Source organism: Cupressus sempervirens, chromosome 1, assembly GCF_028749045.1.
Source record: "Cupressus sempervirens isolate cs-2001-9-10 chromosome 1, ASM2874904v1, whole genome shotgun sequence".
Taxonomy (NCBI): Eukaryota; Viridiplantae; Streptophyta; class Pinopsida; order Cupressales; family Cupressaceae; genus Cupressus; species Cupressus sempervirens.
In genome coordinates, this window is record NC_143118.1 from 144,160,424 (window position 1) to 144,232,512 (window position 72,089).

A 72,089-nucleotide genomic window follows, 5' to 3' on the forward strand; every position below is an offset into this window, starting at 1 on the left:
AGTCATACATACCAGTACAACTCCAAGTCAAGCACACTTAACTATGGAGTTTCCTCCATAGTTAAACTCATTGTACTTACAACACCATTTGAAAAACTTTCATCAATTTATCCACCTCATAGAAGTAACACAAAGTTGTCCCTATATAATACTTGATTAAAAAATCATTTCATAATTACAACACAATTGACTCAATGAAAAGATATTGATGAGTTTGTGATCTCTGCATTGTGGCTAGGTCATTCTCCCCTTCCTAAAATCTAAACAAAAGTATTCAATATGTATGAAAAATTTCAATATGCATGGATTGGGCTTTTTGATCTGGATGTAGAAAACCTAAAAGCAACCAATAAAATATCGAGAAAGTCTATGGTGAAAATGCTTTGCAAAGAATTACTTTCTTGGATTTTAAGAATTGGATGAATTTACTCATTATTTGCAATCATAGGTGTTGAATGAAATCATTTTTTGTGAATTATGATTTCCAAGGAAAAGTACTTTTCCCAAGATTTAATGTAACAACTCATTTGTCTCATTTGTGATGGGACTAGTAACAACATGTTGAAGATGAGAACCACATTGAAGATGAAAAGCAAATTTATGCATAAGAAAAATTGATCAACTAACATGTCAAGTGGTAAAGAAAGGTCTTGGCTAAATAGAAAACAAAAAATAGGTAGTTTGGAAAAAAAAACTAAGGGCTCATTTGGCAAGCAAAATAGAGGCAGAATTGGGTTTAATAAATTCCAAAAAATATTTAATGTTGTGTTTGGGTGTATCGAATGGGTTTTAGGAATAGGGTTTCATATTGAATTTTTGCCCCTAAAATGGGCTTATTGTATTCCACCAAAACAGGTGGAATAGGAATAGTTATTCCTATTCCAATCTTTAATTTTTCACATTTTATATTTCCATTGAGTCTGCCAATTTTTGGCACTTAACATTGCATTTAATTTTTCACATTTTATATTTCTGCATTTTGTATGGTTTTGGAGCACGAGGGTTCTCGTCCACAACATTCTCACTACTACTTCCATTTTTGCTACTTTCGTTGTCATTGTCTTCGAACAACTGATGTTTCTTCCCTTGTTGCAAAGAGCTCTACCATTATGTTGCAGAGATTTGTGGAGGTGTTTATTGTCACAAGTATTGTTCATTGTGCCTTTGAGTTTGAATTAATGGATTCTTGCATTGTTGTGTGATTCTTTATCTACCTTTCCTTGCATAATGTTTGACATCAGTGATATTAGACAACTAAACATATATTTCCAATACTTAGGGTTTTGCTTTCTTTATCACCAAAAATGTACTCAAGGCTTTATCTGCTTTAAGATTTCTTCTCAATACTACATTTGTGGTTCTTTTTCATGGTTGGAGAATCCAAATGGATGACCCATAACCTTTGAAACTTGAATTTGAAAGTCTCGTATTACAAACTTAAAAGGTACTAGATTGATAGACATAGACCAAAAATTTTCCATGAGATTTAGAATTAAAGCCCTGTGGATGTTGAAATTTTGGTGGAGGCTAGGTACAACTCCTAGTTGGGTTTTGACCAAATCATAGTTGGTGAGAAAAAATTCGTACAAATAGAACTGTATTTACTAAATTGGCTCAAATAGCTTGTGTAAGAGGGTGTAGATTCAATCCATGTTCTTTGAAATGAATCTACCTCCCATGCACCAAGTATTTGAGCTACTTCAAATGTTTGAGAACAAAAGAACAAACATTATTAGAAAAGAGATTGAAGTATTCAAAACAGTCTCATAGTGCAAATGCTAACATTATATTTTAGTGAGGAAACTTGTGTCTTAAAGAAAAATCTAAAGCATTCCATACACTAGATTATGAAAAAGAACTTAAGGAATTTAATTTTAAAATATCATCCTTTACATAACAAGTAAAATGAGGAGCCATGTTATTTTGAGAAAGCCAAGACATTTTATAAGTTACCATTTTGAAATGGTTGCAGCAACCCTCTTCTCCTCCTGCATTTGAGAAGAATATTTTTTATTTTGTAATAAGCCTTATTATCCTCTCTTGAAGCTAAATGCAACACCATCACTTTTTTGTCTTGATCATCATTTCCTTCATTTGCAACCACTGGATACCGTCTTACTTCTAAGCACATAATCTCATAAGAAAAAATGACCAAAAAGAATTGCCTTACTGCTAGTCGTGAGTTTTTCCCCTTAGCAGCTACTAAAGGCTCAAGAAAATATAATGATGTTGGAAGAATTAAAAAATTCTTAGTATATCATAGAGGTTGGTAAATGCTAAGGTTGGCAAAAAGAATTGCTTCATCAAGAGTTTTCTTCTTTACACATTTTTTCTGGCTAAGCATGATTGAAGTCTAGATATTGTTCTCTATTTTCAAAAGTTTAGCATGCATTATTTCTGAGTGGATGTGGGTTCTTAAAATATATAAGATATTTTATTATTTCCTTTGCATTCTTTTGTATGCTTTTTTATACCATCCTTGTAGAATAATTAATCTCTAACTTGTGGGTGTTCTTTTAGCTTGAACATGGATTTTCAAAATGGCCCAATAGTTCTTCAATGTAGTTAATTTTTCTACACACCTTTAAAAAAAAAAATGGCCACTGTGCTAGGAGGATCAATCCTTTCAAACATTGTATGGCAACAAATTTTGAAGTTGAAAATCAAAAACAAATTATTACTAAAAGTTTGTCTTGAAATTCTACATCAATAATCCATTTATGAGACCTTAAAATGTGTCATTTCAATTAGAAGAGTATTAAAAACTTCTAAAAAATTATTTGATTTTTTTAGTTTTTAGTTGGTTAGTTATTGGTTGAGAACCTGATAGAGCCTAAGTGTGATGATTGAGTTGCTAATTGCTTGATTGTTTGGAAATAAAAACATATCCAAGACTTTGAGCATGCTGACCTAGTACCAATTAGAGGTTGGTAATTTTTTCTAAAAATTTGTTGGAATGTTCAAATGGGAAGAGTACTTCTAAGCAGGCGGCGGGAGGGTGAATTAGAAGTAACTAGTTTTTATCTTTTTAAACCCTCATTAACACATAACTAAAAGTAAAGTATACACATGTAAACATATAAGAAAACATGAAATGAAAGCATGCATCAACACATGACACAAGAAATTTGGTAACCTAGAAACCCTCCATATAAGAAGGTAAAATTGGGGTGGGGATGACACCCACAAAAATTACTGTAGCAATATGTTCAACCACTTCTGATGGTCTGACATGTTAAAGGCCTGCCCTATTAGAGGCTTTACACTATTTCAATAGTGACTTGGTTAGAGGATTTATAAACACTTTACAAGAAGTGTCACCCTATTAAAGGACTTACAATAGGTTGTTAAACCCACCTAATTCAATAAGATTTTCATCACCTTCTCCAAAGGTTTTCCCACCTAGTTGTTAAGCTAACCTATCGATATAGGATTTTCATCATCTAATACAATGGTAAGAAAGTATTAGAACATTTGACCTGATAGAGTGCAATCTTTAGTTGTTGGGTTTAGGTACTAGATTTGCTCTTCCTGTTCTGATCCTTGCTTGATCTAATCTTTGTATGTTTCCCCTGTTCTATTTTGATCAACTAGATATGTAATTGCTTCTCCTTTTACTAAGTCCTTGACACCCCTATTGATTGTTGTGTTCTACAACAATCTCTTGGAAACTTGATAACTTTAACAACCTCAACATTATGGTGTCCAAGTCTCCTTATAAAGATATTGTGGACTTAGGGTTAGGTATGGATCTACGATCCATATTGAATCTCAAATTCTCGCTCATACCTTGCATTTTTCTCATTGGTTGCATGCCTTCTCCATTTTTCTAATTGGCTACCTGTAGATCATATAAGGAATGTGAAAGATTTATCCTTATCCTTTTTCTCATTCGAAATCTCTCTATGTCAGCTCCAAAAATGGTTTACATCTGAGTTTGTGAGGCTACAAACTCATATACTAATTCGATGTTACTTGGCACATATTATATTACTAGTGCTCGACACATGAATATTCCTGAATCACTTGGCACATGCTACATTTCTAGATTTCTTGGCACTTATTATACTATATGTTGCTTGACATCTATTACTTTCTTGACACGTAAAGTCACTCATCACCCATTAAGATTTTGACTCAGTAACTACTATAACTCACTTGGTATACATAGTGTACTCAGCATATATGGTGAAATTGGTTAAGTGTGTTGACACTTGAATGTCAAGACCATTCTAAGACCAACAATCTCCCCCTTGACATGAGTGTCAAAAACACTTAACTATGCATTAATGAACTGATCTGATTGAGTACATTCTTTATTCTTGCTCAAAATACATGTAAAATTTCAAAATTTGTTCAAAATTTTGTGAGCAAAAATATACCTTATGACTCCCCCTGAGTTGATTATGCCTAGTCCATTCTTGAAACTAAAATTTTGTGCTGATGTGCTTGATTCTCTTTGTCCTTTTTCCTATTCGTATTCCCTGTGCTTGTGTACTATATCTAATCTATTTTCCACATGTTTGTCAAAATTTTGCATCTCCCCCTCACTCTGTCTTATTTCTTGTCTCCCCCTTTTTGGCTATCTACAGACTTTCCACTTTATTCTCAAAATGAATGAAAGAATGTAATCAAAATTATCAACATTTGGTATTCTCCATATATCTTCATATATCTCCATATCTCCCCCTTTTTTACACTAATGTCAAAGGGTTCTAAGGAGCAATACCATACTTAGCCAAAAATGTACTATTTACCTCCAGGAGTATCTTCAGAGTTGCATCCCAATTTTCCAATGCAATGTCCAGTGACTTGTGTTGGATGGCAATCTTTGTAGCAAGGTGTACAAGTCCATCTACGGTAGAATGATTTGGATCCTTCTTTAGGAATATTTCTTCTTATTCTTGTTCCTTGTGGAAGACCTCTAAGTGTGGGGTTATGGAGGACTATATTTGCATCAATTTTGCCTTTATGTTTGACTCCTCTACCATTAATACATCTAATACCCTTTGTGTGTGAAGTGTCTGTGCAAAATGCTTCTCACTCTGAGCTAGATTTGTTGGAAGTTGCATGCTAGAAATCTTGAGATTTCTTTCCAAGCTCATTATTCTTTGGCTAGTCTCTTGTGTGAAGTTGGAAAAATCACACAATTTTTTGTACAATGAGAAAGTGTTCCCAAGTACAATTTTCACTCTTTCTAGTTTCTTAGCCAATTCAACTTGTGCTAATGCTATATCATTTGATATTTTCTCATTTACTTTGCCCTAGAATTTTCTTTCTGACCATTCCATTAGTTTTACATTTGTATCATGGTCTACATTAGTCACCTAGTCAACTATATCTAATAGTTCTTCTATTATAGGCCTTGTTTCATCTAGTGACTACAAGTTGAAGGCATCCATGAAGATGTCCTTTATCTTGTTCAATACTTGCCTATACTTGTATTCTCTTCTCAATACTTCTTGTCTCTTTCTCCTATCCAGTGCACCTTGTATTTCATTTATCTTTTCCATGGTGAGGGTGTTGGATTCATAGGTGGGAATGATTATCTCTTCATCAAGTTTAGGATCTCCATAATGAAGTATCTTGGCTACATTTCTAGACATCGAGCCTAGTGTTTGAACTTGTATTGATATCATATTAGTGCTCAGCTTCTGAAGAGTTTGAGTGGGAGTACCATTTTTTGGTAATTCAATCAATGTCTGTATTGCAACTTGCTCCTCATTTCTTATTTCTTCCTTCTTTTCCTCTAATTTCCCTTTATCACTAACAATTGCTAGGGGTGAACCTATTGACTATTCTTGTTTTCCTATATCTTCCCTTATTGTTGCACTCGACATCTGAATTCACTTGTTGCACTTGGTGGAGGTGGTTGTGGAAGCATCAAAACCTTAGTTCTAGTACCTGTGTATATGAAAGGTATATCCTTTGGCTTCACCTTGTCCTTTTGTGGGGTTGCTACTACTCTTTGTAGTTCATTTGCACTCACCAATATAGGGCTTGTACACAACTATGCCTATAGAGTAGATTGGTGAAGGATCTTTGAGAGATCCTATGCAGTAAGTGGATTGATGTTTTGACATGTAGTGTCAATAAAATCCTTTATTTTTATGGTCCCTGTAGGTTTGATGGTGGAATAAGGAGGTCTAGGAGGTGGCATTTGTGTGTCTTGCACACTTTTTTCTTCCTATTCATCTAATGCCTTTTCCTCTCCTTTAGCTATATTCTCTTACTCTTCCTCCTTATTTACTTCCTCTTCTACTCTTCCTTCCTCACCTTTCTTCTCCTCTACTTTCTCTGTTGTCTCTTTTTCTTCTTTTCTCTTGGCACTAGCTTTTGCCTTATATTCCTCATCAAATACATCATCAAATTTCTTGTCTATTGACTTCCACAATTTTGTGGATTTATTTACAACATCCTCTATCTTATTTTGGAGGATGCAAAATGATCTATTTTTAGGAGAAAATTTTCTATTATGCCTTTTATTTGCCTTAGCTATTTGACCTTTAGTCAAGTCTGGTAGCAGTCTAGCTAGAGTTGATTCTCTTATCTCATTTTTCATTTGTAAACAAAAATGCCACTTATCTTCAACTATCTTGTATAGCTCCTTGGGCATTGTACTATCTAACTTGTATTCGGCCATCATTGCAACACTGATTCCTCTATTTTATTTTAAGTTATAGTCTTTAAACCATTCAAGTTTGTTTTTCTAATATTTGCACATAAATTGTCAATGGCGAACTTGGAGGGATGACTTACCATTCTAAACTAGTTTTTGTCATTTGACTCTATTCTTTCTTCTTCTCAATCTCGTTGGGCAACATATTTCCTTCTCTTCCTTGGTTCTTCACCAGTCTACTTTGTGGCTTTCTTCTTCTCTTTGGCTTCATCTTTTGCCTTTTGAGTTGTAGCTCTGGTGGTAGCCCTTGTAGTAGGCTTCTTTGTTTTGACTGCAATGGGCTTTGTCCCCTTCTTTTTCTTGGGCTAAGATGCAGGCTGAGTTTTGGCTTTCCTTTTGGTGGCTTTGGCTTTAGTGGGTTCTTCCTTGGGTTCTTCTTCCTTGACACCTTTTTCTTTGTCCTCTCCTAGGCCCTGTGTCAATTCCAATGGCCCTTGCCTTGCTTCATCTTCTTCTTGTTCACTCTCATCTTCTTATTCATATGCTTCTTTTTCTGTTGCAGTGCCTATTGCTTCTATATTAGCTCCACATCTTTTCTTGAGCTTTCTTATCATTTTATCCCTCTTCTTCACTATAGAGGCTATCTTCAAATCTATTTCCACCCTAGATTTGACAATATCATAAGTCCTAAAGGGTTTTGTAGCCTTGTCTATCTCTTCTGTAAGTAAAGCAGTGATTGTAGCTAAAGCTTGGTCTACATCAAGCTCATATCCAAGTGGCCTAAGCCATCTTACTCTAGGTACCATGGCTTGGATGTAGGTTTAATTTATGTCAACCAAGAAAAAAATGTCATTTACATGCTACTCAACCAGTGATACTAGTATCCTCATCCTTTGTTTCATGGACTTCTTAAAGTCCTCAAAGTAGCTTGTCATCTGAGCATCAAAATTGTCTCCCATTTGCTCAATAAACTCATTGCCTTGTGTGACAATTGTCTTGTTGGGATCCCAATTTACCTTTTCAACTGAAGGAAATTCTTTCATGACATAGAAAAATATGCAAACCAACACTAATCCAAATTTGCATTGAGATCCTTTAGATTTCCTTATGGCTCCTAAATTTTCATTGATTTTTTGTAGCATGAGCTCTACTAGGTCATAAGTGTGGTCCTTCTTCACAAGTTTGTATGCAACATCAACTGCTATACCTTGCACATTGTTCAATCTACTTGATTGATAGAATTTGTGAGATATGACTCTGATGGTGAAATCAAGTAGGGGTTCAGTGATGGTATCAATGGTCATTCCCCTATTGTTCCATTTGGTACCAGTGTTTTTCTCTATGGCCTCCTTTTTGTCAATTCTAAAGGTCTTAGGCCAATCTAGGGTTGGGAATCTAGTAACCCTATGAAAAGATTTCTTTGTGATCTTCATTGGCCTTGTTTCTAACCATAATGATCCATCATGTATACCTTTTTCACACAACTTTTCAAAGGAATTGAAAATTTCTAGGTCACTTATGGCTCCAATCTTATAGTTATAACATCTCCTGATATCTTGTACCATTACTACTTTGTCTAGAATGACTGACAAAGCACCAGCTGGGTCATTTTTATATGCAACCTCGGGAATGGGTTTAAATTATGGTTACTTAACCTCATTACTAACAAGTTGGATTTCATGACTATCCTTTCCCTTTGTGGATTTGACCTAGATGCCATCTTGACTAAACTAGGGTTTAATATTTAAGTAAACTTTCAAATACTGCCTAGCTCGACACTTGATGAAATACCTTTGAATCAAAGAGTTTGTGTTGAATTGTTGTTGAGATTGGTGCAAATCGCTGCTAAATCATTGTTTGATCACCTCTTTTCTCTTCTCATTTTTTCTCTATGTTCGAATGGCTTGATAATGAGTGATTTTCAACTTTATTAGGCTCAAAACCTTGCATTTATTGCATAGTTCTTATAGTTGTACACTCAACATCCACTATTTTCTATTCACTTGGTAGCCACTAACATATCTCATTTGTCATCAACTAGACTTTCCAACTTGGCATATACTAGAGTTTCACTCGGCATCCAAGGGTAGCTTGGCAACTTCTACAAAATTTTCAATTTTTAACTTGACATATTTTCTCATGCAGATTTCTTCTTGGCAACACTTCTTTTTTCTTTTGGGCTGATGTATAATACATCTATATATATATCAACCCCATGTACCTGTCTTGTGCTTAATTGGATGAAGTCTTATCACTTTACCTCTTGGGTGAAGTGATCTCTCCATTGGATGTACTTGATCCATCTCTTCTTTGCCATGTTTTTTTCATTTCTCCCCTGATGTGTTCCACATCAACTTTTTCTTTACCCTTGTTGACTTCTAACTTGGGTGCCTTGGCCTTTTTTGAGTAATACCTGCTGACATGTCATGTCTTCAAGAAACTAAAACATGTGGTTTGGCTTAACCACCTACTATAATTTCCCTTGAAATGTGTTCTTATGTAGTTCAAAGGAACATGAACATATCCCTGATAGTAGTGACAACTTTTCCTGGTATTATAATCCCAATTGTAGTGGTGTGCATAGTTGTTTCTCCTTGTACGTTGGTTAGTTGTCCACATAGGCTTTGATCTGCACTCAAAAGCTCTATGTGCATACATTTTGCAGTTGTAGTAGTGATCTTCAAATCTTGGTGTCCTCATGGTCTTGGTTCTATAGTCTTGTGTTGAGTGTCCTTGCATATTACACTTGTGATAATAACCTTTGTTTTTGGATATGTCCTGCTGATTGGTCTTTCTACTCCTGCAAACTTTAGTAGTGTGCCCCTTTTTATTATAGAAATGACAAGTGAGTTTAGTATTCTTACCTTTGTTGGTCCTTTCTACTGCAGTCTTGGATCATTCTCCTTGTTCAGTGTTGGTGTAACCAAGTCCTAAAGTATCATTAGTAGCCCTTAGTGATTTTAGTAATTTTTCAAAGTACTTGATAGCCTCATTGGGTTTGTCATAGCTTTCTACTATCTCCTTTTCTATCTTCAATTCATTCTACAATTGTTCATTCTGCATCTTCAAGGTGGAGATCTCAATGTCCTTCATGTTTAGCTCATGATGAGAATTCATCATATGGCTTAAGGTGTCTAGCTGCATGTTTGAGATCTTTTCAAACTCAATTGTCTTCTCCTCCAGTCTATTGGTCATATTTCTCTTGTCATCTTCTATCATGGCCTTGTCTTCAATAGCTCTTTTCTTTTGTTCAGTCATTTCACAAAGCATTACGGCTTGTGATTCTTGTTCAAGCTTGAGTAATTAGATTTCTTCAACTTGTGCTCTATTTTTCTCCATTAGTTTTGCTATTGTTGCATCAAATTCCTTGGAATATCCATTGGTAAACACTTATGTGGTGTTAATCTCCTTGTAGTGTGTGTCATTCTCAGCTATGGCTATGTCCTTTCTTCTTTTCAAGGTTTTTCTTAGTTCCTCTCTGGCTTCCTCTACCTTGTGTAGAGTGAGGTGCACATCAATCACTTGATTGTCAATAATCTTCCCAAGTTTGAAGAATTCTATCTTTAGACCTTTTCTCTAAGTTGTTAGGCTTCTTCCTTATGAGAACCAATAGCTCTTATACCAATTGTTGGAATTTTCAAATGGGAAGAGTACTTCTGAGAGGGGGGGTTGAATTAGAAGTAACTAGTTTTTATCCTTTTAAACCCTCATTAACAAATAACTAAAAGTAAAGTATATGCCTGTAAACATATAAGAAAACATGAAATGAAAGCATGCATCAACACATGACACAAGAAATTTGGTAACCTAGAAAACCTCTAGGAATAAGAAGGTAAAACTAGAGTGGGGATGATACCCACAAAAATTACTACAACAATATGTTCAACCACTTATGATGGTCTACCCTGTTAAAGGTCTTCCTTGTTAGAGGCTTTGCACTGTGTCAATAATGACCTAGTTAGAGGATTTACAAACACTTTACAAGAAGTGTAATCATGTTAAAGGATTTACAATAGGTTTTTAAATCCACCTAATTTAATAGGATTTTCATCGCCTTCTCCAAAGGTTTTCCCACCTAGCTGTTAAGCTAACCTATCAATATAGGATTTTCATCATCTAATAAAATGGTAAGAAAGTATTAGAACATTTGACTTGATAGAGTACAATCTTCAATTTCTAGGTTCAAGTACTAGATCTGCTCTTCCTATTTTGATCCTTGCTTGATCTGATCTCTATATGTGTCCCCTGTTCTATTCTGATCAACTAGATATATAGTTGTTGGTTCTTTTACTAAGTCCTTGAGACCCATGCTGATTGCTTTGTTCTACAACAATCTCTTGGCAACTTGATACATTCAACAACCTTGACATTATGGTGTCCAAGTCTCCTTATAAAGATATTATGGACTTAGTGTTAGGTATGGATCTATGATCCATATTGAATCTCAAATTCTCGCTCATACCTTGCATTTTTCTCATTGGTTGCATGCCTTCTCCATTTTTCTGATTGGCTGCATGTAGATTGTATAGGGAATGTAAAATATTCATCCTTATCCTTTTTCTCCTTTGAAATCTCTCTATGTCAACTCCAAAAATGGTTTACATTTGAGTTTGTGAGGGCACAAACTCATATGTTGATTCTATGTTACTGAACACATATTATATTAGTGGTGCTCAGCACATGAATATTCTTGAATCACTCAACACATGTTACATTTCTAAATTTCTCAGCACCTATTACACTCTGTTTTCTTCACCATCTATTACATGCTCAACACTTGAAGTCACTTGACACCTATTAAGATTCTAACTTGGCAACTACTATAACTCAATCAGCATACGTAGTTTACTCAACATATATGGTGGAATTGGTTAAGTGTGTTGACACTCGAATGTCAAGACAATTCTAAGACCAACAAAGCCATGATGTATTTTTATCCTGGTCATTGAGAAGGTTAACTAGATATTGATTGAACTTCACTATTTTATCTTATGTTGATTGAACCATAGCTTGCAATACTTTGTGTTTGGCCATTAATTTTTTTTACCATTCTCTTAAGTGATATAAAGGCCACATGCTTCAATCTCAATTTTCTCAACACTTGAAATAGTCTACCAAAATTTAAGACATTTGTATATTTTGTTCTACACATGCACTTACCAGAATCACTTTGTTTCTCTATCAAATATTGGACTACTAGATTAGGGCTTAGATTAACTGAATGGAGATTTGTCAGAATCTTGCAATTCTTTTTAAACTATAAGTAGAATAGTTGATGGAAGGTTGGATGACTATTTTCAAAAAGGAACTACAAGCACCATAGAAGCTTGTGATGTCTCATGAAAGTGAAATTCTTTGTCCACAATTGAATCAAGGAGGGGACAATTGAAACTAATTGCAAGAAAATTTTGGGATGGTTATAGTTTGTTGCTTGCTCTATCTTTTGACCAACCATTATATTTGGTGATCAATAGTTTGTCATACAATTCTTTGTCTACAGTTAAATCAAGAATGGGACAATTGAAGCTAATTGCAAGACCATTTTGGTTGGATACGAATAGGTTTTTGGTTTGCTAATCTTTTGACTAACCATTCTTTCTGATGGTCAGTAGTTTTTACTACATCATTATGTTTTCTAGGTTGAAGGGCCTTGGATTTAACCCTTTGAGATATTTCCACAAAGGAATTAAGACAATTTCATCTAGATGTTACTAGTGGCTAGACACCACTATATGAACTCAAATTTAATCTTAGGATCAATTTTTGGTGTAGTTATATCTTCACAAATTGGCCTTTTTAGTTCCTAATGGAATTGTGAAATAACTTTAAGACATTTTAAGACTAATATGCTATATTAATGAATTTCACCCTTGCTATCCACTCTTGAGAAACTCAATTCATTATGGAATCTTCATTGCTCACCTAAGCTGTGGAAAGCTAGATTTTGAGTGAACTTGGAAAGTGCAGATACATCTAGAAATTGATCAACTTTTCTGGTGTTATGTTTAGAAAAGGCTTCCTTTTGGGTCTAGAGTTTTACATTTAAGGCCAATCATTTCAAAAATTCTAGGCCCAAAATAGGCTTGTGCCTTTCAAATTCAAGTCTAAAAATGTGTGCCATTTGATTTTAGTGTTTTACTCTTTGCAAGCATTTAATCCTGGGAAAGGTTCTAATCCAAGTCCAAAATGCTTGCTGTTAAATTTTATCTCTTTACAAGTGTTTGATCTTGGGTACATTTATCTTGGGACTGGGTTGAATTTAAAATGGTTTTGTTTGATTGCATCTCGTGTTGCCCATCTACTCCAAGCATAGTTAGACTATTTATACTAGGTTCTTCAATCTTGTCAAGTTCATTTTTGTTATTGTATCAATTGCTTTGGGTACTATTATAGATGATCATTTATATCAGATGGTGGCATTGTTTGGAAATTCATTGAAATTCATTTGTTCTTTTCCTTGTAATAACTATGCAGTAATGTTTTTAATACCACATAAAAATTATATGGGAATATCAAATAATAACTCCATCAAAATGTTATAGGGCATTTGATGGATCCTACTAATGATGTAAAAGTTTATAGAAGCATTGTTAGGAAGATCACACTCTTGCATGTACTCTCCATTTTTCTTATAGCCCAAGCAGTATTCATAGTAGCAACATCAGAAGATGCTAGAAGACAAAGGCGCAAGAGAAAAAGGGTTGCTTTTCCTTTTTATAAACATATTATATATTACAATGAGATGGATTTCCATGACCAAATATGCATGACTAGAGGAGAATTCTTCAAACTTACCAATATTCTAAGGGAGAAAAGGAACATTAAAGATATGATAAACATGAAATTGGAAGAACAACTTGTTATGTTCCTACATACTCTTGGCCACAATCTAAGGAATCGTAAGATTGGTCATAACTTTGGTCACTCAGGAGAGATAGTGAGTTGCTACTTCCAAATAGTCTTGAAGGCTATCATATCACTCCATACTAGTTACTTTTTGACCCCTTCTCCAAACATTCCTCTAGAAATTATTGTGAAGGACCATTTTGATCCATACTTCAAGATAAATCTCATATTGTCATGTATTTTGTTGCTTGAGTCTATTGTTACATTTTTTACAATAATTTTTATTACACTAAGACTATATTGGAGCCATCGATGGAACCCATATACCAGTTACTATTGATGTCAACAACCAACCAAAATATCGTGATAGAAAATACCATCTATCATAAAATGTAATGGGTGTCTATTCATTTGAATACAAATTTCAATATGTTCTTGCTGGTTGGGAAGGGTCAGCTGTGGATAGCCATGTTCTTGCTTTGGCTCTATCAAGAGTAGATCTACTACTAGTTCTCCTACGTATATTAGAACATTAGTTTAATGATTATATATTCATTATTGTCAACCATAGTTTTTATGTTATTTCCAATTTATAATATTCTTTTTCCTTTGTATAGGAAAATTCTATTTAGTTGATGCCATCTATTAAAATGTTCCTAGATTTCTTGTGCCTTATCGGTGTATGTGGTACCACCTCAAAGAGTTTTCTAGAACAAACCCAATCAATAGTGCGCATGAGCTATCTAACCACCACCACTCCTCTCTTAGGAATGTGGTTGAGCACACATTTGGTATTTTGAAGCAACATTTTCCTATCTTGAGGCATCCAACATCCTACAGTATCATGAGTCAAACAAAGATCATGTTAGCATATTGCATACTACACAATTTCATTATGATAGAGGATGGTATTCCACCCAACGTGGAAATTGAAGAGGATGATGATTGTGATGGGATAAATGTGCCAATTCTTGAAACTCATGGGATGGATCAATGATTTAGATATGATTGGAAATTATTTTGAGATGAAATAGCACAAAGGATGTGGGAGGACTATAGATCTTGACAGTAGTTGTTTTTACTTGACGTTAGTTGTTCTTTTTACTAGTATTTACACTTTTTTCCTCACTTATGAATAGCTACAATACTTGAATTAAAATCAAAGTTATTGTTATGCTTTAAAACTATGATTTATGAATTGCAAATCAGAATTATTGTTACACTTTCAAATTGTTGATTGAGTGGTTTAAAACTATGATTTATGAATTACAAATTAAAATTATTGTTATGCTTTATGATTGTTGATTGAGTGATTTAAAACTATGATTTATGAATTGCAAATCAAAATTATTGTTATGCCTTCAAATTGTTTATTGAGTGATTTAAAACTATGATTTATGAATTACAAATCAGAATTATTGTTATGCTTTAAAACTATTGATTGACTAATTCAAAACTATGATTTATGAATTATGAATCACAATTATTGTTATGCTTTAATTTATGAATTAATTTATAAATTAATTTATGCTATAATTGATGATTTAAAACTATGATTTATGAATTGTGAATCACATTTTTCATGGTCCATCTATATATTATTTCAATGTCTCTCCACACACTCTAACAACTCATTATTACTAACAACTCACAACTTATTGCAAGTTTTCTAGTAATATAACAGCTCCTTTTCTCAAAGGTGAAAATGTCTTTCACTAATCTATTGATGAGCATACATGAGGATATTCATATGCCCCCCATTGCCACCCCTATTTCTAACCCCATTGCCACCCCTGTTTCTATCCCCATTGCTACCCCCATTGGTAGTTCTTTTGGAAGTTCAAAAGTGGTATGGACTAGAGAGACAGAGAGGAAACTTCTGGACTTACTCCTTGAGAAAGTTACTCTAGGAAAGAAAGGTGAAGGAGGTTTTAGGAAAGAAGTGTGGACACTGATAGAGAGGAGATTCAATGAAGATTTAAAGTTGAATCTAGGAAGAGATAACTTTAAAAATAAGTTGAAAACATGGAATTCAATGTATAGAGAATGAAAGAGCTATGAAATACAAGTGATTTTGCTAGGAACGAGACAACACAGTGCATGGATGTTGAGGACAGTGTATGGGATGAACTTTTGAAGGTAATGTCCTCTTCAAAGTCATGTCCTATTTTAATTTCAAACAAATATCTAATTATTTAATTTTTTCAATGTGTAGATAAACGAATTCAAGATTGTGAAAGTGTATAGGAGGCAATCATTCACCTATTTTAATGACCTAGTGATCATTGTGGGAAATGACATGATAGAAGGAAATGTAGCTACAATGATGCAAGATGCTAAAGATGGTAACCTCTTTGATGAAGTTTTTGATCTAGGTGATGATGAGGAAATTTATACACCTCTAAATGTTGCCGATGATTTAGATGAAGATTACCTTCAGTCAAATCAATCCACTAAATCCACTAGAAACAATCCTTCCACACCAATGACAAGGAGGCCAAAGAAGTAGAAGGAAAGCATTGCTACTTCTTTGGATGTAATATCTAAAATCATCCATGAAGTACGAGAGGGAATCAATAAGTCATACACCATAAAATTTGATAAAGAGGATACTAAGAAAGATGGTGCAAATTTGTTTGCTACCTTGAAATCCATCCCCGAAATCAGTCGAGAGAATATGACTATCACATCTGATAATTTTATGCAAGAACCAACAACAACTATTTGGTTTTTAGAGATGGATGACTTATCGAGGGAAGATTATATTAGATATAAATTTGGAGGATTGTAATGGTTTTATTTGAAAAAAAACATTTAAATGTCAGTTTTTTTCCTTTCAAGCTGAAAGATGTTGTCATTTTTTGCATTGAACTGCTGATCTATTTATGACATATGTTGTATTGGACAAGCTGAAAGACATTCTCATACAATATCATAATTTATTTTTGAAATCTATTTATGATTCATTTCATTTATGTAGATGTTGAACATATGGATGGTATTTTCCATTGTCCAAAAACACAACACTAACCTATAGTTTATAGTAGTAACCTATATCTTAGAGTAGTACCCTTATTTTTTCTCCTTTTTAAAATTTAAAAACAAAGATGGAAAGTGAATTATAATCTAGTTTCTCGCTACTATAGTTTATTATTATTGTTTATACAATGGTTTATTATTATTAATTATTGTTGTTGTGTTGATGATGCTGAGCATTTCATGGAACCCAAATTGAGCAGTTTTAATAGTTACAAAATCTATTATATGTGATTCTTCTCAACCATTTGCAATATCTTTAATTTGGAGTTTTTTTTTGCTATATGGAGGCTTCAAATGTAGAGAAACTTACACGATATTTAGATATTGGTTTTAGGATTTCAATTCAAAGCTAATGCTAATGCTGATGCTATTATTTATTTTAAATATTTATATGTTGATGTTGTTTTACTTAGTCATAAGAGACTTAGCCATAGTGTCTTAGAATGGAAATTTTGATGCTGATGTTGTTATTTATTTGTAATATTTATATGTTGATCTTGTTTTACTTAGTCATAACATCATCATCTCATTTATTTAAATTATTAAATATGAATGGAACATGTAAAACTCCTATTGATTCAAATGTACATGTGGATGAATTGCATCTCTCTTTTGTGGAAGAATTTGTGTCACTTTGATTGAGTAACCATCTAAGAAACTCTCAAGTATTTATTTATCTATTTTGTAGGGTTGTGTTTTTTTTTTTTTTTCTTCAGCTATAGCTTTTAGTGTCATCACAACACTTTTCTATCATGTATTCTCACATTCATTGAGCAAGTAGTTGACCAAATCTTGTATGTATTTTCATTTTGAATTTTAACTAGAGAGATTATTTTCTTATTAGATCTCCTTTAGAATTCTAGTGAATTTCCCATTTTAGTCAAGTTTGATGAGGAAGAATGATTTATGCAACTTAGTTTTGAGTTGAAATTAATACAATTAATCAATGGATGTAAGATAAATGGATTCTTCTGTAATGAATGTTTCTTAAATAATATATCTTGCTAATTGAATTTTTCATTTTATTTGTATTTATTTATATTTTATATAGGATTGATGGATTTAAATTTTCCAATGTGTGGGTGTGGCCCTGGCCATGTAGTACTGAAGACCTCACAGAAAACAAATAATCCAAAACATAAATTATTTTGTTGTCCAAATGGAAGAAAGGTTATTACTAATATTTGTTGTATGTTTACATTTTTTGTATCAAAGAATAGTTGTGGAGACTACTATTTTAGATTTCTTATAATGATGTCCCACCCACATCTACCATAGCAAAATCTATAGCACATGAAAGTATTGATTGCAAGTTATGCAGGGTTAGAGAGAGTGAAAACATGTTTCTTCGAGGTATGTTGGGAATTATAATTGTTTATATTTTACTAGTCTTTTGGGACCATATGCATAAATGTAGTTAAAAGTCAAAGCAACTATTGAACATTGTAAAAGGGTTTTAGGCACCCTTCAAAACTAGTTTTCTTTAATCAAAAACTATTGAACATTTTGATTTATTTTATGATTTTGAATAGAAATGGTGGACTATTTAATAATGATTTGACTATTTTTTTTGTTTGGAACTTGTTTCTGATCATATTGTGGTGACTAATTCTATTAAAATGATGAATAAATTATACTAGTTTCATTACTATTTCAATTGATTGTCTCTAATTTAAAATTTAAAAATTCATAATTTAAAAATTGAAAAAATAATCTTCAAAAAAATAAAAATAATCCAAATCATTCAAATGTATAATGAAAAAGTATTAAATAACAATAAAAAATAATCTTATTCCAATTCTACTTTTGCACAACTAGATAGAGATTATACATATTCCCAATCAAATTCTGGGTGAACCAAACAGAGAAGAGGAATGCATATTCCAATTTTTTATTCATGGAATAACAAACCCAGAATAAGTATTTCTATTCTACTTGCCAAACGGGCCCTAGGTGTTCCTCTTGGTAAGATATGTGTTTTAGTTTTTTCTTTAAAAAAATGAAACATAGATTATGTGTCATTGGATTGTAAAAATAGCTCCTCACTTTCATATTGAAAATAACTTCTATGAAATAAAATACTTATAATAACACGTATATTTTTGCATGTTTTATATTTACATTTTATTTTATAATTCATTTTTTTTATAAACAACATTTTACTAGGGGTGATTTTAATGCTATCATTAGTTTTGAAGAGAAGTGTGGAGGTATTTTTCCTCCACCTAATACAATGCAAGATTTTACTACTTTTGTCATGGATAATAACTTACTAGATATTATACCTTCTAAGGGTCTCTTCACTTGGACTAATAAAAGGGTTGGCTTTGTTCAAATTGCTGAGAGATTGGAAACTTCAAAATTTTACATTTCACTTAGAAATTTTATTAATTTATGAATCAGATCACTTCCCATTGGGTTGAATATGGATAGCTCTTCTTTAATCTCAAGGCAAAATCGCTTGCCATCTTTCAAATTTGAAAGGATGTGGCTTTGACATCCAACTTTTCTCCTTCTACAAAAATGATGGATTTTGTCTCCGAAGAATAATGGAACTAAGATGTACCAATTTTCAAGGAAATTGAAGCATATTAAAGGTCTCATCAAACACTAGAACATAACAATTTTCAAAAACATTTTCAAGCAAAACAACATGATCAAAATACAACTTTTAGCAATTAGTGATATTATTATTCAATAGGGTATGGATGAGGATATTTTTCAAAGAAAAAACAACAACAAATTGGTTGGGCAAAGCTATGCCACTACTAGGAGGAATTCTGGCGACAAAAAATGCAAAGTATTTCCAAGCTTCAACAAAATATTCAAGAGACAAAGTATTTCCAGGTTTCAACAAAGCACAAAAGGGCAACCAATTCAATCTTTTTGATTTCAAATATCGAGAATGGTAATCTCAATAATGATGCTAATAGTATTCAAGCTGAAGGTGTAAGGTTTCTTAGAAATTTATTCCATTCTTCCATTGACTCAGTCAATTCGAAAGTCCTCACAAATGAAAATTTTGAGGCAATTCCCAATCTGATATATAATCAAGATAATATAAATCTAATCCCCCCCCTCACAATGGATGAGCTTAGACATGTTGTCTTTTCTCTTGCGCCAAATAAGGTTCCAAGCCCTAATGGTTTCACTATAATTTTCTATAATAATAAAATGTTGGGATTTTATCAACCCAGATTTGTTGTCTATCATAGAAGAATCAATGGAGAATAAGTCTATGCTGAAATATTTCAATACTAAAAATATTTCTATCATGCTTAAAATGAAAGAGCCTAAGCCATTTTCTAAATTTTGACCCATTTCACTTTGCAATTTAGTTTATAAGATTATTTAAAAAGGTATTTATTTGAGGCTACTTTGATTCATTCCTTTTCTTGTTTCCATTGAACAAGGAGGCATTTTTGTGGGAGTAGAAACTATGGAAGGTGCATTGGTGGCTCATGAAGTTCTCCACTCCATTATATCTTCCCAATCATCCAACTGTTTCATTAAACTTGACATGATGAAGGGTTATGATATAGTCTCTAGGGATTTCCTTTCTAAAGTCCTTCAAAGATATGGTTTTTGTGCCAAATGGTGTAACTGTATTAGAGCATGTATTTTGGGAGCTTAGTTCTCAGTGATTATTAATAGAGCTCAAGCTAGATTCTTCCTTTCTTCACAAGGGATCAAACAAGGTGACCCACTACCTATATCCTTTTCATATTAATGGTTGAGGCTTTTAGTAGTATTATCACACATAAACATAGCTTGGATCTTTGGCATGGTATTTTTATCATTGGCACTTCAGTCACTATCACTCATTCCCTATTTTTGGATGACACTCTTTTATTTGAAGCAAAAAATATTTAGGAATTTAAACTGATTAAAAGTACCCTTGATCTATACACTTTAGTTTCAAGTCAAAAGGTAAATCTGCAAAAATCCAAGATCTTTTTCTTCAATATGAGTTTGGTTATTTCTAATAAAATTGCTAATATTTTGGGTTTTCCAATTGACCATCTTCCTTCCTCTTATCTTGGCATTCCTTTCTCTATGGGGAAAAACAAAACATGTTACTGTAGAACAATTATTGAGAGAATAAAACCAAAAATTTTAGCATGGAAAGCAAGATGGCTATCTTTTGGTGATCGCATGTTGCTGGTTAAAATAGTCTTGTCAGTGATTCCTAATTACTATCTTTTTGTCCATAAGGATCCCTCCTCAATTATGAAACAAATTGAAAAGATCATTAGAGAACTTCTTCAAAAAGAGAAAATTTTAGAAGAAAAGAAGATATCTATAATCTCATTGAAAGAGATGACATCAATAAAAGCTATTGGGGGTGCAAGTATCCATGATCTATCCCTCAAGAATTAACCATTTGGGGGGGAATTAATATGGAAAATGTATACAAAACTAGATAGAAAATGGTGTCAGATCATGCAACAGAAATATTTGGATAATAGCAACCCTTCTAGAATTTTTTCCTTGTTTGATCTGCCAAAGGGATCAACCATATGGAATTTCATGATGTCTTCAAGGAAGGTAGTGGTAAACTATATCTCATGGACTATTCATAATGGCAATAGTGTTTAGTTTTGGTCTAACTCATGGAATGGTCTCCCACCATTGGCTATCTCTAACCATCTCAAGGATATTATGACTCTTACCATTTACTTATGGGCCTCTAAACTTACAGATTATTTGTCTTCTATTAAAATATTCTCCAGTGAATTTATATGGATGGATACAATCTAGATCTTCCAATTGAGATATTACATATGGATGCCTTGCAACAAGTCTTCTCCAAAAGAGAAGTATTTCTTTCTAATAAGAAGGATTCATTATTTTGGGATGTTGCTAAAGATGAAAGATATACAAGAAAGGATGGTTACAAAGTCTTGCAGCAGTTAAATAATAGCGAAGTCCCTAACTGTGCTTTCTCTTTTTGTTGGAATAAATTTGTTCTCCCCAAAGCTAGTTGTTTTACCTAATTGGTTTTAAGGAACATAATTCTTACTAGTGATCAATTAGAAAAACTCCACATTACACAACCATTCAAGTGTCCTCTTTGCATAGTTGAAGATGAAACTATGGACTGCCTTCTTTTAAACAACCCATTTGCTCATGATTGTTGGACTTTTGTGTTAAACACATTGAGTTTCTCTATGCCTCTACTAAGAAAATTATGGGACGCATTTCAAGCATGGCCTGTGCTTTTTTCTAATTCTCTTTTTTTCTTCTATCTGGAGATGTATCCCTACTATTGTGGTTTGGGATCTATGGTGGGAGAGAAATAAACACATTTTTTGCCAATATTTTAATTCTTTAGACATAGTTCAAGATGGCATTCAAAAATAAGTCTCTAAAGTTGTTAACAACAAAATTTTAAATATAAATGCAATTATTTTTTCTCATTTTGGGATGGAAAAATTAATAGGGAATGGGATGGTTCACTTTCTCCATTTGGTTCTATTCCTAATAGCAGCTAGAAATATCCTCCAGATCATTCATCAACTAAATGGAGCCCCCCCTTCTATTGATTTTGTTAAGATCAACTTTGATGGTGCATCAAGAGGTAATCCAGGTAAATCTGGCATAGACATTTGCATTAGGGATCATGGTGGTATAGTGCAAGAAATTAAAGCTAATCCAATTCCCCCAAGCACTAACAACATCACTAAAGCTCAAGCTTTGCTTATTTGGGTGGTGTTGGCTAAGCAAAGATGGTTTAAAAAAATCCACATTGAAGGCAATTCCATGGTTATAATTAATGCATGCATCAAGAGATCACTCTTGAACTAGAAACTCGTGTATATTATGACTCAAATTTGGAACCTTTTAGACTCTTTCTTTTAACTATTGTATCTCACATATCTACTAAGAAGGTAATGGAGTCATAGATTATCTTGCTAATCTAGGCTATGATGATGTTAATTTTGAAGCCTTCAGCCATTATACTCAATTTTTCAAATGGAAATGATTACAAGGGCTTATTGAGAATGAGAAGTCTTGAAATTTATGTTAGTGCTTGTTCACAAATGTCATTTTGTTATGCCTCAAATTGCCTCTCTTCTCTTCTCTTCTCTTCTTTTTCTTCTCCTCTACTGTAATTGGCCTGGGATTCAAAGTTTTCTTTTGGTCAAAAGAATAGTCTTGACAATTGAGTGTCAACACACTTAACCATTTTCACTATATATGCCAAGTACACAATGTATGCCAAGCTAGACTTTCAATAGGGGCTGAGCCACAATTGGTGCCGAGAAAGTCAAAATGTAGTATGTGCTGAGTGATCCAGGAAATGTTCATGTGCCAAGTGATCTAGGAAATGTTCACGTGTTGAGTAATCCAGAAATGTTCAGATGCTGAGCAATATAGAATATACATGTGCTAAGCAATACAATGTTTAATAGGTGCCAATGAAACCAAGAAAGTAATGGATGCTGAGAAATCCAAGAATCAGTTCATGCTAAGCACTAGTAATGGAATGAGTGTCGAGTAACTTAGGATCAGCATAAGAGTTTGTGCTTTCAAAAACTAAGATGTAAACCATTTTTGGAGCTGACCTAGAGAAATTTTGAAGGAGAAAAAGGATAAAGATGAATCATTTACATTCCCTATGCAATCTACATGCAACCAATCAAAAAAATGGAGAAAGCATGCAACTAATGAAGAAAATCCAAGGATTTGAATGGGAATTTGAGATTCAATATGGATCATAGATCCATACCTAACCCTAAGTCTTCACATTCTTTATAAGGAGGTTGAATGCACCATTGCATGTGTGGAAGGGAATAGTATAAGGGGAGATTATAGTGAAATTTTAGTGTGAAGAGAAAAAGATTTAGAGGAATAGAGCAACAATTTCATATCTAGTTGATCAGAACAGCACAAGGGAAAAGGAACACATATAGAGATCAGATCAAGCAAGGATCATAACAAGAAGATCAGATCTAGTACCTGAACCAAGCAATTTGAGATTGCATTCAATTAGGTCAAATGTTCTAATACTTTCTCACAATTGTATTAGATGCTGAAATCCTACATTGATAGGTTAGCTTAACAGCTAGGTAGAATAACCTTTGGAGAAGGTGATTGAAAATCCTATGTATTAGGTGGTTTTAACAACCTATTGCAAATCCTTTAATAAGGTGACACTTCATGTAAGTGTTTGTAAATCCTCTAACTAGGTCACTATTGACACAGTGTAAAGCCTTTAACAATGTAGACCTTTCATAGGGTAGACCATCATAAGTGGTTGAACATTAATTTCTATAGTGATTTTTTGTGGGTGTCATCCCCACCCCAGTTTTACCTTCTTATTCTTGGAGGGTTTTTGGGTTATCAATTCTGGTGTTATTCGTTGATGCATGCTTTCATTTCATATTTTCTTATATGTTTACATGCATGTACATTACTTTTAGTTATGTGTTAATAAGGGTTTAAAAGGATAAAAATTGGCTACTTCTGATTCACCACCCTCCCACCCTCCCCCCCCCCCTCTCAGAAGTACTCTTCCCATTTGAACATTCCAAAAATTGGTATTAGAGTGCTAGTTCTCACAAGGAGAAGCCTAATAGGTTGGAGAAAAAGGTTAGAAGATGGAAGTCTTCAAATTTGGGAAGATCATTGACAATCAAGTGATTGATGTGCAACTAGCTCTACACAAAGTAGAGGAACCTAGGGAGGAACTAAGAAAATCCTTGAAAAGAAGGAAGGAGATAGCCATAGCTGAATATGACATACACTACAAGGAGATTGACACCACATAAGTGTTTTCCAATGGAGACTCCAAGGAATTTGATGCAGCAATAGCATAATTTATGGAGAAAAATAGAGCAGAAGCTAAAGAAATTAGATTACTCAAGCTTGAACAAGAATCACAAGCCATAATGCTTTGTGAAGTGACTGAGAAAAAGAAAAGAGATATTGAAGACAAGGCCATGACAGAAGATGGCAAGAGAAATCTCATCAATAGGCTGGAAGAGAAGAAAATTGAATTTGAAAAGATTTCACACATGCAGTTGGACACCTTAAGCCAGATGATGAATGGTCATCATGAGCTAAACATGAAGGACATTGAGATATCCACCTTAAAGATGTAGAATGACCAATTGTAGAATGAATTGAAGAGAGAAAATAAAATAGTAGAAAGTTACAACAAACCTACTGAGGCCATCAAGTACTTTGAGCAATTTCTAAAATCACCAAGGACTAGTAATGATACTTCAGGACTTGGCTACATTAGCACTGAATAAGGAGAATCATCCAAGGCTGCAGAAGAAAGAAGCAATAGAGGTAAGAACACTAAACCTACTTGTCATTTATATGGTAAAAAGGGACATACCTCTAATGTGTGTAGAAGCAAGAATAGTCATCAGCATGATAAGCCTACAAATGAAAACTTTTGTCATAAGTGCAAAAAGCAAGGACATTCAACACTAGACTGCAGAACCAAGACCATAAGGACACCAAGATTTGATGGTCACTACCACAATTGCAAAAAGTATGGACATAGAGCATTTGAATGCAGATCAAAGCCTATGTGGACATCTAGTCAGCCTACAAGAGGAATCAATCACACGCATCACTACAATTGGGATTACAATACCAGGTATAACTATCACTATTGTCAAGAGTATGGACACATTCCTGAAAATTGCATAAGGAAACATTTCAAGGGAAGTTATAGCAGGTGGCTAAACCAAACTACATGTTTCAGTTGCTTGAAGACTAGTCATATCAGCAAAAACTATCCTACAAAGTCAAAAGCACCAAAAACTAAAGTCAACAAAGGAAAAGAGAAGATTGATGTTGAATAAATAAGAAGACAAATGAACAAGACATGGGAAAAGAAAGGTGAATGCAGCACATCAAATGGAAAGATCACTTCACCCAAGAGGACAAGTGATCACACCTCATCCAATTAAGCACAAGACAGATACATGGGGCTGATACATATAAAGATGTATCATACATTAGCCAAAGAAAATAGAGAAGTACTGTAAAGAAGAAATATGCATGAGAAAAGATGTCAAGTTAAAAATTAGAAGATGATGCCAAGTCACCTTTGGTTGCGAATTGAAACTCTAGTATATGCCGAGTTGAACAGTCTAGTGGATGCTGAGTAAGAGATGTTAGTGGCTACGAAGTAAATAAACTTCAGTGGAAGCCGAGCTGATAAAATCTTTGGAAATCGAGTGTACAGTTGTCATCACTAATGTAATAAATGCTAGGTTTTTTAACCTAATAAAGTTAAAAATAGTTCATTTTTGAATCATTCAAACACAAAGTGAACTTGAGCTGAGTGAAGGGGCAATTCTATAGTGATCAAATAGTGATTTGTAGTTGTTAGTCTAAAAAAGGTTTTGACACTTGAGTGCCAACACACTTAACCACTTTCTACATTGAAGTCGAGTAGACTGTGTATGCTAAGCCACAACGTGTGCTAAGTCAAGAAATTCATCAGGTTCTGAGTGATCTTTAGGTGCCGAGTAGCCTTTAGGTGCCGAGTGAAGATCAATTGCCGAGCAATATATAGGACATGAGTTACATAAAGGATGCCGAGCAATATACAGGAGCCGAGTTACAGAAGGTGCCAAGCATCGGGAAGCAGTAACTACCGAGTAATTTAGAATCAACATATGAGTTTGTAACTTCACAAACTCAGATGTAAACCATTTTCATGGCTGACATATGATGAATCTTGAAGGATTTAAGTGATAAGATCAAATCATTTATATTTTCTATGCAATCTTCATGCAACCAATAAGAAAAGTGGAGAAGGCATGCAACCAATGATAAAAGTGCAAGGAATAAGTGAAAATTAGAGATCAAATATGGATCATAGATCCATGTCTAACCCTAAGTCTTCGAATGTCTTTATAAGGAAGACTAAGTCTCATTGTATAGATAGGGATGAAGGTGTGGAAGGAAAACTATTTTACAGAGTGAAGTATATAAAGACTTAGAAGAAGAGATTAGCAAGAGAATATTCAGTTAATCAGAACAAAGCAAGGGACACAAACAAGTATCAGATCTCAGAGGATCAAGGTTAGAAGAAAGCAGATCAAGTGCCTGTATTTAGCAATCAAAGATTGTAAGCTATCAGGTTTATTATACCTAATACTCTTTAGCCATTGTATTAGAAAGGAAATCCTATGATGATAGGTTAGCTTAATAGCTATTTTGTAGATCCTTTAACTAGGTGACTAAATCCTTTGACAGGGTAACACTTCATGTAAAGTGTTTGTAAATCCTTTAACTAGGTCACTATTGATATAGTGTAAAGCCTTTGATAGGGTAGGCCTTTAACTAGGAAGACCATTAGAAGTGGTCAAACATTATTACTACAGTGATTTTGTGGGTATCATCCCCACTCCAATTTTACCTTCTTATTTCTAAAGGGTTTCTGGGTTACCAAAATCTCAAGTGTTATGTGGTGATGCATATTTGTTTCTCATGATTGCTTAATGTTTATATGCATGCATGTTCATTTCAAAGATATGTTATTGAGAATTCAAAATAGATCAGAAGCTAGTATTTTTGATTCACCCTCCCTCTCAGAAGCATTCTTTCTAATAAGATATTCCAACAATTGGTATCAGAGCATTTTTTCTCAAAAAGGAGCCTAACAGCTTGGATGAAAAGATCTAAAGATGGAATTTTTCAAACTTGGAAAGATCATTGAAAACCAAGTGATAGATTTTCATCTCACTCTACAAAAAGTAGAGGAAGCTAGAGTGGAATTAAGAAAATCTTTGTAAAGAAGAAAGGAGATAGCCATAGCTGAAAATGGCATACACTACAAGGAGATTGATACCACACAAGTGTTTGCCAATGGAGACACTAAAGAATTTGATGCAACAATAGCAGAACTGATGGAGAAAAACAAAGTTCAAGTATAAGAGGTAAGATCTCTCAAGATGGAACATGAATCACAAGCCGTAATGTTATGTGAAATCACTGAACAAAAGAAAAGTGCAGTTGAGGATAGAATCATGATGGAAGATGGCAAAAGAAATCTTGCAAATAGACTAGAAGAAAAATGTACTGAATTAACAAGGATCTCAAACATGCAGATGGATACACTTGCTCAAATGATGAACCTTCATCATGAACTTAATATGAAAGATATTGAGATCTCTACTATGAGGATGCAGAATGAACAATTTCAGAATGAATTAAATAGAGAAAAAGAGATAGCAGAGAATCTCAACAAGTCAAGTGAAGCCATAAAATACTTTGAACAGTTGCTGAAATTCCCAAGACCAACCCATGATACATTAGGACTTAGATACAACAACACTAAACTTGGTGAATCATCAAAGAGTTTTGAGCAAAGAAGTGACAAAGGTAAGGATTCTAAACCCACTTGTCATTACTATAATAAAAAGGGACATACTACTAATATTTGCATGAGTAGAAGAATCAATCAGCTAAACACACACAAAAGCAAGAGTTACTATCACATGTCCAACATGCAAGGACATATGACACAAGATTACAAATCCAAAATCCCAAGAACACAAAGATTTGATGGACATTGTCATAATTGCAAGAAATATGGACATAGGGCATTTGAATGCAGATCAAAGCCTATGTGGACATCAAATCAACTAGCAAAAAGAAATGAAAGTCAATATCATTGGGATTATAACACCAGGTACAGTTGTCAGTATTGTCAGGAATATGGACATATACCCCAGAATTGCATAAGAACACATTTCAAGGGGAACTATAAAAGATGGTTAAGCCAAACCACATGTTTCAATTGCTTGAAAATTGGTCATACCAGCAAAAACTGTCCTACAAGGTCCAAAGCACCAAATACTGAAGCCAACAAAGGAAAAGAGAAGATTGATGTCATAAGAGGACAAATTACTAAGACTTGGAAGAAGAAAGATGAGTGCAGTACATCAAGCAAAGGGATCACTTCACCTAACGAGTCAAGTGATCACATTTCATCAAACCAACCATAAGAGAGATATATGGGATTGATATACAAAGTTATATCATACATCAGTCCCAAGAAAAAGAAGCACTGAAAATAAGAAATAAGCATAAGATAAGATGCTAAGACTAAACTTGAACAATAATGCCGAGTTGTCTTTGGATGCCAAGTTATCAACAAAGTAAGTAGATGTCAAGTAAGTATAGCTACCGAGTGGATGCCGAGTTGAAAAATATTTGGAAGCCGAGTGGCAGGTGTAGGTACAAAAATGCATTAAATGCAAAAGTTTCTTTTGTCACTTAAAAGTAAAAATTGATTCATTCTTGAGCCATTCAAACGAAGAGCGATTTCCTTGAGCACGATTGAGCAACTTTCAAGCTTTCAACCAATGATTTGCAACAATTCAGCATCTACCCAAGCGATCTAAGTATCTATCCAGGTATTTCCTTCAAGTGCCGAGTTTTAAAGTTTGAGAAGTTTACTTTAATCATTAAAACCCTAGTTTGGATATAAATGGCATCTAGTTCAAAAAAAACACAAGGAAAAATGAGCCATGAGATTCAACTTGTTAGCAACGAAGTTAAGAAACCTAAGTTTAGACCTATACCAGAGGTTGCATACAAAAACAATCTTGCTGGTGCCCTATCCGTCATCCTTGAAAAAGTTGTTATGGTTCAAGATGTGCAAAAGTGCTATAATTGTAAAATAGGAGCCATAGGAGATTTGGAAATCTTTAATGCCTATGAAAAACTCTGTGAAAATGGTATTCTGAAAGATGAGTTTTCTGTCATAGAAAAGAAGGGTTTAACCAAAGCCCTAGTTTTTCCAATCGTATTCAAAAATGAGTGGATACACATTATACTCAGCAGAATCCATGATGGATCATTCTGGTTAGAACAAGGGCAAGTCAAGATTACTAATAAAATGGTTCATAGGGTTACAGGTTTTCCAACCCTAGATCGGCCAAAGACATTGAGAAGTGAGAAGAAGGAAACAATTGAGAAAAACATAGGTGCAAAATGGAACAATAGAGGAATGACCATAGATATCGTTACTGACCCCCTTCTAGATTTTGCTGTAAGGATCATATCACATAAGTTTTACCAATCCAGCAGGCTAAATAGTGTACCCTGCATAGCAGTAGATGTGGCACATAAACTTGTAAAGAAAGACCACACTTATGACCTTGTAGAGCTCTTGTTGCAACAGATCAATGAAAATCTTGGAGCTATTAGAAAGTCTAAGGGAGCACAATGTAAACTTGGTTCAGTGTTGGTTTGTATGTTCTTCTATGTAATGAAGGAATTCCCTTCATTTGGCAAAGTCAATTGGAGTCAGGATAAAACCATTGTTGATCAAATTAATGATTTCATTGCACAAATGGGAGATAGCTTTGATGATCAAATGTCTATCTATTTTGAGGATTTCAAAAATGCAATGAAGAACAGAATGAGAATACTAGTTTCACTGGTAGAAAAGCATATAAATGACATATGTTTTCTTGTTGATATTGATTACACTTACATTCAAGCAATCCTTCCAAGAACAAGATGGCTTAGATCATTGGGATATGAGCTTGATGTTGACCAAGCTTCTACAGCCATCACAACATTACTTGCAAAGGAAATGGACAAATCTACCAAGGCATTTGGAACATATGACACTATAAAATCAAGAGTTGTTACAAAACTCAAGACAGCCTCAATAGTAAAGAAAAAGAACAACCTGGTAAAACAGATAAAGAAGAAATTTTCTATTGAAGAATCAAGTGCAGCAGGTGAAGAAGAAGAGATTAGTGAAGGAGAAGAAGAAGGTAAGCCAGAACAAAAGCCACTTGAATTGCCTCAAAGTCAAGGTGAAGAGAAAGATGAGAGTGCTGAGGAAGCAAAAACCAAGGAAGCACCCATCAGAGGTAGAGTCATCAAAAGGAAAACAAAGACACCTCCTGCTTTTCAGCCTTCACCAAAGAAAGTTGTCATGCAAATGCCTAAGAAGCCAACAACCAAAGCTACAACTAGGGCCTCTACCCAAAAGGCCAAAGAGGAAGCCAAAAAGAAGAAGAATCAAAGGCACAGCAAGAGCCAAAGAAAAGGAAAAGATATGTGGCCCAACCTGATACTGATGAAGAAGATCAGACTAAAAAGGTAAGTCCTCCTAAATCTTCAATTGATAAATTATGTGAGAAGATTAGGAATGGAGACTTAAATGAAATGAAAAAGACTGATTTCAATAAGTTCAATAAAGAGGAACAAAATAGCATAGAAGAATCAGTTTATGCATTGATGGCATAGTTCAAGTATACACCTCTTGAACTAGATGGACAATTGCCAAAGGAATTGTCTAAAATTATAGAAGATAGATGGCATTTCTATCTAATGATGGAGAAAGAGATGAGGGAATCAACGCTAGCAAACCTACTACTTGATTTAACAAAAGAACAAGTAACTCAAGCAGTCAAAAGGCATAGTAAAAGGTTTACACCTAAATATAGGGCATTATCCATCCTGCAAAACAAAATTGAAGAAGTTGTGCAGAGAACAACAAGGGTTTGGAAAAACTTGTACAAGAAAATTGAAGATGTCCTTGAAGAGGTATACAAAGAGGAAGAGGAGAGAAGAGAAAACAGAAGAAGAGAAAAAGGTTGAAGAAGAGGAAAACAAGAAAGAAAGAGAGGAGGAAGGAAAAGATGAAGACAAAGGAACTGATGAACAATGAAGTGTGCAAGAAACACATCTTTCACCTCCTAGCTCACCTCACTCGCCTACCACACCTACAAAAATCATAAAGATTAAGGATGTTGTTGACACCACATGTCAAAACATCAATCCATTAACTATAGCGGATCTTACTAAGATCCTTCACCAAACAACTCTACAAGCACAATTGTGTACAAGTCTCATATTGGTCAGTGTGGATAATTTGCAAAAGTTAGTAGACAAACTCAAAGAAGCCAAGGTGTCACCACAAGAACCATCTCAAACCATTCAAACTACTGGGCTTACATTTCTACCACATCTGTCACCACCAAGATTTGCCACTCAAACTCATCAAGAGACGAGTGCAACAATAGAGGTAGTCGCAAGGACAATAGTTTAGACAGTGAATACACCTCCAGCAGTAGTAACACAAGAAGAAGAAGACAAGCAAGAAGAAGAGGATAAGGAAGAAAATGAAAATAAAGAGGAGTCTAGAATACAAAGTTTGGTTGAACTACCAAAAATAGGAACTCCAACCAAACCCATTCATAAGTTGAGTACTGAAACAATGACCTTATATGTTAGTACACCAAGTTCAAGTCCTACTAGGGTAACCAGGACCATTCATTATGGTATTCCTAAGCTTGATGAAGAAATTAAAATACCTTATTATGATTCAAGCACTCTAAATGAGGAAAAGATAAATGAAATACATAGTGCATTGGATAAGAGAAGGAGGCAAGAGACAACAACTAAAGACTAAAAATAAAAGTAGGCAATGAATGAGATAAAAGATATATTCATGGATGCTTTTAGTCTTCAACCTCTAGATGCAAATAGGCCAATACTTGAGCAATTATCTAATATAGTTGACCAAGTAAATAATGAAGACCATGATACTAATGTAAAACTAATAGAATGGTCAGAAAAGAAGTTTGTAGGCAAAGTCAACCAGAAAATAGCTAATAACATAATTTTGGGATAGGTTGACCTAGCCAAGAAATTGGAAAATGTAAAGAGTTTATTAGGGAACATATTTTCCCTTTATAGAAAATTGTGTGATTTTTCCAGGTTCACACAAGAAATAAATCAAAAAAATTTGAACCTTGAGAGTAAATTAAAGATCTCCAGTACACAACTACCCTCAGACCCTACATAGAGTGAAAAGAAATTTGCTCAAACATTACACACTCAGAGGGAATTAGCCACATTATCAGTAGAAGAGGCCACTATCAAAGAAAAGCTGATGCAAATGCAAGCCTCCATCACTCCTCACTTAGAAGTATTGCACAAGGAGAAAATGTATGCAGAAACAGTCCTGAAGAAGGATCCAAATATTTCTACACATGAAGGACTTGTTGATCTTGCATCAGAGCTTGCAATCCAACAAAAGTCATTGGATATTGCCTTAAATAACTAGGATGCAGCTCTCCAAATACTCCTTGAGGTAAACAAGACATTTTTGGCCAAGCATGGCATTACTATTTAGGACCTTTTGACATCAGTATCAAAAAAGGGGAGATAACATTGTGAAGATATATTAAAGAGAACATTAGGCATAATGGCACAAGACATCAGCATGATCAACTTAGGGGGAGTTATAAGAATTATAATAATTTTGAGTTATATATATTGTAAGTTACAAAGTTACAAATTTTTGTTAAACCTCTGTATATGTACCAAGCAGATCAGTAAATGTACTCATAAGATCAGATAAATATTGCTTAGTTAAGTGTTTTTGACACTTGAGTGCCAACACACTTAACCACTTTCTACATTGAAGCCGAGTACATTGTGTATGTCAAGCCATAGCGTGTGTCGAGTCAGGAAATCCATCAGGTGCTGAGTGATCTTCAGGTGCTGAGTAGCCTTTAGGTACTGAGTGAAGATCAAGTGCCAAGAAATATACAGGAGCTGAGTTACATAAAGGATGCCAAGCAATATACAGGAGCCGAGTTACAGAAGGTGCTGAGCATCAAGAATCAGTAAGTGCCGAGTAACTCAGAATCAACATATGAGTTTGTAACTTCACAAACTTAGATGTAAACCATTTTCATGGCTGACATATGACAAATCTCGAAGGATTTAAGTGATAAGATCAAATCATTTATATTTCCTATGCAATCTTCATGTAGCCAATAAGAAAAATGGAGAAGGCATGCAACCAATGATAAAAGTGCAAGCAATAAGCAAAAATCAGAGATCAAATATGGATCGTAGATCCATGTCTAACCCTAAGTCTTTGAATGTCTTTATAAGGAAGACTAAGTCTCGTTGTATAGATAGGGACAAAGGTGTGGAAGGAAAACTATTTTACAAAGTGACATATATAAAGACTTAGAAGAAGAGATCAGCAAGAGAATATTCAGTTAATCATAACAAAGCAAGGGACACAAATGAGTATCCAATCTCAGAGGATCAAGGTTAGAAGAAAGTAGATCAAGTGCCTGTATTCAGCAATCAAAGATTGTAAGCTATCAGGTTTATTATACCTAATACTCTTTAGCCATTGTATTAGAAAGGAAATCCTATGATGATAGGTTAGCTTAACAAATATTTTGTTGATCCTTTAAGTAGGTGACTAAATCCTTTGATAGGGCAACACTTCATGTAAAGTGTTTGTAAATCTTTTAACCAGGTCACTATTGATACAGTGTAAAGCCTTTGACAGGGCAGGCCTTTAACTGGGCAGACCATTAGAAGTGGTCAAACATTATTACTGCAGTGATTTTGTGGGTATCATCCCCACCCTAGTTTTACCTTCTTATTTCTGGAGGGTTTCTAGGTTACCAAAATCTCAAGTGTTATGTGGTGATGCATATTTGTTTCTCATGATTGCTTAATGTTTATATGCATGCATGTTCATTTCAAAGATATGTTATTAAGAATTCAAAATAGATTAGAAGCTAGTACTTCTGATTCACCCCCCCTCTTAGAAGCATTCTTTCCAATAAGATATTCCAACAGTAGTGATTCCAACAACAATTCAGCTCGATTTCATCAATCAATAGGTATTTCATTCAAGTGCTGAGCTACACAAAGTTTGAAAGCTTATTTAATTTTAAACCCAAGTTTAGTAAACAATGGCATCTGGGTCAAAAACTACTAAGGAGAAGGAAATTCATTAAATTCAACTTGTTAGTAATGAAGTCAAATAGCCAAAGTTTAGGTCCATTCCTGAAATCGCTTATAAGAATGATCCCACTAGTACCCTATCCATAATACCTGATAAAGTTGTTATGGTTCAAGATGTTCGAAAGTGTTATAACTGTAAAGTTGGAGCCATAAGAGATTTGGAGATTTTTAATGTATTTGATAAACTCTATGATAATGGAAAACTTAAAGATGAATTCTCCATAGTTGAGAAGAAGGGTCTGACCAAAGCCCTAGTTTTTTCTATTGTTTGCAAAACAAAATAGATATGCATAGTGTTGAGCAGAATCCATGATGGAGCCTTTTAGTTAGAGGTTGGGCCAGTGAAGTTTACAAAGAAAACTGTCCATAGGGTTACTGGTATTCCAACCCTAGATTGGCCAAAGACCTTGAGAAGTGACAAAAAGGAGGCCATAGAGAAGAACACTTGTTCCAAATGGAATAATAGGGGAATGACAATAGACACCATCATAAAAACCCTACTGGATTTTGTTGTGAGAGTCATATCCCACAAATTCTGCCAGTCAAGCAGACTAAATAGTATACCATGTATAGCGGTGGATGTTGCCTATAAATTGGTAAAGAAAGATCATACATATGATCTTGCAGAGCTCATGTTACAGCATATCAATGAGAATCTAGAACCTATAAGGAAGTCTAAGGGAGCTCAATGCAAATTTGGCTCATTTTTGGTTTGTATGTTTTTCTATATTATGAAAGAATTCCCTTTAGTAGGCAAGGTGAAATAGGATTAGAATAAGACCATTGTTGAGCAAATAAATGGATTCATTGAGCAGATGGGTGAGAATTTTGACATCCAAATGACTAGCTATTTTGAGGACTTCAAGAAGTCCATGAAATAGAGGATGAGGATACTGATCTCACTAGTTGAGCAGCATGAAAAGTATATTTTCTTTCTTGTAGATATTGATTACACTTATACACAAGAATTCATACCTAGAGTGAGATGGCTTAGGCCACTAGGTTATGAACTTGATGTTGATCAAGCCTTAGCAGCAATAACAACACTACTTGCAGAAGACATTGAAAAGGATGAAAAACATTTTGGTACTTATGACATTGTCAAATAAAGGGTGGTGACAAATCTTAAGATAGCCATATTAGTGAAAAAGAAGGCCAATTTGATCAAGAAGATCAAGAAGAGATTTGGTCTTGAAGAAGTAGGCTCAGTAGAGGAAGAGGAAGTAGATGAAGAAGAGAATGACAATGAAATGAAGAAGATGAGCCTCTACAACTGACTCAAGGCCTAGTTGAGTACAAAGAAGAAGGTGTAGAGGAAAAAGTAGCCAAGGAAGCACTTATCAGAATTAAAGTCATCGAAAGGAAGGCTAAAACTCCACCTACTCCTCAACCCAAAGCAAAGAAAGTGGCAAAACCTGCACCAAAGAAGCCTACTACCAAAGCCACCACCAGAGCTACAACACAAAAGGCCAAAGAAGAGGCAGAAAAGAAGAAGAAAGCCATCAAGAAGAATGATGAGGAGCCAAGGAAGAGAAGAAAATATGTAGCTCAACTTCACTCAGATGAAGAAAAGATAGAGATAGATGATGATAGTCAGTTCAAAGTGGTAAGTCATCCACCCAAGTCTGCCATAGATAAATTGTGTACAAAGATTAGAAATGATGACTTGAAAGATTTAAAGAATTTAGATTTTAATAAGCTCACTAAGGAAGAGCAAAATAAAATAGAGGAATCTGTTTATGCTATGATGGCCATGTACAAGCACACACCTCTAGAGCTAGATGGCTCAATGCCCAAGGAATTGTACAAAATCGTTGAAGATAAATGGCATTTCTGTCTACAAATGGAAAAGGAAATAAGGGAATCTACTTTAGCTAGATTGTTGCCTGATTTGACTAAGGGTCAAATAACTAATGCAGTCAAGAGGCGCAATAGTAGATTTACTCCTAAATATAGATCATTTTTTGTTTTGCAAAATAAAATTAAAGAAGTAGTCAGAAAAGCCACACGATTATGGAAAATAATATACAAGAAAATTGATGATGTTTTTGATGAGGAATACAAGGCAAAAGCAAGTGCCAAGAAAAAGGAAATGAAAGAAATAGGGAAAAAGGAAAAAGATAAGAAGGAAGAGGAGAAGAAGGTTGAGGAAGAGAAGAAAGTGGAAGAAGAAAAGAAAAATGAAGAGGAGAATAAATAGGAGAAAGAGGAAGAAAAGGATACAGATGAGCAGCAAGAACAAAGTGTGCAAGACACACAACTATCACTGCCTAGCCCTCCTCATGCCACCATCACACCTATAGAGATTATCAAAATAAAGGACATTATTGACACCTCTTGTCAAAACATCAATCCACTGATTGCAAAAGATCTCACAATGATCCTTGACCAATCAACACAAGCAGCTAGATTATGTTCAAGCCCAATACTAGTCAATGTTGATGAATTGCAAAAAGCAATTGTAAAATCAAAGGAAGTCAAGGTGCAAACACAAGAACCACCTTCAACCACTCAAACTACTAGAATCCTATTCCTTCCTCCACCATCTCCACCAAAAGCAGTCACAGATGCACTTCAAGTATCGAACACAATAGCAAAGGTAGAAACAGGGAAAATAGAATAGCTAGCAAGCACACCCCCAACCATTGAAAGTGAAAAGGAGAAACAAGCTAAAGAGAAGGAAGAGACAAGAGATGAAGAGGAATCTGCAATACAAACTTTTCTTGAATTACCAAAAAGAGGTACTCCCACTCAAACTCTTCAGAAGCCGAGCACTAAAATTCTAACATTGCAAGTTAGAACACCAGGCTCAAGCTCAACAAAAGTAGCCAAGAAAATTTAGTATGGAATTCCTGAGCTTGATGAGGAAATTACAATACCATACTATGAATCTAGCACTCTCACCGAGGAGAAGATTAATGAAATACAGAGTGCACTGGATAGAAGAAGAATACAAGAGGTATTGAGAAAAGAATATAAATATAGGAAAGCACTGAATGAGATAAAAGACATCTTTATGGATTCCTTTAGACACCTGATGAGTCAAGGCCAATAGTAGAGCAACTATCTGACATAGTTGACCAGGTGACTAATGAAGACCAAGATACAAATGCAAAATTAATGGAATGGTCAGAAAAGAAGTTCCAAGGAAAGGTAAATGAGAAAATATCTGGTGATATAGCACTATCTCAAGTTGAGTTGGCTAAGAAATTGGATAGAGTTGTGTGATTTTTCCAATTTCACATAGGAGACTAGCCAGAAAATAATGAGCTTGGAAAGAAATCTAAAGATTTCTAGTATGCAACTCCCCACTAATCTAGCTCAAAGTGAGAAGCATTTTGCTCAAATGCTTCACACTCAAAGAGAATTAGTTGTCTTAATAGCAGACGAGGCAAATACAAAAGCTAAGTTGATGCAAATCTAGTCCTCTATAACCCCTCACTTGGAGGTACTCCATAAGGAGAAAATGTATGTAGAAACAATCCTCAAGAAAGATTCAAATATTTCTACTTTAGATGGACTTTTACATCTAGAAATAGAGGTTTCCATCTAGCATAAGTCATTGGACATTGCACTAGAAAATCGGGATGCAGCTTTGAAAATACTCCTAGAGGTAAATAGCACATTTTTGGCTAAGCATGGTATTACTCCATAGAACCCTTTGACATCAGTATAAAAAATGGGGAGATAAAGTAAGAGGGAGATATATGTATATGTAGATGCTATGGGAGAATGCCAAATTTTGAATCATTTTTTGTACATTCTTTCATTTTTGCAGATTGAGTGGAAAGTTTTTAAATAGCCAAAAAGGGGAAGTCAAGTTATAAGGAAAAAGGGGGAGATGCAAAATTTTGAACTTCACATAGATCAAATATAGCATATAGGCTCAGAATGCAGAAACAGGATTAAGGACAGAGAGAATCAAGCACATTAGCACATAATTTCAGTCTCAAGAATGGACAAGGCATAATCAACTCAGGGGGAGTCATAAGGTATATTGTTACTCACAATATTTTTGAAATTTTGCATGAATACCAAGAAAATAAAGAATATACTCAATAAGTTTAAGTTCATAAATGCTTAGTTAAGTGTTTTTGACACTCATGTCAAAGGGGGAGATTGTTGGTCAAAAGAATAGTCTTGACAATTGAGTGTCAAAACACTTAACCATTTTCACTATATATGCCAAGTACACAATGTATGTTGAGCCAAAATTGCAATAGGTGTCAAGCCATAGTTGGTGCCGAGCAAGTCACAATGTAGTATATGCCAAGTAATCCAGGAAATGTTCATGTGTCGAGTGATCCAAGAAATGTTCATGTGTCGAGTAATCAAAAAATGTTTAGATGTCGAGCAATACAAAATATAGATGTGCCAAGCAATACAGTGTTTAATAGGTACTAAGAAAACTAGGAAACTAATGGATGCCGAGCAATCCAAGAATCAGTTCATGCCAAGCATCAGTATTGTAAATAGTGACGAGTAACTCAAGATCAACATAAGAGTTTGTGCTTTCACAAAGTAAGATGTAAACTATTTTTGGAGCCAACCTAGAGAAATTTTAATGGAGAAAAAGGATGAACCATTTGCAATCCCTATGCAATCTGCATACAACCAATCAGAAAAATGGAGAAGGCATGCAACCAATGAAGAAAATCCAAGGATTTGACCAGGAATTTGAGATTCAATATGGATCATAGATCCATACCTAACCCTAAGTCTTCACATTCTTTATAAGGAGGTCGAATGCATCATTGAATGTGTGGAAGAGAATAGTATAAGGGGAGATTATAGCAAAATTTTAGTGTGAAGAGGAAAATACTTAAAGGAACAAAGTAGCAATTTCATATCTAATTGATCAGAATAGCACAAGGGACAAGGAACACATACAAAGATCATATCAAGCAAGGATCATAACAAGAAGAGAAGATCTAGTTCCTGAACCCAGCAATTTGAGATTACATTCAATCAGGTCAAATGTTCTAATACTTTCTCACAATTGTATTAGATGCTAAAATCCTACATTGATAGGTTAGCTTAACAGCTAGGCCGAAGAACATTTGGAGAAGGTGATTGAAAATCTTATATATTAGGTGGGTTTAACAACCTATTGTAAATCCTTTAATAGGGTGACACTTCATGTAAGTGTTTGTAAATACTCTAACGAGGTCACTATTGACATAGTGTAAAGCCTTTAATAGGGCAGGCTTTTCACAGGGCAAACCATCAGAAGTGGTTGACCATTAATTGTTGCAGTGATTTTTTGTGGGTGTCATCCCCACCCTAGTTTTACCTTCTTGTTCCTGGAAGGTTTTTGGGTTATCAATTATGGTGTTATGTGTTGATGCATGCTTTCATTTTATGTTTACTTATATGTTTACATGCATGTACATTGTTTTCAGTTATGTGTTAATAAAAGGATAAAAATTGGTTACTTATGATTCACACACCCCCCTCTCAGAAGTACTCTTCCCATTTGAACATTCCAACATTTTCTTCCTGGTAATTTCTTTGATGAGCTCTTGAATTAGGTTTATTTATTTATAAAATTTGTAGTGGTTAGCCCAGTTTTGCTAAAAAAACAAAACAAAAAAAAAATCATAAATTAATCATCAAAATTTTATTAGTCTCTTCCTTATAGGTAAGACAGCTATGTTTTCACCTAAGTTATGACTATGCCTTATAGGCAAGACAATTATGCTTTCACCTAAGTTATGACCATGTCTTATATGTAATACACTTACATTTTCACCTAAGTCATAACTATTAATATTTTTCTTGGTACATAGCTGAATACATAATACAAACTATAGTATTTGCTAATATTGTTTATTAAAGACAATTATTTTAAAGTTCAATTCTTTTTACTAAAAGCATTTTGCTTTCAATGGTTATGGGTATGCATCATCATCGTGATATTGTGATTAAGAGCTTTTTACTTTCATTGGTTATAGTACATATATCAAATATACACTGCTACATATTCTATATTATGAAACAACATTTCTGCAACCATACAAGATTTGAGAAATTAAAAGTTATAAATATATATTTTAGTAGAATTTTCATATACGTAAATATTTCTCTATATTTAATTAATAGAAAAGCAACTATTCTTTAAAAAAAAACACAAAATTACCCTCCCTTTTCCCTTTTAAGTTTATTGCTGAGGAGATTAACGTTTGTGCACATTTGGAAATGGGTTCTTCTTAAGAATTAATTTTCTCCAAGTTGGAGTGACGACCAGAATTGACGATGACAGGCTTAGCTGTAAAAACTTCATATGCTAATGCTTTTTTAATATCACGCGTTTTCCTTTTATATTCGGCCGACTATAACAACTCCATTTCAGAATGATCCTGTGACGATCGTTGACGCCATACCTACTTCCCATTACCTTTACACATCTTTGCCAATTTAACATTATATCTCTTGGCGACCATTCCTATTTTAATATGTGTTTTGTTGGACGAACAACTAGTCTTCATTCTCTAACTCTCACATACAAGAAACTGGGTTGAAATTTCCAAATTATTAAGAAACTCCTCATCTCTTCCTGCATCGATATATATAGAGGCAAGAAACTCAATATCGTTGTAAGTCGCTCTCTTCTTATTCAAAATTCCAATGGCATACTTTTGGCTTTCTTTGATATTGGTTTTACTTGTAGTATCCACAACAATTGCAGATCCAGACCCATTGCAGGATTTGTGCGTAGCAGACACTTCGTCATCCACACTCTTTATGAATGGGATGCCTTGTATGAATCCAACCAATGCTTCTGCAAAGCACTTTACTTCATCCATTTTGAGAAACCGAGGAAACACATCATCCAATCCATTTGGAGTGAGCGTAGCCTACACAGCAACACAAGTTCTCCCCGGCATAAACACCCTCGGGATTATCATGGCTCGAGTAGATTTTGCGGTGGGAGGAGTTCTTCCTCTTCATTTCCACCCACGAGCCTCTGAAATCATCTTCGTTTTGGAAGGCAGTCTACGAGTTGGGTTTGTGGATACCAACAACAAGCTTTTCTCTGTAGAAATGAAAGCAGGAGATGTTTTTGTGTTTCCCAAGGCTCTCCTACACTTTGCTGAGAACGTGGGAAAGAGCCCTGCCTCTCTCATGGCGGCTCTTAACAGTCAGGCTCCTGGTAACTCTGTCATTCCCTTGGCCACTTTTGCTTCCAATCCGGCAATTCCCATCAATGTATTGTCCAAGTCATTCCAGATCAACGTTTCAGAAGTGGAGACAATTAGAAAGAGTCTTGGTGGCAGCTGAGGATCCGATATTTGATTACTGAATTTTGTTTCTATGCTTGTGAAAGAGAATCTTGTACTGACTTATATGTTATGTACCATTTAATTATTTGAAGGCTGTTTTCTTGTGGTTTGTTGTATTGTGTATTCTGATGATAGATTGAGTTTGATGATTTTGAAATATTGATATTTATTTAAAAATTTGTCTACAAACCATCTTATTAGTTTTCTCTTTCATGGAGATTTATCATGTCTTCTCAATAATTTATCTTTTATGTAACTTTTTTCAGTATCTTTGCACCCCTTTGTTAGATTGTGGTGACTGATCAGGAAAGTACTGTACATACTTCATAAATAGTGGGGTTCGGCCGACATGGTAGCCGACATATTATGGCCGACATATGGCCGATATGTTATAACCCTAAAGCGGTTTAATACTTGTATAAAAGGGCTTAGGGTTGGGTATTTTTCATAATGTTGTGATACGAAATTGGTTCTTGCAGCGGTATTGAGCTGTAAGGGATTACGGATTGTAATCAGGTTGTAATCACTGGATTGTAATAAGATCGGACTTGTTGTTTGGTGGACGTAGCCCAAAGATTGGGTGAACCATATTAAATCTTGGTGCCTTGTGTTCATTTCTGTGTGTTCTATTATTTTCTGTTATTGGTTATATTTGCATGTAGTTTTTATTTCTGTCCGTGGTTTATCCTAACAAGTGGTATCAAAGCAAGGTTGTCTTTCAGTTATCCTCTGCAGGAAAGTCTCACGGTTAAGTGGGAGTCTCACAGTTGAGTGGGAGCGATGGCAGATGAGGGTAAGTTGAGGGTTGATAGGTTTAATGGGCAGAACTTCTAGTTATGGAAGATGCAAATGGAAGAATATTTATATCAGAAGGATTTATGGAAGTTGTTGGAAGGAAAAGCCAAGAATCAGGGAACTATGTCAGAAGCTGAATGGGATCTTTTGGACAGAAAGGCACTCGGAAGCATTTGGTTATGCTTGGCACCATCGGTGGCATTTAATATTACAAAAGCAAAGACGACAAAAGATTTGATGAAAACCCTAGTGACACTGTATGAAAAACCCTCCACTTCAAATAAGGTATTTCTCATGAAGCATTTATTTAATATGAAAATGGCAGAAGGTGGATCTGTTGCAGATCATTTAAATGAGTTTAATACTATTACTAGTCAATTATCTTCTATGGGTATCAATTTTGATGAAGAAATTAGGGCTCTCTTGATTTTGTGTTCTTTGCTTGAAAGCTAGAATGGCTTGGTAATGGCGGTGAGTAATTTTGTTCCTGGATCTAGTACCCTAAAATATGATGATGTGATCGGTGTTATTTTAAGTGAGAAAACTCATAGAAAATCCTCAGGTGGATCTACATCAGGAAGTGCTTTAAATGCACAAAGCAGGGGTAGAACGACTGAAAGAGGAAGTAACTTTGGAAATCGTGGGAAATCAAGAGAAAAGTCAAAGGGGAGGAGGTCTCAATCAAGAGGACCAAATGATTGCTGGTAATGTGGAAAACCAGGGCACAAAAAGAAAGATTGCTGGAATCGAAAGAAAAATGAAGGAGATAAATCAGATGGAGACAAGGAGGCAAATGTGGTAAGTAACAAATCCAAAGAGGATGCTTTGCTTCTGTCTTTAGAGAGTGTTGATGATTCATGGGTTTTAGATTCTGGTGCTTCATTTCATGCTACACCTCATAGAGGTTATTTCATTGATTATGTCCAAGGGGATTTTGGGCTTGTTTATTTGGGGGATAATGAACCCTGTCAGATTGTTGGAAAGGGAAAAATTAAGATTAAGTTGCAGAATGGGAATCATTGGCTACTACATGAGGTAAGACATATTCCAAAATTAAGTAGAAATTTACTTTCAGCAGGGCAACTCGGTGATGAGGGTTGTGTAGTTACTTTTAATGATAAAAATTGGAAGGTTTCAAAAGGTTCCCTTGTAGTAGCAAAAGGTGTGAAAGTAGGCATCTTATATCTTTGTACAGGTCATATTGTTCCTTCTACTTTGATTGTTTCAGAGAAAAATGAATATTCAGGAACAATTACTGCAATTGAGTAGGGAGAACAAATAGCTACTGTAGATTCTGATACAGCGTTGTGGCACAATAGACTTGGGCACATGAGTGAGAAAGGTATGAAAGTACTTCACTCAAGGAAAGTTTTACCAGGTCTAAAATGTGTGAATATGGATTTCTATGAAAGTTGTGTGTATGGAAAACAAAAGAGAGTGAGTTTTGTAAAGACAGGGAAGGAAAACAAAAAGGAGAAATTAGAGCTTGTGCATACAGATGTATGGGGACCAGCCCGGGTATCTTCCCTTGGTGGCTCTCATTATTATGTTACATTTATTGATGACGCAACTAGAAAAGTATGGGTTTATTTCCTTAGACAGAAATCTGATATATTTCAAACTTTTAAGAAATGAAAATGCTTGGTTGAAAATGAGACTGGTAAGAAATTAAAATGTCTCAGATCTGATAATGGTGGTGAGTATTGCAATCATGAATTTGAAGATTATTGCTCCACTAATGGTATTCGTAGACAAAAAACTGTTCCAAGGACTCCACAGGAAAATGGAGTGGCTAAACGCATGAACAAGACTATAATGGAGCGCGCAAGGAGCATGAGGTTGCATGCTGGGTTGCCCTTACACATGTGGGCGAAGGCTGTCAATACTGCAGTATATTTGATTAATAGAGGTCCCTCTACTCCTTTGGGCTATGGTATTCCAGAGAAAGCATGGATTGGTAAGAAGGTGAGTTATTCTTTTCTCAAGACCTTCGGTTGTGAAGCTTTTGCTCATATAGACTTTGAAAATAGAACCAAGCTAGAAGCTAAATCAAAGAAATGTGTCTTTGTTGGATATGGCATTAATGAATTTGGTTATAGGCTTTGGGATTTTGAAAATCTTAAAATTATTAGAAGTTGGGATGTCATATTCAATGAGAAAGTGTTGTACAAAGATCTGTTGCAGCAACATGAGAAGAAAGCAGATGATTATGTAGTGTTGGATGATACTCCAAAAGCTGATGTTCCAGCCATTCCTCATGATGTGCAACAACTGAAACAACAAATACCACACACACCAGTGAATGTTAGACGGTCAACAAGGCAAATTAGACATCCACAAAGGTTTTCTCCCTCTTTGTATTCTATTTTACTTACTGATGCTAGTGAACCTGAAAGTTATGATGAAGCTGTGCAGGTGGATACTAAGATTCAGTGGGAGTCTGCAATGAAAGATGAAATGGACTCTTTGCTGAAAAATAAGACATGGGATTTGTGCAAGTTGCCTGCAGGTAAAAAGGCTTTACAGAATAAATGGGTTTACAGGTTGAAAGAAGAGGAAGGAGGTAAGAAAAGATTTAAGGCTAGGTTAGTTGTAAAAGGATTTGCATAGAAAAAGGGGATTGATTTTGATGAGATATTTTCTCCTGTTGTTAAAATGACTTCTATTCGTACTGTTTTAAGTCTTGTGGCTACTAAAGATTTGCATTTAGAGCAGATGGATGTTAAAACAACCTTTCTTCATGGTGATTTGGATGAAGAAATATATATGGCTCAGCCACAAGGTTTTGAGGTCAAAGGTAAGGAGAACTTAGTGTGCAAATTGAAGAAAAGTTTATATGGCTTGAAGCAAGCACCTCGGCAATGGTGTCTGAAATTTGACAGTTTTATGCATGAGCATGGATATAATAGGTGTCATTCAGATTACTGTGTTTATTTTAAGAGGTTGGATGATGATAGCTACATTATTTTATGTTTATATGTTGATGATATGCTTGTAGCTGGGTCTAACATGGATCATATTAAGGGGCTGAAACGCCAATTAGCACATGCATTTGCTATGAAGGATTTGGGGGCAGAAAAACAAATTCTTGGTATGAAGATTTCCAGAGATAGGAAGAACAGAACATTGACGCTATCTCAAGTTGATTATGTTGAGAAGGTGTTGCAACGTTTCTCTATGGAGAATGTTAAAGCTATCAACACACCTTTACCTGGTCATTTGAAATTGACTAAGGAGATGTGTCCCAAGACACAGGAAGAGAAGGATAAGATGTCCAAGGTACCCTATGCTTCAGCTATAGGAAGTTTGATGTATGCTATGGTATGCACTAGGCCAGATATTGCACATGCAGTGGGAGTCGTTAGCAGGTATATGAGTCATCCAGGATTTGAGCATTGGAATGCTATCAAGTGGATTCTCAGATATTTGAGAGGAACATCCAATAAGTGTTTACACTTTGGGGGCTCTACTATTGATTTACAAGGCTATGTTGACTCAGATTTGGCAGGGGGATATTGATACCAGGCGGAGTACTACAGGTTATGTCTTTACTATTGGTGGGGCAGTCGTGAGCTAGGTTTCTAGGTTACAGAAGATTAATGCTCTCTCCACTACAGAGGCAGAGTATGTTGCTACTATAGAGGTAGCCAAATAGATGATATGGCTTTAGTTATTCTTGGAAGAATTGGGACATCCTCAAAAGGATAATTATTTGTTCACAGATAGTCAGAGTGCCATTCATCTTGCTAAGAATTCAGCTCTGCATTCTAAGACCAAACACATACAGTTGCGGTACCATTTCATTCGATCAGTTTTGGAGGATGGACAGTTAAAGCTAGAGAAGATACATACCAATGACAATCCAGCAGATATGTTGACAAAGGTTGTAACAAGGGAGAAGATGAACTCCTCTTCAACTTCGGTTGGTCTTTTAGACCGAACATGAATAAAAGAACAATATGTGGTAGTGGTATTGCTACAGAATCAGTCTCCAAGTGGGAGATTGTTGTTTAGTGTATAGCCTGATCAATCCCCAAGTGGGAGATTGTTAGATTGTGGTGACTGATCAGGAAAGTACTGTACATACTTCATAAATAGTGGGGTTCGGGGCATCAAAATTTTTTTTTGGGCAGTAGCCGACATGGTAGCCGACATATTATGGCCGACATATGGCCGACATGTTATAACCCTAAAGCGGTTTAATACTTGTATAAAAGGGCTTAGGGTTGGGTATTTTTCGTAATGTTGTGATACGAAATTGGTTCTTGCAGCGGTATTGAACTGTAAGGGATTACAGATTGTAATCAGGTTGTAGTCAATGGATTGTAATAAGACCGGACTTGCTGTTTGGTGGACGTAGCCCAGGGATTGGGTGAACCACGTTAAATCTTGGTGCCTTGTGTTCATTTCTGTATGTTCTATGATTTTCTGTTATTGGTTATATTTGCATGTAGTTTTTATTTTTGTCCGTGGTTTATCCTAACACCCTTTTCATCTATAATGAACTTTATAGGGTCTTGGTCATTATAGGGTGTTTCCAAGTTATCAAAATTGTAGATATGAGATACTTGGCTCTTGAAATGGTACACATGAGTGTTAGTTCAAGTCACCATGAAGGCTACATACATTTCACAATTTTATTCCCAAGTTCCATCTTCTAACATTTTTTCATAGTATTCTTCATGCCATCTTTATGGGAAAAGAAAGGCTCAAATTCTGAAAAGTTCTCCATAATTTACTCCACTACCATACTATGATACTTTGAGTGATGCTTGTTGTCACCTTCAAGTTGATATGCTACGGCTCTAATTTATTTTTCCATATAGTAACATTTGCACTATTTTTATCTGCAGTCCATTATGTTGAGCCTTTATTTTTTCTTAGATCTCCTCACTTTCTACTTCATCCAACATGATGCTTAATTGAGATTGTCCATCTTCTTCTTTGATGGGCATGTCTGATTGAGGAAGATGTAGTTCCAACTAAAGAGTTCTTTAATGTATAATTCAACCTTACATATAAACCATAAGAATTTTATTTCACAAGAGCATAATGTTATATTCAACTATTATGTAATGGTCTCAACCTTTGCATAAATTATCAATTTTTTTCATGTGTGGTCCTAGACCAATTGTAGAAATCATTTAAATGGAATCCTACATTTGTAACACAAATGAGATTAATTCAAGTTTATGAACATGTACACAAGACATTACCTCTTAACATGTAGGAGATTAATAGTTATAGTTAGAAGTAACATGAAAACCAAAGCTAAGGCTACTACATCTTTGGCAAGATGTGACAATCAAGTAGGAATATATCTTCTATATATAGAAATGTTTTCTATCTCCTTGGCATAGTGTGAGGACAATGCACTTGCATGTCTACGATATATTGATGTGATTCTACTTGAGGCAGTGATTGATACAGTTTCTGAGTGCTATCCTATTCAATGCATGTTAGGTTAAACTAAGACATTTCCACATTCATGTCCTTATCATGAGATTCTACCATATATAGTGCCTATACTTGCATTTTAGAATTCCCCTTCAATGATGAATTTTTGAAACCTTTTCTCCTTAGTATGAAATATGCTAAGGCTGCCACTACCTCTAAGACTCACCTTTAGAGTGGTTGATTTTCCAATTTTTTTTTAAATATTGAAAAAAAACATGGCAAGGGCCATTGCATACATAAAGTCATTCCCAAGTGAGAAGTTAAAAAGGGATGAAACTAAAATAAAGTAAAATGGAATGATTTTTTACTTAGTTATGTTAGTAATAAATAAATAAAATTTGGAGGTTAATCAAATAAAAATTATATTATATTTTATTATATTTTAAAAAGTAAATGATAATAGTAATTTATTTAGATTTCAAGAAATTGATGATTAAGAAAAAAAAAAAATTTGATGAAATTATATCATAAATTTAATTAGAATTAGATATCACATCTTTAAAGTTGCTCAATTTTAAAAATATTAGGTTCAATTTTTTCTTTTTCAAAATAAACTATAGATAATCAATTTTATTAATTTTAAATACAATCAACATAAATAAATAATAATTTTTTTTTTACTTGAAAAATAGTAACAAAATAACAATAGTATTATATTATATAATGTTTAGATCTAATATTTCAATACAATCTATCTAACCTAACAACACATTCTTGCTAGCCCTTAAAGTAGTAGGAAATGGGCAATTTATTGCTCACCCTTAAAGTAGTAGGAAACACACAATTTATTCTAGGTCTTATTGCAGGGAAGCTTTTTTTGAAAATTTGAAATAGTAGAATTTGAACCAATTCACCCTCTATTTTATATTAATTTTAAATAGAAGGAATATGTTTTAGTCAAATTTGTTTTACAATTTTTTTAAAATATTATATTCAAACACCACCTTCCACTTTATAACTTTTTACTTTAAAAAAATCTTGTGATATATGATAAGATATACTTGACAAAATTATATAGAACCTCCAATCATCTCAGCTCTATTTTCATTGCATGATTACTAAAAGAATCATATTTACCCTAGATCCCCAGTTCTTGTGCATAATTAACACGAGAACATAAATTTTCTTTTGTCCAAATGCTTAAACACTACATACGTCTATAAATTATAGCTTATGGTATAGAAATTAAATTTACATGGAAAACTCAGAAGCCAAAATTTGATAGCCCATCAAATAAAAATAGTTAAATTTAAACACCAAGTTATGAACTATAAATTTGTAGCTAGGTTAAGGTCACTACATATAAGAGTGTTAGTGAAAGGATGCATAAGGAAGAGCAACAAATAAGGGTGTACCTTTAAAGTACATAGATTTTCACAAAGCACTGGTTTCAAGATACTCTCAAAGAACATGTGAATTCTTATTGGACAAATGCATTATAATGGTTGTGGTACTCTTTAGAGTATATAGAAGTGAAGAACATGGTTCTAGAAACTTACAAAATCTAGATTAAAATATTTGAATTCAAGATAATATAAATTTTACAATATATAGAATAAAAAGATGTTTCATCCTTTTCTAAATGTATTTATGTATCACACAATTAAATTGTTCTTAATATTTAAAAATCTTTAATATTTTAAAATTTATTTGACATGTTTAAATTGTTACCTACATAAAAATAACATAAATAGACTTATATATATATATATATATATATATATATATACAAAAATCCTACAATGCAATGGTACCTTGTGAACCTCTCATGCGAGAGGTCTTGTGTTCAAATCTACCTTCACCTAACAAATAATAATAATAAATCTAGGCTTCACTCATTTATAGTTTAACTAATGAAATATAATACATTATTTATTTTTAAATTTATTGTGATGTATCAGTTGGACTATATTAAATTATATATAGATAAAAGAAATGTTAATATAATAAAAAAATCCTACAATGCAATGGTACCTTGTGAACCTCTCATGTGGGAGGTCTTGTGTTCAAATCTACCTTCACCTAACAAATAATAATAATAAATCTAGGCTTCACTCATTTATAGTTTAACTAATGAAATATAATACATTATTTATTTTTAAATTTATTGTGATGTATCAATTGGACTATATTAAATTATATAGATAAAAGAAATGTTAATATAATAAATTAAAATATTTTTAATCTATCTGTCACTTTAAATATATATTTTATAATAAATAAATGACTATATATATTTATAATCAAAAGAGTCTAAATAATTGATTTTATTTTTTCAAATGTCAACAAAAAAATAGACACTTAATTGGACTTTAGATGAGAACACTACCACTCTAATAAAATCTTAATCTTGTGAATTACAATTTCTTAACTTTAAAAATATGAAATTCTTCATAGATTATAAATAAAACTAATAATTAAGGTAAATCTTAAATTCTAATTTTAAGGAGACAAAGGTTAGGATCATAGAAGTGAAAGGAATGTATCTAGGAATGTGTCTAGGAATGTGTCCAATAAAGCCTAGAGTGGTGTGAATAATAATAAATATATATTATTTTGTGCTATGATATGGAAATACAAATTTCTTTCAAGAATGGACAACTTTTCTTATGATTTCTCAATAGGACAAGAAATTTATATTAAAAATTTGCATAAATTTCTATATTTATTAATAGAAAAAAATTAAATTTTCACATATATAGTTTCATTTTCAACTATTCATATTATTTGAAAAAAAAAATTGTATTTTTAATTAGAGTATAAAAAATGTAAGATACACACACACACACACATACACACAAAAAAAAAAATTAAAATTTAAAAAATTAAAAAAAATTATTCTATTCTCATAGATATCTATAATTTGTAAGAAGTGTCATTTAGATCAATATTCATATTCAAAAATACGTTATTTTCTATAGATGAATATAAATCACTATGGAAATGCATCAACCAATAATCTTAGTGCATTAAAACATCTTATATTATGTCAATCAATAGACCTATTTGTTGGAAATATAAGAGGAGTAACTAAGAGGGGAGGGATGAATCAGTTACCACAAAATAAATTCTATATCCCTTAAATGCCAATACAAATCAAACCATAAACTCTGATTAAACTGTATTCTATTGATACTAGGTAAACACACAAGCACTCAATTAACAATAATAAATATTGTAGCTCATCAAGCATTGAGAATTACTTGTAACTTAGCAATAACTAAATATATTGATCTCAATGTGATTAACCTTAAATTTAACTTAATTGAATACGCATAAAAGAAATAGCATGAACACAAGTGACACCAACATTTAACTTGGAAACCCAATTTGGAAAATACTACCAATTGCAACTAGTTACTATTTTCACTTTTCTAAAATGAGCCCTATTAGGAGCCAACTCTATAAAAGATTAAAAACACATTGCTAGGTGTGACCCTATTAGAGAATTTAATCACCCTATTAGGAGTGGCCTTGTTAGAGGTCTTTAAGATAGTTAAAATAGAAATGCCACCTTGTTAGAGGATTTACAGATAGTTGTTAAGACAACTCTATTAATATATTTAGATCATTGCTACAATGATTAGAGAGTAACAATGAGATGGTCTGATTTTTGATATAACCAAATTACTGATTACAAATCTTAATTCTGGCTTGAATACTTGATTCTTTCTGATCGAATGTATCTTTTTAGCTCAACAAGGATATTCTACTTATCCTTCCAATTCAATTCCTCTAAGAATCTTAAAATCTTTTATTTTCTTCCACACATTCAATCCTCAACTTGATCTTATATTTATATCTTACACATTGTCAAGTTGGCTTGAATAAAGCTTAGAATAGTTAATATGCATCTTTTAAGGAAACTTGCAATAAAGAATATAAGGTTGTTTCCACATAACCAGTAATAGATCTGACATAAATATGCAATTGAACTCCACATGCAAGAGAACAGAAAAAATACCCATAGTGACAACCGAGAAATCAATGTGAACAAGCATGAAGCCACACATCCCATGCCATGCTTCTAACCTTCACAAATGCTCCCTTGGCTAATTTTTCAAGCCTTGTCCCACTCGACTCTTGCCTTTTTCCCTTCTATCTTCTCACACAACAACTACTCTTGTGGCCACTTATATAGTAGGAAGTCTCACAAAACCACCAAGTAGTATTACATAAACCATGTGCTAAAACCATGTGCTAGCTAACCCATTGACTCCATATTTAATATTGGAAATTTAATTCTTTTCCCTAGTATTAAATAATTACATGAAATATTGTCACAATGTTTCAATACAACTCATCAAGTATATCCCATGGGAATATTTACATGTTACACATCCATCTAGGTGCAACATTACATAATAAAATAAAATAATACATTATTACAATATTATGCAATGTGTGCAACACCAATAATGTCAACAATCTCTTACTTGTTGTATACATTGCATAGGGTCAATCTATAGCCACATAAATGAACAAGGGAACAATCCATCCCAGAACATCCACCATCACAAATCAAAGCACACCATGTGCTCCATCCTAGTACCCACAAAAAAATCATAGTATCTAGCTTCACAAACATGAATGATCTCACCTCCTATTATGTTACTGCCACTAGACATACACAGAAGTCATTCAAAGAGAAAGCCACCCAACCTACCACACTAGAAGAACATAAAGTCCTATATCAATTGAAATGCCAAGCACAAAAAACTTGATCCAAAGGTAATAACATATATCCATAGTTGTCAAAATATCTACAGCTGAAATAACACCCACAACAAGTGCCAAACCCATCCAACTATACATACCTCTAAAGGTATACCAAGTGAATCTCACATCATCAACATATCTAATTTGTAACCTACAATCACAAGCCTCAAGAGAAATCCTAGCCACATATATACCAAGAAGCTCCCACTGCAAAGATAATGTCAACTCTATAACCAATCCACTCACATCTCAAAGAGGTGAATCCATGAAGTCTCAAGGACGTCCACAACACATAAACCAATAACCATGTTATCTCTCACATGACATACATGAGCACAAACCAGTGATCACAATCTCTAACCAATCTCAAATCCAATGTAAGAAAAATTGAACATCTAGGAAGATAATCAAGACGAAAGAGTAACCATGCAAATCATAACCTATATCATGTCCTTCTAAACACACATCTAGATATAAACTATGCAACTATGATCTCCTCCATAAAACCCCAACAAGAAGTTACAATAACACCCAAAACATACCATATAACTAATTATGGATGTAAGCCTCTCACAAGAAGATCGAACTCACAAACCATTCCTAGTCCAAGGAATATGCCCAATATAAAACCATCTCCCAAACTCAACTAGCATAACAATATATACACAAGGAGATAACCAATGATAAAATATGTCTCAAATGAACCCTCTAGAACTAACTCATGTACCATAGCTCAAGATCCATATCCATGAAATATAAGCATAAATATAATGCACTTGAGAGAAATAATGGGCTATACCTCTCAAGTAGTTAAATTGGCGAGTAAACCAAGAGTGGGGAATGAGAATGCTTATCAAGATATCCAATTCTCCACCAAGACTCACCTAAAAATAATCTCCTCTCAAGTCCATATTAGGTGAATGCCCCTCATACTTCATGCTGAAACCATCAACTATCCCAAAAAATACTTCTCTAATCCAAGAAAAATCAGCATCACCACTATCTCTAAGTATCCATGGGCACCTGTAACCAATCAATCCATGCCAACTCAAAATGCAACATAGCAATATTATGAAGTATCTAGCTTATGATCAATGTACTCAACACCAATAAACTAAACCAAGACCAATGTCAAAGGTGCAACCATGGCCTCAGAAACATAAACATGACAACATGATTCATATGAACATACTATAACATGTCACAACTTCAGATGTGTATCAAGAGTATACTGTGACATAAAAATGAAACCATCATCACACCAAGGATAACATGCCAAATGAAAGCATAAACCACACCTTTACCAAGAACCCCATGAGTCCTCAAGATGAAACCATCTTCACACACCATGAAGATAACCAAGAACCCCATGCAAATGTCAAAGATGCTTCTATAGCAATAGTATCTAACACAAACCTCCAACATCTACAAATGCTCAATAAATATATCAATGTCAAAAAAATCCCACTCAATGTGGTAGAAAGTCACCTATGGCATCATAAAATCCATCTCCTACATGAAGATCCTCTAGGTCTACACTCACACAACCAAAGTATCAGCACCAACTAAAACCAAGATCTCCAAACCAAGAAGATACAAACCAAACCAAGAACTAATCCTATAATATCACCTCATCATTATCACAAGCTCCCACTAAATTGTGTATCTAAGCTATCAATGACATCATGAGAAAAAAAATCCTCTAATGATGAGAATCAACCAAGGCATCAAACCATCAAAGAAATCAAAGTGCACATCATGGTCTCCTCATCTATGCAAGAAGATATACCACCATAACTAAATCAAGAATCCAAAAAAATGAACATTAAGGATGTACCCATATATCCAATCATATCATGCCAAAATTCATGACACCACGTTCTGTTACAAGCTAGAGTTGTTGTTGCACCAAAAGATCAACCTATCAATGTCTGATACAACCACTAAACTTATAGAACCTATCAAAGGTTAAGCCATGTCACAAATCCCAAAGAGAAATGTTGGTTTTTAGTCTAACAATCTCCCCCAGTGTTATTTGAGGAGATTTGAACATGTGACCAAGCTCTAATACCACTTGTTACAAGCTAGAGTTACCATTGCACCAAAAGATCAACTTGTTAATGCCTGATACAACCACTAGACTTATAGAACATAGGAGGTGGTTAAGTCATGTCACGAATCCCAAAGAGGAACTTTGGCAGTTAGTCTAACACATTCACATCCATAAATTGAGCATCTGACTCTCAATATGTCCAACCTATCAACATAAAATAGTCAACCACAATGCTCCATCATGACTATACCTAGTAACAACATCTCATTCCTTCTACATGAAGAAAAAATAGCAAATAATGTGACTTAGGGCATAGCCAACCAAAATCCAAGCCACCAATCTAAATATAAGACAACTCATATTCAAGCTGTAAATGAAACATGTAAGTATAGACTTCTTACAACATTGCATAACTTGTAGACCCAACAAGTTATCATATATATCCAAATCAAATACTGATAATCATGTTATCATGAGACCAATCTGAAATATGAACTAAGTAGACAATGATATCAAATCTTAAATCTCCAAACATACAATTTCATAAAATCACAATGCTACCATAGTCAATATATACCATAAACTGTTCAAATTAATATATCACCAAATAAGCCATGTCAAACCTACACCAAATATGAACCAATGTGTAGAGATCTCCAAGAGCTTTTCATTGACTATTTGAAGTCTAAAATCTAACTCTATATGCTCAAGTTATGCCTTAGTCTATGCTCAAAATAAACAACATCTAACTTTTGGGCTCTTAAAACTTGACAAAATGTCAAAATCATAAAACCAAACTTACACCAAGCTGTAGTTCTCTAAATTTTCCAATGCCTATAAGAGGTCTAAAATCCAACATCTTGAGAGAAAGTTATGGTTGTTTTACTAAGACAGACTTTTTACCATTTTCATTGTGTTTTTTTTAATTTTTTTAATTTTTTTGTGATGAAAATTTTGACAAGATTAAATTTGACAGCCATCATGGGCTAAAACTAAAAAATCTCTTTCATTTCCTCTAAACATGGCCAAACTAGGGCATATTATATATCAAAATTTATGGAAACATCTACCTAGATCCAATGGTGAGGTTTTTTTTTACCTAGGAGGTCATTTCTACAAGCTCCTCTTAAAACCCTTATTTAAATGAAATATACAAAAGTTCATTTTGTCCAACAATTTCACATGCCCAAAATCTACCAATATTCCATCATAACAGAAAACCAAAATGCTCAGATCTGCAATAAATAACTCATATATCTTGCCTTTCTTTTATCCTCCCATGCATTCCCATGGATTCAATCTAGGGTAATGATAATAAAACCATAACTCTGATACCACTTGTAAGGAAACTTGTAAAAAAAATATAATTATTTGCACATAACCCATAATATATTTGAAATAAATATGCAATTAAAATCCACATGCAAGAGAATGGACAAAATACCCACAAAATGTGACACAAGATATACCTTGGGAAACCCTCATTGAGGGAAAAAACCTATCCTCGAAAAGAATGCATCACCATATATTATTAAGCAAAAAACACTATTATAATACAACCATGGAAGCCTTCTATAGCATAGCCATAACTAAGTAATCTATGTGAACAAGCATGAATCCACACATCATATGCCATGCTTCCAACCTTCACAAATGCTCCCTTGGCTACTATCAAGCCTTGTCTACTCGACTCTTGCATTTTTCCCTTCTATCTTCTCACATAAAAACTACCCTTGTGGCTACTTATATAGTAAGAAGTCCCACAAAACCACTAAGTGGTATTACATAAACCATGTGCTACCTAACCCATTGACACCACATTTAATATTAATTCTTTTCTCCAATACTAAATAATTACATAAAATATTATCACAATGTTACAATACAACTCATCAATTATATCCCACAGGAATCTTTACATGTTACATGTCCATCTAGGTGAAACATTACATAATAAAATAATATAATATAATATGACAATTGAATGCAATGTGTGAAACAGTCATAATCTCAACACATCTCCTCAGTCAGCTAGAACAATCAAACAAACCAAATGAACCCAATATGTCAAAACAAGAAAATCCTTTGTTAATCGACCCTACTTGGTAGATACTAACAAAATTAGATTTTCCTTCATTAACCAAGTGAGCTTGGTTAGCCCTAGTTCTCATGCCAACTTGCTTTATCTCCCAAATGAACTTGGTAGACATTGTCTTCTATAGTTTCTCTTTGGTAACTGAGTGAGCATGGTTAATAATCATTATCTTCCAACTTTTCTGTGTCTCCCAAGTAAACTCAATAGACATTGAGTTTTGAACTTGGCATACTTAAGAATGATCAGAAGACATATGGAACTATCTTCAATGCCCGGGTGAGCTTGGCATACACTGACTGGAAATGATATGACATTTTGTTTAACATCAAAGACAATACACAATTAATCAATTGTTTAAAAAAATCTCCCTCTTTGGCATTGATGGCAACATAGCAAGTCATCATATAATGAAATTTTTTTAGAGAAAGAATAAATTAAGGAACATATCCTTAGTTTCATTCTGATTATCATCCATTAGAACTCCCTCTATCAGTGTGAACTCCCTCTGCCTTCAGTTTCTTCCTCTATTAGCAAAAATTTGTCTCCAACATCTTCTTCTAATAGCAAACTCTCCCTTTATGATATCATACCAAGTTCATCTTCTTTCTCAAACATCTGAAATGTGTACTCTCCCTCTTTATATATTTTTTTTGTTATATGACAAAAAACTCTCCCTCTTTGACATCTCAAGATAAATACAATATTCAAAGAATATTATTATACCTTATGTATAGATTCATGTGCAATGCACCCATTTCAATACTGCATCAATTGATTGATCTTTAACATGCTCTAGTTGATGCATCACTAAACTTCATTTAGTGAGCTTTAGATAGAGGAATGACCCCTAACTTACCTCTTAGATACAAAAATGCATCCTTAGATAATGTCTTAGTGAATATATCTACAATTTGTTCTTTATTATTTGCATATTCCAATCTGACCTCTTTATCTTGTACCAATTCTCTCAAAAAGTGATATTTTATAGCAATGTTCTTGGTTTTGGTATGCATCACTACATTCTTTGATATGTTGATTGCACTAGTGTTATCATAGAAGATAACCATTGGATCCTTGATTTCTATCTTCTTATTTGCCAATTATTTCTTGAACCAAATGACATTGGAACAATTAACTACTATTGCCACATATTCTACCTCTACTATGGACTGGAAATACAATTCTTCTTTTTAATTGTCAAAGATACTAATCTTTTACCAAGAAATAGTGCCCCACCACTTGTGCTCCTTCTGTCATCAATGCTTCCTTCCCAATCAACATCAGTGAAGGCTTGTAACTCTAAGTTGCCTCCTTTCTTATACCATAAGCCATAATCTTCAATACCCTTTAGATACCTCATGATTCTCTTCGTTGCCATCATGTGATTTTCTTTAGGATTTGTTGGGCATCTTGCCACCATACCAACTACTAATGCAATATTAGGCTTGTTATGTACAACATACTATAATTTTTTAATCATTGATCTATATGTTGTTTGATCTACCTCTTTTGAATCATAATTTTTGGAAATCTTATGTCTAATAGACATAAGTTTTCCAATAGGTCTCGAGTCTTCCATCTCAAATTTCTTTAGTCTCTCCTTGATATATTTAGATTGAGTAATGTAGATACCATCTTTCTTCTATTGAATATAAAATCCAACAAAGAAATTTATCTCTCCAAACATGGACATCTCAAATTTTGTTCTCATGTCTTCTAAAAATAGTTTGCACAAGTCATCATTTATAGTAAACAATGTGTTATCCACAAAGATTTATGCCAATACAATTTTCTTGTCTATTCCTTCTTTGATATATAGGCTACTGTTATCATTTGTTCTTTGAAAACCAATTTTTATCAAGTACTTATTAAGTCTTTCATACCATGCTCTAGGAGCTTGCTTGAGACCATATAATGCTTTATGCAATTTACAAACCATATCCATGTTGCTAAGATCCAAAAAACCTTTTGGTTATTCTATGTAAACTTCCTCTTCAAGAATGTACATTTTAAATCTATTTGATAAACTTTGAAACCATTATGTGTTGCATATGCTAGTAAAGTCCTACCACCTTCTAATCTTGCAATAGGAGAAAAAGTGTCACCATAGTCGATACCTTCTTCTTGAGGATAAAATCTACATACTAACCTTTATTTATTTTTGAACACTTCTCCATCTTCATTCAACTTATTTATGAAAACCCACTTTGTGCCAATTACAATTTTATCCTTGGGTTTAGGAACAAAAGTCCAAGTATTGTTCCTCTCTATCTATTCTATTTCTTCATTCATAGCTTTAATCCAACTTTCATTATCCAAAGAATATTTTACTAATCTAAGTTCAAATTCAACAAGAAAACATTTACCTTTCAATTTGTTTCTTGTCATTGTTCCATTTGACTTATCTCCAATGATTTGATCAGGTGCATGGTGCCTTTTCACATATCTTGCTAACACAGACACTTTGGATTTAGAATTTATTTCACTAACCTTTATATAATCTTTTGTATCAAGCTCGAGTCCCACTACTCATAACTCAAGTCCATCAGACTCAATTTTCTCTAGCAATAGCTTGGTAGCTTCTAACTATAACTTGGGTCCTTCAAACTATGACTCAAATTGTACTAGTTGCAACTTGGTAGCTTTTGGAGATTTTGGGGACACAGGAGGTGAAGTCTACTGATTTCTAATTTGATTTGGCAATGTATCAGGTTCATAATACACAAATCTTCTATAATCCTTAAGTTCTTTGCTACTTTTTTATTCACTCCTTTTTGCAAAACTCATCAATTCTTACATGTGCACTTTCAATTATCTTATGAGTTGACAAATTCAAACATTTATATTCTTTTCTTGTGCAGGAGTATCCGAGGAATATGCCTTCATCACTTTTGACATCAAATTTATCTTTCTTAGATTCCATCAAGATATAACATTTTTTAACAAATACTTTCAAGTAACTTACATTAGGTTTGTAGCCATACCATAGTTCATAAGGAGTTTGATTTGAGTCTTTCTTTACCTATACTCTTTTCGAGGTATGCATTGCAGTATTGATTGCTTCCTTTCAGTATTTGATTGAAACATTCTTTTCTATTATCAAGGTTCTTGCACAATCTATGATAGATCATTTTTCTTCTTTCAACTATACCATTCTATTGTGGTGTAGTAGGGGCTGATACTTGTCTCTTAATTCCTCTTTTAATTCAAAATTCATTGAACTCATTGAAAATGAATTCACCGCCTCTGTCTAATCTCAAACACTTCATCTTCTTTCCAATTTATTTCTCCACTCTTTCCAGATACCACTTAAATTTTTGAAATGCTTTAGACTTTTCTTTTAGATACATTACGATAATCATTGTAGAATAATCATCAACAAAAAGAATAAAATACTTATCTCTATTGTAACTCTCTATTCCAATAGGTCCACATAAGTCTGTATGAACTAGCTCCAAGACTTCTTCAAAATGATAATCATTTCTTTTGAAATTTGTCTTTTCCATCTTACCAATTTGAATTTTTTTGCATAGACCCATATCAAGTTTCCTCAAACTAGAAATATCTCTTTCTCTTTTATTTGACCAGATTGTCAAAGTTCACATGACACAACCTTTTATGCCATAACCAACTTTCTTCTATTTGAATAATAAAACATGAACTTTCATAGAGATCTAGGTAGAATAGATTACTTTTAGTTTGTTTTCCAAAACCCACTAGATTTCCTTTTCCATCCATCAGTTTGGCCTTCTCATTCATGAATTCTACCTTGAATCCAATCTTATTTGACTATGCTACACTTAGTAGATTATGCTTTTTTCCTTCAACCCAATAAGCATTATCACATCTATGTTCATTTGTTAGTGATATACAATATTTTCCTTTTGTGCAACAAGATTCATTATTTCCAAATCTAACACTTCCACCATCACAGTGTTCCATATGTTCAAACTTTGATTTGTCACCAGTCATATGATGAGAGAAACCATTATCAATAATCCATGTACCATTCTTAATAATATGATAAATAAGTTCCATTTTATCTAACACATCTTTTATTGCTATATATACCATTTCATCATCTTCACTAATATTTGCATCTTTAGCCATAAAACAAAATTTCTTACCTTTGTCCTTGTAGTCCTTGTAGCTCTTGAATTCCTTTTGTCCTTTGAACTTACTTTTTTTCTTTTCATCTTTTCCTTCTTTTTTGGGACATCTTGCATTGATGTGACCAACTTCTTCACATGAAGAAAAGATTAGAGGAATCTTACCTTTGTACTTTCTTCCACCTTTGGAATATTTCCTTACAAGTAGGGCTTCAACAACTTCAAGATCATTATCTAAACTTTCTTCCTCTTCTTTGCTTTCTAATTGGTTGTCTTTTCATTTTCCACCTTTTTTCCTTAAGTGAAAGCTTGGCTTCAAATGTAGACTCAATACCATAGGAACTAGGAACATAGTTATCATAGTTATCCAATTCAAAAGTTGTCAATCTTCCCACTAGAGCATCCAAATTTATCTTATTATTTGGATCAGATCTCATCTCTTGAATAACAAAAACTCTAATTATATAGATATGAAGAAGGGTTTTGAGCACCTTTCTTACAACTTTTTTTTCATCAATGTCTTCTTTAGATGCTTTGATTGCACTCAAACTTGTTTTAATTTGCTCAACATATTTTGCAATTCTTTCATCATCTCTAATCTTCATTTGATCAAACTAGCCTCTAAGACTTTCTACTTTGGTTCTCCTTACATTTTCATCACCTCCATAGATTTCTTTCAATTTCATCCACATTTAATGAGCAGTAGTAGAACTTTTGACCTCATCAAATTCAACATAGTTTAGAGTAGATACAATGTCAATGATCATGATGTTATGATTTTTCTTTTTGCAAATCTCTTCAGCTGTCAATGTTTCAATAGGAGCCTTGTATTGATTATTAAGATATTTACAACTTGAATCACTGATAGTTTCCAAATGTAAGCTCATAAGTTCTTGCCATGCTGGAAAGTTTTCTTTGTTCAACTTAGGAATCTCTCTTCTATAAGAAATCCAAAATCTTTAGCTTAGGTCCTTGAAACATTCTCTACAAGCACCAAAATCTCTTATACCAATTGTTGCAAATAAAAGAGGAGTAACTAAGAGGGGAGGGGTTAATCAATTATCACAAAATAAATCCTAGATCTCTTAGATATCAATACAAATCAAAACATAAACTTTGATCAAACTATATTTTGTTGTTACTCGGCAAACACACATGCACTCGGTTAACACTAGAAAATACAACAACTTGGCAAGCACTAAGAATCAACTATAACCTAGAAATTGCTAAATATACTGATCTTAATGTTATTAATATTTTTAACCTTAAATTTTACTTAATTTCATAAACATAAAATAAATAGCATGAACACAAGTGACACCAAGATTTAATGTGAAAACCCAATTTGGGGAAAAAACACCAATTACAACTAGTTACTATTTTTACTCTTATGAAGTGAGCTCTGTTAGGAGCCAACCTTTTTAAAGGTTACAAAGCATTTCTTATGTGTTACCCTATTAGAGGATTTAATAACCATGTTAGGAGTGGAATTGTTAGAGGTCTTTAAGACACTTCAAATAGAAATGCCACCTTGTTAGAGGATTTACAAATAGGTGTTAAGAGATTTAGATCACTGCTACAATGGTTAGAGAGTAACAATGAGATAACCTAATTTTTGATGCAACTAAATTTCTAATTAAAGATCTTAGTTCTAGCTTGAATACTTGATCTTTTCTAATCAAATATATCTTTATAGCTCAACAAGGATATTTTTCTTATCCTTCTAATTCACTTCCTCTAGGCATCTTCAAATATTCTATTTTCCTCCACACATACAATCCTCAACTTGACCTTATATTTATATCTTACACATTGTCAAGTCAACTTGAATGCAACTTAGAATACTTAATATTCATCTCCTTAGTTAGTTAGAATAATCAAACAAATCAATTGAAGTCAATATGCCAAAACAAGACAATCCATTGTTAGCCAACCTTTCTTAGTAGACACTAACCAAAATAGATTTTCCTTTGTTAACTAAGTGAGGTCAGTTAACACTAGTTCTCATGCCAACTTGCTTTTTCTCCTGAGTGAACTCAGTAGACATTTCCTTCTTTGAAAACTCTTTAGTAACTGAGTGAGCTTGGTTAACACTCGTTATCTTCCAACTTTCCTTTGTCTCTTGAGTGAACTCAGTCGACATTGACTTCTAAACTTGGCATACAAAGGAATTCTTAGTAGACATAGGGAACTATCTTCAATGCCCAAGTGAGCTCCACATATACTAATAGGAAATGAAATGATATTTTGTGTAACATCAAAGACAATACACAATTAATCAATTATTTTAAACACTATTATATATCATCATTTATTTACCCATTTGAATGAAAATTTGTGGTATTTTTTTTAAGTATATAGATAGTAGCCAAGAGAGATAAGGGGCTAACTGTAGAGGAAAAAAAGGCTAAAAGATCAGTTGGAGGTTACCTTCGTATCATCTAACCAATACCAATTTTATACTTCAAAATAATAATATAATCTATAGCATCCCTAAAATCATCAGTCCTACTATGATCAAGCAAATAAACATGAAAAGTACACCAGCAATAAAACACCATACTACTACTATGAGTCCAGCAATTAAACTTATACAAATAACAAAATGCCTTGAAGGGCATCAAGTTTAGATTACACGATATCATTAAAGCACAAAGAAAAATAGACAATAGGGCTAATTTCCCTCCTTCTTATCTAGTTCCTCATCATCCTTCACCTCAGGTCCATCCCTATCCCCACTCACCTCTTCCTCCTTGATAGGTTTTTCTAGGAGGGTCTTCATCTAGTCCTCTATTAGGAAGCCATACATGGAGTAGGAAGTCTTGCTTTTCTTTTCTAGGTCCTTCACATCCTTGTTCACCTATAGAAATTTAAGGGTGGTAGCCATGGAATGCACCACTTTAGTGGAGAACTCAACAAAGGTGTCAAACCTTTGGCAGATGCTAGTATGATTATTAGCCAAAACCTTCATTGAATGTTCAAGCTTGTCAAGATGAGCCTTGTAATAACTCTAATCATGGCCATGCTTTCCTATTTTTCCCCATTTTAGAAGTGTTCTTCCTGGGGAAAGTAATGTCCTCACCACTACTTCTAGCTAGGGAAGGGTTAGCCTCCATGGTATCAAAAATATGGGAGGGGCTAGGAGGATTGTGTTAGAAATATTAATTTCTACTCCTAAATCTTAATCATATATGTAATTAAATGTTTCTAGCATTTTAGGTTTAGGTTTAGGTTTAGGTTGTGTCAATTCTAGTAGTTTCCAGAACTCTGGAGGTAATTGTCTTGTTGGAAAATGTCATATATTTCTAGAGTATTGTAAACTCGCCTATAAAAGGGAGTGCTATGTATCTATTTAGATTTAAAAAAAAAAGGTAATCAAATGCAATTGATTTTTATTGTGTTGCAACACATTGCATTCATATTTTATTTTTGTGTGCCTCTACCCACCCATCAAAGTGGTATCAAAGATTGGTTAAGAAGCAAAGTTTGAAGGATCGTGCATAAGGAGGATTGTAGTAGAAAAGGAGAATAGAAAGTCCTATAAATGCCTTTATTGTGAGTAGGGATTTTGTATTTAAAGAGGATGAATCTTGGGATGGAAATATAAATACAAATGTTACAGGTGTTTTAAAAATACCATAAGATGAGAAGGATAAAAAGGATCATGAAGATCTAGAGGATCAACCAAGTAACCAAGAAGGAACTCCACCATGAAGTCCACAAGAGATCAGTTAGAAAATGAAGTGGAGCATGGAGAATCTTCAAATTCACGAGTAAGCAATAATTCAAACCCTATACTTGCACAGTTGAGATCAAGGATTACAAGCAAGAAAACTAGAAGCTTGAATGGGATTTATGATCAAGGAAGTAAAATAGATTTGCAATCAAATTTTTCTTTATTTTCTCAAGATCCTATATATTTTGAACATGCAATTAAGGAAGAGCATTGGATTAATGCAATGAATGATGAAATAGAATCAATTAAGAGAAATGATACATGGGAATTAGTTGATTTTCCTAAGTACAAAGATTGCATTGGTGTAAAATGAGTTTATAAGACTAAGTTTAAATCAAATGGAAATATAGACAAATATAAGGCAAGGTTAGTTCCTAAGGGATTTTCACAAGAATATGGGGTTGACTAAATGAAACATTTGCACCTATAGAAGGACTTGATACTGTCAGAATAGTATTAGCTATTGTAGCTCAAAACAAATGGATGGTTCACCAAATGGATGTCAAATCAGCATTTTTGAACAGATATTTGGAAGAAGAAGTTTATATGCATCAACCACCAGGAATTGAAATAAGAGGACATGAAGACAAAGTTTATAAGTTGAAGAAGGTGCTCTATGGATTTAAGCAAGCTCTAAGAGCCTGGTACAACAAAATAGATTCATACATGATGGAGAATGGATTCAAGAAAAGCACCAATGAACCTACATTATATACCAAGATCAATTGAACAATGTCAGATTTTGAATTTTTTTTATATGTTGATGATTTGATCTTCACAGGTAATTTATCTATCAGCATGTTTAAATCAGCAATGAAAAGGGAACTTTAAATGATAGATCCAGGATTGATGAAATATTTTCTTGGCATTGAAGTTAATCAAAATGATAAAGGAATTTTCATTTTTCAAAGTAAATATGCAAAAGATATTTTGAAAAGATTTAGATTGATAAATTGTAGTCTAGTTTCTACACCTTTGGTAGTAGGCACCAAACTAAATAGAGAAGATACTAAGAAAGGTTTTGACTCAACTATATTCAAAAGATTGGTTGGTAGTTTGATGTATCTCACTACTACTAGACTAGATATTATGTATGGAGTAAGCTTGATCTCTAGATTCATGGAATCACCTAAGAACTCACATTGGTAGGTAGGAAAAAGGATTTTGAGATATATTATAGGAACTATGAATCATGGCATTTTTTATTCTACTTCAGATGATTTTTAATTACTTGGATATAGAGATAGTGATTTGCAAGGAATACTAAGGATAGAAGGAGCACATCTAGATATGCATTTCATCTTAGGCTAGGTGTTGTAGCTTGGGCATTAAAGAAGCAACCTATAGTAACTCTCTCATCAGCTGAAGCAGAGTATGTAGTAGGAACAAGAATAGCATGTCAATTAGTATGGAGGTGAAGGATTTTGAAAGACTTAATGCAAGCTCAAGATAGACCTACTACAATCTATTGTGATAAAAAGTCTACTATTGCACTTCCAAAGAACCATGTGTTTCACAAGAGGAAAAAGCACATTGACACAAGGTATCACTTCATTAGAGAGCTAGTTAATAATAGAGAAATTTATCTACAACATTGAAGATCAAAAGAGCAACTTGAAAATATCTTCACCAAGGCTTTAGCATAGGAACAATTTGATATTTTGAGGGAAGCATTGGGAATTGCAAATATTCATGATGTAGATACTAGAAATTAGCGGGGGAGTGTTAGAAATATTAATGTATACTCCTAAATATTAATCATATCTATCATTAGATGCTTCTAGCATTTTAGGTTTAGTTTTAGGTTTAGGTTTAGGTTGTGTTGGATGTAGTAGTTTCCAAAACTCTGTAGATAATTATTTTGTTGGAAAATGTCAGATATTTCTAGAGTATTGTAAACTTGCTTATAAAATGGAGTGCTATGTATCCATTTAGACAATAAAAAGAAAAGGTAATCAAGTGCAATTAATTTTTATTGTGCCATAGCACATTACATTCATATTTTATTTTTGTGTGACTCTACCCACCCATCAGATTGGAGCCAAACTTCTAGCCAATTTCCTTGTGGAGTTTCTTCCTCTTTGGGGGTCTAATTTCACTCTTAGTAGACTCTGAGTTGAGGACCTATTTGGGAGGGGACTTAAACTTCTCCATTTGGATGCATTTGTTGGATCTATGGGCACTCTATTTACTTTTGCTAGTATTTGTGTTGGAGTCTATTAGACTACTTCTAACCTTAGGATTGGGGGTTTTCTTGATTTTTTTATGGCCAGGCCTAGGGTGAGGGTCAAGAGAGGCTTACGGGGTAGTAATAGCTAGAGAGTTAACTAGTAGTGAAATATTTTGAGCAAGGTCATGGTTATAAAACTTATTAATTAAACCCTAGTGGATGAGGCAAACGGGTTTTCCCTCCTCCTTCTTTCTCTTAGCCTTGAAAATACTATCTTCCAAAGAATTCAGCAAAAGGAACAAAAAATAGATTTGATCCAAATTTCTAAAATGGTTGAGGATATGGAAATGCTAAAACTATAGTACCTGAATCTGGTCCTCTAGAGTTATGTATCTCATAATAGCATAACAGATGATGTCCCACGGCTTAGGGAGGTGTTTCCTACAAAAACCACCTTGCATTCAAATTGGTTCTCCATTAAACATGAAGAATTTATGTAAGCTAGTTACATTGTTCAAGCGAGCTTGGTTGTACCATTTCTTGCCACCCATGGGAAACCCATAGACCCTAGTAATAAGATCCTTGGTGATTTCAAAAGTAATCCTATTGATGGTCACCCTTCTGTCATTTCATGAATTGAAGTACTACATAGAGATGCTTTCCTCATGTTTAATCATCCCTTGTATAAAGGGTAATAGGTTGCCCTCTCGTAGATAAACAATCACCTCTTCACTCTTGCAAATGTACTCCTCCATGCCAATAGGTTCAACATGGTCACTAGTGCTCATACCACCACCCAACTCAACCACCAACTCCTCAAAATTTTCCACCAACTCCTCCAAATTTTTTGACATTGTTGTGTTGTAGGTAAGATATCTTTTAGAAGTTAAATAAAATATACTCAAGATGCAAATATAGAGGTAGTAGAGATAAATCATAAGGCCACAAGGATTTTCAAAGCTCCTAAAATCTCTTTTCATGGAACGTGTGAGTATTCCCTTTCTTTCTATAGTCATATGATGGCAACCATAAATGTAGTGGGGTATGAGTGAGGTGTCATTATTATCTTTTATAGTCAATTTTTTGAATTTAAAAAAATCCATTAACTTCATCCTTTTATAGAAATAAATGACATTTATCAGAAGGAGATCATAAAAGTGTATCCACATATAATATTTCCAAACAAAAACTTTATGAGACCTTTATCTTTCCCTACCCATGTGGAAACTTGAAGACATGCCACTTGGTGTGACAATTCATATGACAGTGTTAGAAGTACTTCCACATTCCATCAACAATTTAGTTGATGTCCTCCCATTAATTTAACCTCGTGACACTATGTTTGAATTTAGCCAACTCATTTGCCACACCATTACATTCATGGTAAATATGATCCACCTAGATTTCCTAGTATTCCTCCATCATCTTACAAATTTCCTCAATTATCACCTTGATTGCCCAACAACTCTGACTATCCCCTTTAGCAATTTTGATAAATGGCATCGAATCCCCCTCAACCATCAACCTATTAATTCAACATTTCCTCATGAGTCTCAACCCCCATAGAAGAGCCAAGGCTTTAGATTCATTATTTGAGCCACCCCCATAGTTTTCCAAAAAATCCATAAGCATTTTCCCTATAGAATTTCATAAATCACCCCTAGTAGTATAACTTCCCATCATGGTTGGCCCATCAAAATTTATCTTAAACCATGTCTTAGGGGGCAAGTTCCACACTATATTCTTCCTAGACAAGACTTTTGAGTTATCAAACTATGCCACCATATGGCCCACTACCTATCAAAACTACTTGGGGGGTTTAGGGTGGGGTGGGGGGTTGCCAACACCAAATTCCACTACATTCCTTTAGGAGTCTGATAATTTGCTGCACCACCCCCAACCTGGTAGTAGCTTTATCCCATAATTTGTTTTTATTCCATTGCTTCTAGATTTCTCATGAAACATAAGGATGAATTATTAACCATAAGTTATTTAGGTATGGGTGAGAAGATGTGCCATTCTAGAGAATAAGTTTTTGTAGACCTTAATTGGCACACAAATGGATTCCCCATAAGGAAAGTACCTCCCTCCAAATCTCTGAGGAAAAAAGGTAGTGAATAAGAAGGTGAGATACAAATTTTGAATCTTGAAAATAGAGGACATAACAGTTTGCAAGCTGACATTCTCGCCTTTAGAAATTGTCCATAGTAAAGGCAAAATAGGTAAGCCAAATACATCATAAAGTCCCCCAAGGGAGTAAGCTTCCAAACCATGGAGTCCTCAATCGAAATGAGGGGGATCCTATAATTGTTCATTAGGAATTGAAATTTTAGAGCAAAGCCCACCTCCATAGGAGCTTAGCGTTGGATCCCATACCATTGGTGATCTAGGGTGATATAGTTCTGGGTCATGGATCAATAAGAGTTTTTGTATATCTCATGAAATGGGAGGAATTTAGTGTTCTTGAGTGGGTAATCTTGGATCCATTTATCTTCCCAAAAATAATTGTTTTCACCACTCCAAATAATTTAATGGCACCCCATCTTCAAAAATTTCTTGGTGTGCACCAAATTATTCCAAATTTTAGAGCCCTATGAGAGAACATCAATCCAAAGGGCATAATGAAATGATTCTCCTCTATGTTACTTGGCCCTCACAATATTGCACCAATTACCCACCAAATTCATCAACCTCTAGCTAAATTTGATTAGGAGGTCTTTATTCATATGTCCAATCCTTCTTATATTTAAATCTCTGAGGTCCTTAGGATGACAAAAAAAATTCTGGCTTACCAAACTAATCCTAGTTCATTCTTTAGTGCCGAACCACAAGAAGTTCCACTATATTTTTTCTAGGATATCTTTGAATCTACCAAGGAGTTTTAAATTGTATAGGAAGTAAATTAGGATGCCATGTAGGATAGTAGAGAGAAGTTGGAGTTTCTTGGCACTACTTAGAATCTTACCTTTCCATCCCGCTAGTTTTCTTTGGAAGCATTCAACAAGAGCATTCTAAAAGTGATTTGAAACTTTTTTAATCATGAGCAAGAGCCCAAGATAAGTTTCTAGGAGAAACATTTCCTGGCATTCCAAAATTTGAGTAATCTTACCTCTCAAACTAGCAACAGTTCTGAAGAAATACACTTTTATTTTCTGATAATTTATGCATTGTCTAGAGACCTTTGTATACTGGTTTAGGACAAATTTAAAATCCGTAGCTTCACGGATGGAGGAGATACCAAATAAGAAGGTGTCATCTACAAATTGCTGAATAGTTAGGAGGAGATAAGGATGTAGGTCTAACACCTCTTAACCTGCTAGCATTGTTCATGGAAACCAAATTTTTACCAAGGACCTCAACCATAATAATGAAGAGATATGGGGATAGGGGGTCACCTTGGTGCAACCTTCGGAATAAAGAAGAAAAGGTTCAAGGAGTCCCATTAAAAAAAACTAAAAAGGTGATAGTATTAACCACATTTTTTGAAAATTAAGTATAACATTTTCAATAAAACCAAGTTTAGAGAGAATAGAAATCATAAATTTTCCCTCCTAACCTTATCATAGGCTTTTGAAATATCCATTTTGAGAGCCATACCTAGGTTCTTTCTCCTATCCATAGAGTGGATGACCTTGTGAGTAGTTATGATTGCATCTAGAATCTACCTCCTAGGGAAGAAAGAATTCTAGTAGGGACCAATGAACTTATCAAGGATGAGCTTGATTCAATTTACCATAATCTTGGCATAGATTTTAAAAATCATGTTGCATAGACTAATAGGTCAAAAGTCATCTATATGACTAGGGTTATCAGTCTTAGGGACAAGAACAATGAAAGTTTGGTTGAGTTCCTTCAGTAAATTCCTCATTCCGATGAATTCTCTAGTGGCATGGATCAAATCATACTTGGTAATATCCCATAATTCTTGAAAAAAATCCAGGGGAAAATAATCAGGACCAGGGGATTTTTATTGATTTATGATAAACACAACTTTTCTTACTTCCTCCTCCTTGACCTTAGCAGTCATTTCCTCATACATCTAGTTATTCATAGCCTAGTTAAAAGATCTCATAATATCATTTTGCATGTTACTATTGACCTACACAATAGGGGGGTTATAGAGCTCCTTAAAATAGAGATAAACTTTACCATGTATCTCCTTTGTATCATTAATCTCCTAACCATTATCATCCACCAACATGTTCATGGTGTTACATTTTTTTCTTCTTGATGTTGATCTATGGAAAAAGGTCATATATCAATCACCCTCCTCCAACCACTGAACTCTCAATCTTTTTTTCTAGAAAACTTCCTCCCAATTTAGGAGTGTCTTCCATAAGTTTTGACACTCCCTCTCCTCCTACTATTGTAAAACATTACTATTGTCCTAAATAATTTGGTTTTGGAGGTATTCCAACTTCTTCTTAGTAGCTTCTTTTTTGGAGATGTTCCCAAATGAGGATTTGTTCCATCCCTCCACTTCTTTTCAGATTCTTTCAAGTTTTCTAGTAATATGAAACATGGTCCTTCCCTCAATTAGGTCCTTCTGCCACTGCACAATACAATCTCTAAACTAGGTGTATGAGTGCCACATGATTTCATAGCTAAAAGGCCTCTATTTGATAGGTTGATTCTCCAACCAAGAGAATACCAACATAGAATGATCTGAATTGGTCCTCAGCTCCACCTTTAATGAAGAATGTTGAAGAATGCCCCAACTAGTAGAAATAAGATCCCTATCAAGTCTATCTTGAATCAAAATTTTCCCTAATCCAGTATTTGACCAAGTAAATGCAAGGTCCTAAAGATCAATATCAATCAATTCATTTCTTCCAAGAAAGCCCTCCAAATCTTGCAAACTATCAAAAAAGTCTTCCAAACCCATCAGATTCTCTGATAGATATAGAGGGGTGTTAATATCCCCCATGCACGTAATTTTTTCTTATCTCATAGTCTTAGCCACTTTAGTAGCCTCATCATAGACAACTAATCTACTATTCCTAGTGTTGGGGGCATAATTGAAAAAATTCCAACTAACAACATCGAAGGTGAAACTCGTGACCACAAAATAGAGATTGATACAGGTGACCATTCCCACCACCTTGTTTTAGCTCCAGCATGTGCAAATTCCACTAGAGGTGCCATTAACCTCATTGTAAGAAAATTTATCCCCTGACCAAATGCAAGTAGCAACTCTAGAGAAAAGTTGCTCACTCATTTTAACTTCCTGCAAAGAATCAAGTTAGACTTAAACTCTATGATCTTTTGTTTTTTTTTTTAATTTTTTCTTGGGGCTATTCAAACTTCTCAAATTTAAAGATATGATCTTCATATTTTATAATATTGAGTTTCCTTTAGGGTTTTTTATTTCCCTTGTGATA

General features: G+C 34.0%; 1 pseudogene; it reads left to right on the forward strand.

Annotated features, from left to right (window-relative positions):
• Positions 1-40,796: 40,796 nt before the first annotated feature.
• LOC149576594 (germin-like protein subfamily 1 member 1 pseudogene) lies at positions 40,797-41,665 on the forward strand (annotated as a pseudogene).
• Positions 41,666-72,089: the final 30,424 nt, after the last annotated feature.